This window comes from Nicotiana tomentosiformis, chromosome 7 (genome assembly GCF_000390325.3).
Source record: "Nicotiana tomentosiformis chromosome 7, ASM39032v3, whole genome shotgun sequence".
NCBI classification, from domain to species: domain Eukaryota; kingdom Viridiplantae; phylum Streptophyta; class Magnoliopsida; order Solanales; family Solanaceae; genus Nicotiana; species Nicotiana tomentosiformis.
Window position 1 is genome coordinate 63,567,277 of NC_090818.1, and position 72,089 is coordinate 63,639,365.

At 39.6% G+C, this 72,089-nt stretch overlaps 2 protein-coding genes across 2 annotated transcripts; one reads left to right on the top strand and one right to left on the bottom strand.

Moving 5' to 3' along the window:
• Positions 1-5,765: 5,765 nt before the first annotated feature.
• Positions 5,766-6,705, top strand: LOC138895685 (interactor of constitutive active ROPs 3-like). The gene is made up of 3 exons (XM_070180403.1): positions 5,766-5,876; positions 5,953-6,189; positions 6,298-6,705. The coding sequence occupies exons 1-3, from the start codon at positions 5,766-5,768 to the stop codon at positions 6,703-6,705; spliced, it is 756 nt and encodes a 251-aa protein (XP_070036504.1).
• A 14,566-nt stretch (positions 6,706-21,271) lies between these two features.
• LOC104095117 (NDR1/HIN1-like protein 10) lies at positions 21,272-22,482 on the bottom strand. The gene has a single exon (XM_009601165.4). It carries the CDS (start codon positions 22,216-22,218, stop codon positions 21,508-21,510), a length of 711 nt encoding a protein of 236 aa, XP_009599460.1. The 5' UTR covers positions 22,219-22,482; the 3' UTR covers positions 21,272-21,507.
• Positions 22,483-72,089: the final 49,607 nt, after the last annotated feature.

A 72,089-nucleotide genomic window follows, 5' to 3' on the forward strand; every position in this document is an offset into this window, starting at 1 on the left:
CAAGGGTTTCATACACTTAAGGCCAATAAGTCTGAAGTGAAAAATTGCACCTCGGATGCACTCAAGGCCAAAAAGTCTGAAGTGCAAATTACCTAGAAACAGAAATTTGTTCTTTGAATTTTAACAATCCAATATATGATTTAATACCTAAATCTATTCCAAATGAACTCAAATTTGAAACATAACCTCCAAATATCATCAATTTGTCAAAACAACAATAAATCTAATGAACCCATTTTGTAATTAAGAAAAAGAAAAAGAAGAAACCTTAAGCAATAGTAAAAAATAAAGCACCGCAACAGCTCATCACTGTAAAAATATCATAAACTACTTTAAAATATGTTCACAAACACCATATAAAAATATTGTTAACCGAAGAAGAAGAAAGAGGAGAAAAAGGCTTGATGTTATTTAAACAGTGGGTACAAATTAAAATTACAATAAAAAGTGGGTACATGTGTTAAATATGGGCGACCAAATAGGACACCCAGTGCAATTTTTACGATAAAACTCACAAATAGAATTTTGGGCTTATAACATATCTACACCATCAATAATAGGTTTTTACATGATATACCCTAATAGCCACCATCATGGAGAGTGAAACTTGAATAATGGACGGTGGTAATTTTTATAAGGGAAAAGGGTCAAATATTCTCCTGAACTATTAAAAATAGAGCAATTATGCCCCCCGTTTGTATTTGGGTACAAAATTGCCCTTGCCGTTAATAAAGTGATTCACTTTTGCCCCTCCCCACTAACAGACTCCACACCAAGGACAATTTTGTACCTAAATACAAATGGAGGGCATAATTGCTCTATTTTTAATAGTTCAGGGGCATATTTGACCTTTTTCGTATAAAATAATATTTTTTTGCTGAGATGAAAAGAGTCCAAATATGCCCTTAATCTATTAAAAATATTACAATTATGCCCGCCGTTTGGCATTTGTGTACAAAAGGAGGGCACAATTTTGTACCCAAATACCCGCATAAGAGAAATGTAAAGTAAAATTTGTGATAGTAACTTATGGATGTATTGATATGCGGTTGCAAATTAAAATAGGAAGACAAAACGGAAAAAATTTCACCATTAATTACTTGGTACTCTAATAATAAGATTTTGCATTAAGAATTGATATTACAACGTAAAAGATCATTTTATTACGGATACATCAATGATGAACAATGGCATTGTATCCTTTGAGTAGATCCGGATTCGAGTCCCTCTAATGGGGTATTGTTTGGTTATCTTACATGCTAGGACTTAGGAGTTCAAAGTGTATAAAAATCAAATCACACGAATTTGATCCAGTAAGAAAATAATAAGTAAAAAAATGTGAAGCAGGAGGTTGTGATCAGCTGGCCGGAGGAATTTTCTGGTGAGATTTCTCGTCATTATAGTAGTTACTACGTAAAAGATATAGCAAGACATTCCTTTCAATCTTTTTTTTTTTTTTTTTTACAGAGAAGACTTTTTCTCCAACATGGATTTTCAACTCAGCAAAAAAGTATTATTTATACGGAAAATGGTCAAATATGCCCATGAACTATTAAAAATAGAGCAATTATGCCCTCTATTTGTATTTTGGTACAAAATTATCCTTGATGTGGAGTCTGTTAGTGGGAGGCAAAAGTGAACCACGCTCTATTCCTACACAAAAGAGTTGGCAACTAAGCAGGCTTTTGTCATGATGGATCAGCCAAATAATATATATAAGCCCACGATCCATTACAATACTCTCAAGATAGAAGATGCCATCGACACTGACCCATATGTATAAATAAATTGGACAATTTGTACGTGAAAGACATCACTCTACTCTATCAATCAACAATACTATATAATAAGTATATATAATCAAGACAATTAGTCTTTGATTCAATTCAATTCCTTACAAGCTCTTACTCCCTTTCAGTTTACAAACTTCCTTACAGCTTTTCTAAGCCATATAATTCATAACCAATTTTTAGTCTAATTAAGTCCAGTTACATACTGTAGCTTCAACACGTGACTGTTGAAACTAGCTAGGATGCTTCCTAAAGTATAACTTACATAGATGTGTTGGGATAGAAAATAATACGGCGTCATTCGAAACTAATAGTTGCAAATCTTGGACGACGATAAATCAGACACAAAGAAAGATATATTAAAATATGAATAAAAAATATGATTTGGCCAATTGGCCTACATATGAAAAGAAAACATAAGATCCTATTGAGAGAAATTCTCCCCCTAAACAAAACTCTCTAAACGGCTACATTATGGATGCTATTATATTCTTGCGTGAAGGAGGGATCCTTAATTTATAGAAGTGCAAAACTTCTCCTCCAAAAAAAGAATCTGTCAAATATGGAAGAGATCTATACTTCCATTTTAGGAAAAGTAAAAATCAATTATGATAAATTATTTTTCCTTCCCTCAAGAAAAGGTAAAATTTAAATATGAAAAGAAAATCAGGACAAAATCCTAAGGAGGAGAAGTATTAGTTCCCTTATATATCATAAGAGAATGTACTGAAGGAATTAATCATTAGGCAGGGACAAAAGGAAAAGAGTTGGTAGGAGGAAGAAAAGTTGTAAAAGACAAGATAAACTCATGAAACACATGAACAACTGATGTTCCTTATTTCTATTCAACAAAGTAGAAATATTTTCTTGAGATTGCTCAAGAGATTGTTGAATTTTTGCTTTGGAATGAAAATAAATGGATGAAAAAGGATTAACATTTACAACCTCATCCATTATCCCGACACAGCATAATAGTTGGTTAACTACATCAAATGGCAATCAGATAGACGTTATGGCCAGTGTTTCATTGATATTAATTGTTAGGTTAGTGACTGGTCTCCATCAGAAGTTGAACAAAGAGAATGCCAATATCTTGACGTCAGTCATTGAATAACCTTAGCGTGAGTTATTTAATTTCATACTGCTAAATCAAATGCCACGTTGCTTCTTTTGCTTTGTAACAGTTAACCTATATCGTCCCTGCAGATATTGAAATTGACTTTTAGACCGGTCTTATTTGGTGAACCCAAACTTATAGTCCATCCGTTTCAATTTATGTGAACCTATTTGATTGGGAACGAAGATTCAAAATAAAAGAGAAGACTTTTGAACTTGTGATGTAAAATGAGGCATATATATTTTGTGTGGCTATAAATCATTGCATAAATGTAAATTATTTTCGAATATAGAAATAAGTCATTTTTTTTTACACGGACTAAAAAGAAAATAGGTTTACATAAATTGAAACAGAGGGAGTAGTATCTGTTTACCCTCAAAATCGGATAACAATTGAATTTATACGCGGTTTTAAGGATACATGATCTAACTTGAAACAAAATAAGAAATCAGATTCAAATTGAAATTAATGATAAAAAAGTAAATGCAAACCACACAGGTTGAACAATCTTGGCCTTGAAGATTGGTCACCCTCGAGTCAAAGATGCTACAATCAAACTCAATTTTCCTCGAATGCAGGTTTTCCGACCTCGGGTGCTAGCTCGGTGAGACTCGAGGTCGTTCTTCAGTCCGTGATCGCCATGTTCCAAACCTAATCTACCAAGTCGAAATCGAGCTCGACTTCGACTGTATACAGATAGTCCCCTCATTTTTCGAAGAGTAGATGACAAGAAATAATATGAGCCACTGATTCTCATTTCGATATATCATGACGTAAGTGACAAAATCATTAACCTCCGATTCTCACTTCAATAAATCATGATGATGAAATCATGACGTAAGTGATAAGAATAGTTGAAACATACCGCCTGTCCAGTTTTCAAGGCATTATATGCGTGTCGGTTAACGGTCGGCCACTTCAGGATGCGAACCGCCATTTGAGAAAACTATAAATACCCTTCCATCCATTCATTTAAAACTTTTACATTCAAACTTTTGCTCTTGTGCTTTAAGAAAACTTCATCACTCTCATCTTCTGGTTTTTTGAAAGCTTACATAAGTTGTGTGCTAATCACACCTCCTCTTTTATCAGCACTTTCTTTTCTCCTCTATTTAGAAGCAATGGCAAAGACTTCAAAATCCGTTCCTCAAAAATAAAACCCTTCTTCCTCGAGACCATATGAGAACGTTTTGCCTGTTGTTACTGAGGAACCGACACCGGAACCCCTTTAAATGTGTTCGTCCCTACGGGGTGCCCAACCGGAGCCGATTTCAAGGATGAGAAAACCTCCTCGATACCGGACCAGTGCGATCTGGTCTCGGGATACATATATTCGGTCACCGACAATGTCCTCGCCAAGGTCAAGGAGGACTGCAACTGGGTCGATAAGCACGTGGTGGCTTCGACGCTCGAGGAAGCGATCACCACCCACGTGGAGGGCTTTTTAAGTGTTTACACTTACCCTTTCACGCGGGGTGCTTTAGATCCAGTTATTATAGCCTTTTGCAAAAGGTATGAGGTGACTCTCGAGCAGATTCATCCTTCGTTTTGGAGGATTGTAATTCTCCTTCGCTTCTTCGTGAGCAAACTCGAGGGGTGTCCCTTTACCATCGACCACCTTATGTGTTTGTATAGTCCCTGACTCTATCGAGGGGGATTAATCAAGCGTGCACGTCGGTCCAGTAAGGCCCCATTCTCAAGTATCGACGAGGATCGAGATCGATACTGGTTGGGTCGATTTGTTCGAGTGAAGACCTCGGATTTAATCCCTGCCGAGGATATGCCATTTCCTGAGAAATAGAACATGAAATGTAAGTATAACCTTGCCTTTAAGATTTCTTTTATCGCTTTTCCTTTTCCTCCCTTATCATCGATATTTTATGATGGTGCAGCTGTTGCTCGGATGTTGAATGCAGTTCCTCGACTCAAGGAGTGGGTCGAGGGTATCGCAACACAGAGATCTTACTTCGAGCGCTCATGGTGTGAGTTTTCGAAGGGCCGATGGGAGGCATGTTCTCATGGTGAGAGTTTTTCTTTAAGTTACATTCGACCTTACTTTCACGCCGTCGATTTCTAACTTGTTTTACTTTCCTTTTGCAGGTTTACCAAAAGATGTTGAAATGAGGCCTCTGTCCGGTGATGATGACATTTTCACCGAGCCCCCTACTCTGAAGAAGGATAAAGAGAAGAAAAGAAGAAAAGCTCCGAGCTCCCTGAGCTCTGAAAAGAAGAAACCGAAGAGGCGACTGGTGCGCAGATCCAAAGAAAGTACCAGTGCCCGAGAACTCCCATCGGACTCCCTCTACCGATTGAGGGATGAGTCCGAAGAAGAAGAAGAAAACTCTAAAATGGTGACCTGCATGAGAAGCGTTACCGAACAGCCTCGAACCAGGGGGGCCAATAAAGAGGCAGTGGTCGAGGCCTCCGAACTAGGGAAGGTCGAGGTCGTTTTGCCCCGAGCTGGGGAGGTCAACAAAGAGACCGTGGCTGGTACTTCTCGGGCAGAAGATAATGTACCAAAGGACGCACTCGGAGTGATAGATCTCTTTAAGTCGCCTTTATTTACTGATTCTATGATAAATAAGGCTCAGGCGCTGAAAGGTCACCTCAGCGAGGGGCCCCAAGGAGAAGCAGATTCTTTTAACCACTTCTTCGATGTCTTGGATTCTACCACCTCGGAGTACGTCACTGGGTTGGGTGACTTACTTGTACCAAAGAAAATACCGTCTCCTGGAGCTGGCGGATCTTCTTTAAGTCCGAAATTAGTAAACTGATTCCCAGCTCCGAGTGCAGATCCTACCCGGAAGCGGTCAATCATTATGTCCATTCCGGAGGATGCCCGGGTTCTCTCCGCCCCTATGGGGATTTCTAGTTATCTTCGGTGCCTGGTGATCAAAGAGGATCAAGCCAAGATGAACGAGCTGGAAGCGCCCTGCATGTTAAACGAAGCTCAACATGCGTTAAATCGGGTAACTTCGAATGCCCCTCTATTATGTACATAGATATTGTCGTAAACAACCGTAACATTTTGTTTTGTGCTTGCAGGCCTCGGTGCTTCATCACGAGACTTTTCTCAGATATCGGGAGGAGTTAAAACATCACGAGGTCGAGACTCGGGAGCTTACTGAGAAGAGGGATACTTACAAACTTCTTAGTGAGAAACTCCAGGCTGGGCTAGAAGCAGCTCAGAAGGAGCATGCCGACCTGGTCGAGCAAGTAAGAAGAGTTTTTGAAGTTAGTGATGATGAGTCAGACACAGTGGCTAACGATCCGAACCCGCAGGTTCAAGAGAGATTTGACCAGATCGAGCAGCTCTAGGTGGAAGTGGATACGGTCAAAGCTGAGGCCAAAGAATGGAAGAAAAATACTGATCACCTGGCCTCGGAGAAGGAGACTGGCCGGGCACAGTTGGCTTCAGTTGAGGTCCAGCTTCAGGCTGCAAAGGAAAAAACCTCGGTACAGGCCAAAAAGATCGAGGAGCTTCAGTCTCAGCTGAACTCGATTGTCTCTGTTCAAGAAAATCTGGCCAAGGATCTTGAGGCAGCCAAGTCAGAGGTTGTCATGGTCAGGGCTGAGGCCAATGATAGAATGGCTGGGCACAAGGACGATGCCGAGGTGGCTCAGGACCAAGAGAGAAATATGGTGAAGAACGCGAAATGGAAATCCCGAAGGGATGCCCTCGAGGGAGTCCATGCTCAGAATTTTGATTTATTGGCTGAAATCGAGAATGCCAAGATATACGAAGCCAAGTCTAGGAAGCTGGCTTATCCTCAGGAGGAAGATTCCGAGGGGTCTTAAGATTCGGGTTAGTCCGATGGTGGCGAAGACCTCGTAGGAGATGACATGGCCCCCGATGAAGACTAGGACATTTAGGATCTTTTTAGGCGTTTTTGCCTTTTGTTTTTTCTATCACCTTTTTGTTGAGGCCGTTCGGCCTTTGTAAAAAAATTGTATCGGGGCTATTCAGCTTTTGTAAAAAGAATTTTTGATATATATATATATATATATATATATATATAAGGCTTTTTCTCTTTCGCAACTTTTGAATTTTTCCTTTGCCTTTTTATTTGTATTCACAAAGATCGAAATACCTTAGCCTGAAATAGCTAGGTTATGTTCGAAGGGTCGAACAAAACTTGCCTTTAACATTATTTTGTTTTAAGGCAACTTGGGGATTCTGTGTTACCGAAAACTTTTCCCCAAAGTAGTTTAGCTTTATAGTTTGCCGAGGGTAGCCTATAGAACCGGTTATGAAGATTTTTTGAAGGCCTTATTTTTGTTACGGGTCTTGAACATCTCCGAGCCTTTTTTTAAATATAATCGTAGTATTTTTGAATTCGGAAAATGTCAAATAAGCTTTGCGCCCTCTAGTTTTGTCATCCCGGCACGACCGTAGCCCTTTAGTTCAAGCAATGCCAAATAAGCTTTTGCCCCCGAGATCTGATGGCTCGGACCGTCTGAGTTTGTTTTTCGACGGCAGTCCCCGAGTGAGAGTGTTTGTTCGAACTCATATTAAGGTGGCCCTTGGGCTCGATACCTTTATGGGATCATATGTAGGAAATTCTTCGAGAAATGTAAGAAACCTTTTAAAGGACAAGATGTTTATGCGCAAGGAAGTGACTTCTTTTCATTTTTGCGCATAATAGTTACACATGTATACATGATTTGTCCCAGGGTCCGAGCAGTCTACGTGGGCACAATTCATTTGACCGTTTGTCCCTTACAATGAACTCTATCGATCGAGGCCCTTCAATCTTGAAATCTCTTTCCATGCTAAAATCGATATCCGAGGGTAATGCCCCCAGTATTCGGGGTTGATAGAAGAGAGGCCTTGAATGCTGTTGTGATTATCACCGGCTCGTAGTCGGTCTTCAACTTTAAGTTAGCACGATTTACTGGTTGCCTCATTAAAAACCTTGCCGGAAAACCCATTTGGGACAAAACCTGTTCAAGGGAAAAAAAGTGCAACACGTACTTTCAGACCTAAAATCTCGTATCATCCCTTGTTGGTTATCTGTAAGCGTTAGTTTAAAATGTAAATAAAAGAAAGAACGGGGCCGTACCTTAGCAGTAATATCGCTTCAAGTGAGTTATATTCTAGTTGTTCGGTAGTTGCTCGTCGTTCATTATTCCGAGTTTGTAGGATCCTTTTCCGGTGATCTCGACAATTTAGTACAGTCCTTCCCAGTTTGGCCCCAATTTTCCTTTGTTCAAGTTTTGGGTTCTTAGTGTGACCTTCCTTAGTACCAAGTCCCCAGTATTGAAATGTCGAAGGTTGGCCCTTCGATTGTAATACCTTTTGATCCGCTATTTTTGGGCGGCCAATCGGACAAGGGCGGCTTCGCCCATTTTATCTAATAGATCTAGCTCGTACTCAAAGCTTCGGCACGATAAAACAAAGAAAACGGGATAGCCTCGGTACTGGACTTCGAGGTTGTACGGTATGTCTACAGGATTTCGGGTAATATTTTCTTCCATCTTCCTTTAGCGTCGGTTAACCATTTTTTAAGATCTTGAAGTATGGTTTTGTTTGTAGATTCAGCTTGTCCATTCCCACTAGGGTGATAGGGTGTCGATAGGATCCTTTTGATCTAGTGGTCTTCAAGGAATTTGGTTACTTTGCTTCTGATGAACTGTTTCACATTATCGCATACAATCTCGACCAGCATTCCGAATCGGCATATGATTTGGTCCCAAATGAAATCGATGACCTTCTTCTTCTTGACCTTCTCATACGCCTGGGCTTCCACCCACTTAAAAAATAGTCAGTCATAAACAATATAAATTGAACCTTACCAGGTACCCACGGAAGGGGGCCAACGATGTCCATTCCCAACTTCATGAACGACCATGGTGACAAAACCGAATGCAGCAGCTCCCCAGGTCGATGGATCATCAGATCGTGTCTTTGGCATTCAACCTCAAATGTTCCATTGACTTGGTTTACCACAAGGAGGGATTTGCACTTGGCTCTGATTACCTCTACCCCCAAGCTCTTGGCTAGTTCAAGGCCTGCAATCATGGCCTCATATTCAGCCTCGTTATTAGTCAATTTCACAATCTTAATAGATTGTCTAATTATATTACCTGTTGGTGGATTTAGTACGATGCCAAGTCCGGACCCTTTTGCGTTTGAGGCGGCGTCCGTGAAGAGGGTCCATATTCTAGAGGAAGCTCATGAATTAACCAATAACTCTCTTTCGACCTCGGGTATTAGGGCCGGTGTAAAGTCGCCCACAAAGTCTACCAAATTTTGAGACTTAATGGCGGTCTGAGGTCGATACTCAATATCGTACCCACTTATTTCTATGGCTCATTTGGTCAATCGGCCCGAGAGTTCGGGCTTATGCATAAAGTTCCTCAACGGGTAAGTAATTACGACACCTTTGGGGTGACATTGGAAGTACGGTTTTATCTTCCTAGAGGTGCTTAGCAAAGCGAGCGCTAGTTTTTCAAGGTGAGGGTACCTAGTTTCGACCTCACCTAAGGTCCTACTAACATAGTAAATTGAAAATTGCGTACCTTGCTCTTCCCGAACTAGGACTCCACTTACCTCTATCTCTGAGACCGCCAAGTACAAGTATAGTTGTTCGTCTTTCTTCGGTGTGTAAAGCAGGAGCGGGCTCGATAAATATCTCTTGAGTTCCTCCAAAGTTCGTTAGCATTCCGGGGTACACGAGAAGTTGTTCTTCTTCTTCAATAGTGCAAAGAATCGGTGTCTCTTGTCAGACGGCCTCGAAATAAATCGCCCCAGGGCGGCTATTCACCCGGCTAACCTTTGCATGACCTTTACATTGTCCACGACCGTGATATCTTTGATAGCTTTGATTTTATCGGGATTGATCTCGATTCCACGATTGGATACCATGAATCCGAGGAACTTACCCGACCCAACTCCAAACACACATTTTTCTAGGTTCAGCTTCATATTGTACTGCTTCAGTATGCTGAAGGTTTCCTGCAAATGTTTTAAATGGTCTTCTGCTTGCAGGGACTTATCAAATATGTCGTCAATGTAAACTTCCATCCTATTTGTTCCTCAAACATCTGATTTACTAGGCGTTGGTAAGTAGCATCAACATTTTTTAATCCAAACGGCATTACATTATAACAGTATGTGTCGTATTTAGTAATGAAGGAAGTTTTTTCCTGATCACCCGGGTCCATCCGTATTTGGTTGTACCTGGAATAGGCATCGAGAAAATTGAGGATCTCGTGGACGGTCGTGGCATCGATCATACGGTCGATGTTGGCCAAAGGAAAAGAGTCTTTGGGGTATGCTTTATTCAAATCTTTGTAGTCTATACACATTCTTAGTTTATTCCCTTTTTTAGGGACTACCACTACGTTTGCTAACCAATTCAGGTATTTAAACTCTCAAATAGACCCTATATTAATAAGTTTAGATACCTCATCCTTGATGAAAGCATGCTTGATCTCGGACTGGGGTTTCCTCTTCTGTTTAACCGGGTGAAATTTGGGTCCAGAATTAGCTTGTGACTGGTTATCATCGGCAGGATTCCTGTCATACCGAGGTAAGACCAAGAGAAACAATATTCGTTAGTTATAAGAAATTAAATAAGTTTTTCCCAAAGCTCAGAGCTTAGCTCTGTGCCCAGGTATACATTTTGATCGGGCAAGCTTTCTAGCAATATAACTTGTTCCAGCTCCTCGACCGTCGATTTAGTGGCGTCGGAATCATCGGGGGCTATAAAAGATCTAGGAGCCCCATAATCATCATCCTGGACTTACTTTTATTTGTCTGAATCTGTCGAAGATAGTATTAGTGATTGCTATTTGGACCCATTTTTTACCATCTGGTTTGGGGCCTTCGATGTTGAAACTGTAGATGTCGGTATCACCTCCTCGACCATGAACATTTCCTTCACAGCCGGTTGTTCTCTGTAGACTGTTTTAACTCCGTTAGGTTTTGGGAATTTTAGTGCATGGTGTAGTGTCGAGGGCACCTCCCTCATGTTGTGGATCCATGGCCTCCCGAATAAAGCGTTATACCTCATGTCCCCTTCAATCACATAAAATTTAGTCTCCTAGATGGTCCCAACGGTGTTTACGAGTAATGTTATTTTACCCTTAGTGGTCTCACATGCCATGTTGAATCTGTTCAGAACTCGAACTGCAAGCACGATTTGGTCTTGTAGACTATCTGCTCCACGACCATTGATCGACTGATGTTGGCTGAGCTACCTAGAATAATTAACACTCGTTTAACCCGAATTTTATTTACGAGTATAGATATTACCAGTGCATCATTGTAGGGCTGCACGATCCCTTCCACATCCTCGTCGTTGAAAGATAAAGTTCCCTCCGGTATGTAGTCTCAAGTTCGTTTCTCCCTAGTGATGGATACTTTGGTGCGTTTCAACATCGGCCCCTGTGGGATATAAACCCCTCCGATGATCATATTAATGACGTGTTGAGGTTCTTCTTGTTCTGCCTGTTTGTTAGAATCCCTGTTCCTGAAATGATTCTTGGCTCGGTTCTCAAGAACTCCTGAAGGTGCCCATTGTTGAATAGACGGGCCACTTCCTCTCTCAACTGTCGACAATCTTCCATTTTGTGACCGTAAGTGCCATGATATATGCACATATGGTTAGGATCCCTTTGGGTTGGATCAGACTGTAGAGGTCAGGCCATTTGGTATCTTTGATGCGCCCGATAGCTGATACAATGGTGGCAGCATCAACATTGAAGTTATATTCCGATAGCCTCGGTGCGTCTTTGGACCTGTCGAAGCCATTTTTGGTCATAAGTCCCCGGCTGCTTTGACCTCGGTCATTTCTCCTTTCGTTTCTCATGGAGTTTCGCCCGGACCCGCTGCTTCTTTGATCTCCATTATACGGCTGATACCGATCCCTGTTTGGCCTCGGTTCGTGATTGATATCTCTTTTGACTCTGTCGAGGGTTCTAACAGGATAGATAGACCCTGAAGGGGCCCCGAGTTGATCATCTTCGACTCTGATTTTTGATTGATACCGGTTATGCACGTCGGCCCATGTAATAGCCGAGTATTCTATTAAGTTCTGTTTAACTGCTGTGAAGCCACCAAGCTTCGAATATTAAGTCCCTGAGTGAAAGCTTGAACAACCCAATCATCAGCGACAAGCGGCAGATCTATTCGTTCCATTTGAAACCGAGACACGAACTTTTGGAGCATATCGTTATCCTTTTGTTTGACTTTGAAAAGGTCTGATTTCCTAGTCTCGACCTTGATGGCATCTGCGTGTGCTTTTTCGAAAGAATCTGCAAGCATAGGAAATGAGTCAATAGAATTAGGAGGTAAACTGTGATACCATATCATAGCTCCCTTCGACAGGGTCTCCCCAAATATTTTCAATAGAACAGACTCGATCTCATCATCCTCCAAGTCGTTCTCTTTGATAGCACATGTATAAGAGGTTACATGCTCGTTTGGGTCGGTCGTTGCGTTATACTTGGTTATTTTGGGCATATAGAACTTCTTGGGGATCGACTTCGGAGCCGCGCTCTGCCTGGAATCCAGGCCCTTCAATATCGGAGGTGCTCTTGGGATTTGGTCTACCCTGGAATTGTAAGTTTCCACCTTTTTGTCGTTAGCCTCGATCTTCCTCTCCCCTGATTATATCCGTTTTGTAAACTTCTCGAGCATTTTTATGATCTCGGGGTTAGCCCCCGATTCGTGTTTGTTCGACCTTTCTATGACCGGTTCATCCCTGCGGGTGACTTCTCGGGGAGGATCGGGCTCAACCCTGCTCGGTGCATGACTTTGGTTCTTTAACTGAGCTATCGCCATATGTTGAGTCTGTAATATTTCGAAGATCACTCGTATACTGATCCTGTCTCCTTCAATGTTTTGCGTGTTTCGAGTTGCCGATCGGGCTCCATCACGAACGCTATTTTCGGGGTCAGTAGGCAAGTTTGCATCGATACCCACATGCGAATTAGCGTAAATCAGATCTGCGATCGGAATTCCAGCAAGCTCAGCAAGTGGTATCTTATTACTGGGCGCTATGTTGTTATTTTCACCTTAGTGACCGGACTCGTTGTCAACATGCAGAGGTGCTGATTGAGAGTTTGACATTTTTGTATTTTAGCCTGGAATCAAAGACACTTCAAAAGGCAAGTGTAAAACAGTGTGTGTTATGGTAATTTGTATCCAATATCCACTATTATCAGCCCTACGGTGGGCGCCAAACTGTTTACCCTCAAAATCGGATAACAATGGAATTTATACGCGGTTTTAAGGATACGTGATCTAACTTGATACAAAATGAGAAATCAGATTCAAATTGAAATTAATGATATAAAAAAAAGTAAATGCAAACCACACAGGTTGAACAATCTTGGCCTTGAAGGTTGGTCACCCTCGAGTCAAAATCGGTGCCGGAACAGAGTGATGAGATAATAATGACTAGAAATAACAGTTTATTGCTTTGGGATGCGTGTTACAATATACTTTACAAATAATCAGACCCTCTTTATATAGTAGAGGAGTAAAGTAGGTACAATTCTATATAAGGTAAAAAATCTCTTGATTTGCTGATTGTCGGTTTCTTGTTGATACGTGCCGAGATTCTCGTCGTAATATCCGTCCGGTCGCGGGTATTTCGGTTTTTTATTAGTTATCCTCGATCTCGTTCGATGCTAAGGCAACACCTGACTCAATTTTCCTACGAAGACAGTTTTTCCGACCTCGGGTGCTAATTCGGTAAGATTCGAGGTCGGTCTTCAATTCGTGGTCGCCATGTTCCAAATCTAATCTACCAAGTCGAAATTGAGCTCGACTTCGACGGTATACAATATCAAGGAATAATAGTTGGTTTCTGACAAAGTAATGCTTCATGTTTCTGAATTAAACATACAACTTTTCGAAATCTCAAAGAGCTTATGTGGAAATTCTGGACTTTTTGTCTGTTTTTCCTCAGGTCTTTTTCTGGCCAAGGCTTACCAAGCTACAGTCAACAGTTTGCCTGAGATTATGCTTAGAACGTCTTACGCTTCCACTTAAAGGCAGTACCAACATTATTTTATCCTACTATACACACGTTGGAATTTAGTGACCTTTTGATTATTCATAACAAGGTTTGATCCAGTAACAAATGCAAGTGTTGAACGATTAGGTGCTCTTCTGGCAAATACACTAGAAGTGGAATTTTGAGTACTTCCACGTGCCTCCCCTATTGCATTTTGTTAGAGCGAGCACTTCAACAAGTTTCATCCAATCAAAATCTCAAATCCCGTTTTGGTCTTGTACTTATTTTTTTTCTAGTGTTATATGTATAAAACTATAATCCGACGAGAGTGAGTTGCTCTAGTGGTGAGTGTCCTTCACTTCCAACTAAGAGATTGTGAGTTCGAATCATCCCAAGAGTAAGGTGAAGAGTTATTGAAGGGAGGGAGCGGAGGGTCTATCGGAAACAGACTTTCTACCCCAAGATAGGGGTAAGGTCTGCGTACAAAGTACCCTCCCTAAATCTCACTAGTGAGATTATACTGAGTTGTTGTTATTGTTATTATACGTATAAAATATTAGTTTATGTACTATTGAGTCGTTTGGTTACGGGGATTTTAAAAATTTTTCAGACTGTTTCATTCTGCATTTTACTGGATTTTTGTCTCCAATATAAGCAATAACATGGAATTCTAATACCCAAATTAGCATTTTAAAACACTTAAAAGATCAAACAATCCTTGATTATATATATTTTTTCTAACTTTAAAATAAAGATAATATTTCGAACAAACCTTTTTCTAACTTAAAACCAAACATTAAAAAGTAAAAAATGTGTTACAATTTTGGCATAACTCTGTTAATGAATCAAATGACCCCTAAAGTATACTTTACTTATTGCTGAACTGCAAAAGTAAGGGTGTACAAAGAAAACCGATAAATCGCACAAATCCGATAATTCGAGTCAAACCGAGAAAAAAAAACGATTGTGATTTGGTTTGGTGTTGGAAAAGAAAACCCGACCATAATTGGTTTAATTTGATTTTAACTAAAAAAAGTCAAATTGAAACCAAACCAACCCATATGCAAAACTAGTAATCATTTTAAAAAGGTGACAAATTTTGGTATGTTATAAAATAAAAGCAACTTAGTAAAACATGAACAAGACATGTTGTTATGAAATAAAAGCAATTTAGTAAAACATGAACAAGAAATGGAGATAGAGAGAAGGAAGAGATTTTCTTCTTCAATTGTGTGTATTTTTCTATCTATTACAAGACCTTTATATAGGCATGAAAAGTGAAGAAAAATATGTCATTGAATATGTCATTAAGCATAGAAATATGTCATTAAGTATTTGAGAAGATCATGGAGGAAGAGTAGACATCCACCATAATTTGATTTTTCTTATAACACTCCCCTTGGATGTCCATAGATAATGTGCCTCGTTAAAACCTTATTAGAAAAAAACCCTATGGGAAAAAAATTCTAGTGAAGGAAAAAGAGTACACATGTTTAGAAATACGCTTTTTGGTTGCCTCGTTAAAAACCTTGCAATGAAAATCCAGTGGGACAAAACCTTGTAAGAAAAAAAGAGTACAATGCGTATTAACTCCCCTTGATGAGAGCATCAATTCACATCCTTGAGCCTTCACATCCCAATCTTGTACACTAGTTTCTTGAAGGTTGACGTCGGTAGAGATTTGGTGAACAAATCAACCATATTATCACTTGAATGGATCTGTTGCACATTGATATCACCATTCTTTTGAAGATCATGTATGAAAAATAACTTTGGTGAAATGTGCTTTGTCCTATCCTCTTTTATGAATCCTCCCTTCAACTGGGCTATGCATGCTGCATTGTCTTCATACAAAATTATGGGTAGTTTGTTACACTTCAAACCATATTTGTCTCGAATAAGGTGTATTATAGACCTCAACCATACACATTCTCAACTTGCTTCATGAATAGTAATTATCTCAGCATGATTAGATGAAGTAGCCACGATTGATTGCTTAGTCGATCGCCAAGATATGGCAGTGCATCCATATGTAAACACATAGCCTGTTTGAGATCGAACCTTTTATGGGTCATATAAATACCCAGCATCGGCATAACCAACAAGATCAGGACTGCAATCATTGCCATAAAATAATCTCATACCGGTAGTCCCTTTTAGATACTGCAATATGTGTTTGATTCCATTCCAATGTATCCTTGTAGGATCAGAGCTATATCTTGTTAAGACATTAACTGAAAAAGTTATGTCAGACCTTGTAATGTTAGAAAGATACATTAGTGCACCAATTGCACTAAGATATGGTACGCCAGGACCAAGAAGCTCTTCATTATTTTCATGAGGTCGGAATGGATGTGCTTTATCCATATAAAATCGCTTTAAAATCATTTTAGTGTATGTTGATTGATGGACAAAAATTTCATCTTTCATATACTCAATTTGTAGACCAAGACAAAATTTTATCTTTCCAAGATCTTTCATTTCAAATTCTTTTTTTAAATAGTCTACTACTTTAGGAAGTTCTACTGCTTTAGGAAGCTCCTCAGGAGTTTTAATGATATTTAAATCATCAACATACACAGTGATTATAACAAATTTAGGTCCAGATCTTTTTATAAAGACACAAGGACAAATTGAATCATTCTTGTACCCTTCTTTCAACAGGCACTCACTCAGGCGATTATACCACATGCGCCCTGATTGTTTCAATCCGTATAAGGATTTTTGAAGCTTAATTTAATAAATTTCTTGAAAACCTTAATATGCTTCAGAACAATTTAAATCCTTCAATGATTTTCATTATACGCATATCACGTTTTTCTTGTATTGCCAGATTAAAACCTGAAATGGCAACATCCACCACAGGAGAACATGTCTCTATATAGTCAATGCCAGGATATTTACAAATCTTCTTGTGACACAAGTCGTCTTTATGTCTATTGACTAGACCCTTTTTTTCCGCATAAGAACATATTTATACCTCCACTGGCTTTATACTTACAAGTGTTGGGACTATCCATCCAACTTCATATTTTTCATGTGAAATTAATTTTTATTGCGTATTTTTCATTTGACCAATTATTTATCTGTCCAAATTTCATGAAAGATTTGAACTCAAGATCCTCGTCAATATAAATAATATTGAGCGCTACATTAAATTAACAATATCGTCGACGGTCATTTTATATCGGTTCTATTATTACCCAATAAAGGCATAACTTATTGAGATCTCTTTATCTTATTATTTTCAGGTACCTGAGCCTCTCTCATGAGGTCTTATGAAGTGTTATGTTGTAGTGCTCTTATAGAGCAATTGCCTCCTTATTATGACCATCTTGAACATTTGCTCCTCTCCTTCTTCAAGGAGTTTTATCTTTGGAACCGATTAGTCTATTATGGTTTATGCATGCCATGGACTCTATGCATTATGAACTTTATTTTATTTGGAACATTAGCAGCTGAATATGACATTTAGCTTTAGGTCAGCAAATACGTCTGGCAATATTTTGTAAATGAATTATCACTTGAACTTCAAGTTCATATTTTCTCGTACTAGGATCTCGATGTACTCATAATAATTCATTACATGCATTATTTTTTCGGCTGTCCATTTTCTTCCCCTATTGTTGGGATCACCAACACATATCCCTAGTCTTATTTAGGGATCCATCTTTGTGCATTGTGGTGGAACAATTAAATCATATAACACATTCATATTTCCAGATGGAAATTATTTAGTTCCTGACCCTGAACCAATTGTGATACGAAGAACTTATCATAACTTTGCTAGATGCATACAAGTGATGTTGTATATTAAATAATACATCACATGCCAATTTTTATTTTGGCAATTTTGTTCTCATAACCAATGGTTTAGATCTAATTGGAGGCATACAATTTCTGCTAAACCAACTTGAATTTAAACCAGTATTATCAAGATAAATTATCATAATTTATATTCTGGAACTGTGTTCTAATAATTTGAGCAATCAATCTTGCAAAAGCTAAACTACAAGTTGATAACAAATGCACATGTGACCATAGAATAGATGCATCTATTAAAATCATACAATAGTAAACGGTCCACATGGAAGGTGACTGGCCCCATATATTTATCACCTTTTATTCGTTCCAAAACTCAAGGGATTCAATCCCAACCTTAACTGGTATATCATGAAAATAAGCAACACTAGAGAATTCTTGAAGAATCTTATATTTCTTCAATATATGCCAATGTAATTCTCAATTAATTTTTTTTTCGCATCATAATTGAACCGAGATGGTCAACCGGCCATGCCAACTAATATTTGTTTCAGTAAACCTCTAGTTTACTTGTGGCTTGTGATTGCATCATCATGCTTATACTTGTGTAGTACAAATAGAAGAAAAGTCAGGTAACCTTTCATGTTTACCCGATATGATTATAGTAATATAAAGATATTCAATCTTCTTTTCATTTATAGTCTCAATATGCCAACCACTTTGGCTAATATATTTGTAAATCAAAATATTTCTTTTGAGACTTACTACAATAGTAATGTCATGAACAATTTTATTCATCCGGGTAGTAACAAATTAGTTCTTTCAGAGCTCTTAACTGCTTTTGTACTACAAGATCTTTTGTCACACCATCCATATAATGATGTCTCTTTCACAAAGAGAATCATATCATAATAATTGTCATGTTCAAAATCATCACAAGCAAAATAATTTCTTGCTTTAATTTTGCTTTTAATAACTTTCATAAGGCATGAAAATATATTTTTTTGCGCATCACATACATGCGACCAATGATATATTCATGTAACTACACAATAATATTCATTATCTTTCTTTGTCTCAAACCTCCCTTAGAGGTAAGTTGTAGTATTTATCCAGCTATGCACAAATACATTATTATACATAATCTTTATCATATATATATATATATATATATATATATATATAATCTTTATCATATATATATATTTTCACATTCACTTTCAGGAATGAGTATGCAATCTCAATGTTTATCACAAGTCATATTCTCTTCAAAGAATTTCTCCCTTTTTATAATTACCATAGTGATAACTATTATTATTTTGGCCTTTCGCACGCCCACATTCATTGGTCAACCACTTGACTTTATTTAGACTTATCATGCACTGCTATCACATTCACTTCAAAAATGGAGCAAATCAAGTGGGACAAGCTTCATGCTTTTTCATGAAAATTACATTATTTTTTCTTTAGTTATTATTATTATTATCAATATGGTGCATTAGGACTCAAACCCAATGTCTTACCCATATAAAGGCATGTTAGGCCATAATGCGTTGGAACTTGAATCCAACGTCTTTTCATCAACATAGTGCGTTGGGACTTGAACCCATCATCTTACCCTCAATCTTTGGCATAATAGGCCAAAATTCACTAGGACTCGCACTCGAGCCTTTAAAATATTATTACTTCATAATTATAGGCATACGTAAATTAACTTTCAAGAAGACATATATAACTATTTCAATCTTGAAACAGTTCCTCTGCAACAAAAATGCTAGTTAGGATATATGCCAATTTTGCTTTCAATGAAATACATCATGTTATGGTAAAAATATTATTACTAAATTACCTTAATAATTATCTATCATAGTATGTAAAAGGTCAGAACATATATATATATATATACGTTGGAATATTATCTTTGTCATATAAGAGATGTAGCAAATAAAGACATACTTTTCCAGTTCTTTATTTCACTAGATACAATTGAAAAAAATATTTTTACTAAACACTGTACATAAAGTTAATGCAAAGATATGAAAGTATGAATGTGTTGCGTACATGTGATATGCTCAAATATTTCGCTATACTAAAAGAAACCTATAAAATTAGTTGGTGAAAGAATAAATACAACCTCATATTATAAGTGTGAAGCACATGTATTTAATTACCATATGAACAATTCCGCGAGATGACATTAGCTCAAATAGAAACCAAATTACATGTGTTGCATTTTGATCGTTGTGTTTAATAAGTTTGGTAAAATAAAGTAATCCAATACTTTCTACAGAGAAACCACCCAAACAATAAAAGCTATAGTTTTTATGTTAAATAGGTGCCTAACTTAACAAAACCTTTTAGAGAGGATCAATTTATCTAAACTATATAAAATTATAGAAAAAAAACATTTAAATTATTACGAGGATATCATCATGTAAGCGACAACCTAACACACTTTCATGAATTAGTTTTAAAACACAAGCATGCTTTTGTAGTAAATATAGCTAGTCAATCAACTGATATTGTCCAATTGGAAAGTATTAATTCTAGAAAAATTACTTGGTATGTTGATCTTTCCACCATCATGTATCACCAAGTAACTAAAACGGGAGTTAAAGGTGAGAACATGACAGAAGGAGCATACTAATTATAAACCATAATTATAATTTATACTAGGTGTACATACCTCATCTGACTTATTTATTAGAAATGTGCATACCTTGTTTGTACGCTTAGAATGATCGTAGAGGGCAATTCTTACTGTTTGATGGCCATATAAGTGTGGTATAAGAAAAGTCCCAAAACATGAAAACTATTGAAGGATGAACTCTATATAACACACTAACAAAAGTCAAGACCTCAACGAAGCTAAGTCTACAATTCTGTTATCTCTTGTAGGAAGTGTGGATAAAATAGCAAATCGTGCTGATAACGTGTTATAAAATAAAAGCAACTTAGTAAAACATAAACAAGACATGTTGTTATGAAATAAAAGCAATTTAGTAAAACATGAACAAGAAATGGAGATAGAGAGAATGAAGAGATTTTCTTCTTCAATTGTGTGTATTTTTCTATCTATTACAAGACCTTTATATAAGCATGAAAAGTGAAGAAAAATATGTCATTGAATATGTCATTAAGCATTTGACAAGATCATGGAGGAAGAGTAGACATCCACCATAATTTGATTTTTCTTATAACATGGTACATTTAAAAAGGGAAGACAATGAATTTTTAAGAAGATAAAATAAATTGCACACGTGGAAAACCATAACAGTACTATATTCAGATGCTATTTAAAATTTTTTAAAAAGAAGTCAAAAACAAAACAAAAACGAAAGGCACAATTCAAATTCAAAATTTAAACACAGAGAATCAATTGTCTGTTCCGAGGGGTCATTTATAACTTTCTTTTGTAACGGGAATATTACTCATTAATGTGCAACTTGACCATTAATTGTGAAGACTTAATTTAAAAGGAACAGGACAACTTTTTATTTGGATAAACTATTAATTCAACTTAATTATCTTCTTAATCCACTTAGATCTCCAAATTGAATTAAAAAAAGCAAGCACATCCACTCATAACAAAAAATTTCAAAAGAAACGCAAAAACAAAAAATGAGAAAAAATTAAAAGAAATCATTATTTATTCACAAACAATTATCCAAAAAGCAAGATCATACCATTGTCTGTGGATGAATAGTATTTCAATAGTCCAAAAACGATACTAGAAAAAGGGAAAATAACCCAATTTCAAGAATATATCCCCTAATATCCAAAGAATATCGAGAGATAAAAAAAAAAAAATAATAATTAAAAAAAACAAAACTCCAAGATTAAGAAGACTGCCAAAGTAGAAGTAAAATCACCAATCAAGATGGCATTGGGTTCTCTCAAAAGTAGTACTAGAAGATGTAGTACCATTAGACTTGAAAGGAACCTTCAAATCACACATAATCATCGGCTTAATTTTCTTGGTTTTGATCCAACCAAATTTAAGCCTAATCCGCATGTAAAGCTTCACCCCAATTGCATAAACCCCAGAATCCTTCTCCCCACTGTAATCAGATTTCTCTTTATCCCCTAGCATAATCAAATTCTGACCCTTGAACACTATTTTCAGATCTGTAGTATTCTTGTGACCCTGATAAAACGGTTCAAGATTTGTACTAGAGAAATTCTGGCCATGAAACAAAGCTCTAGCTTCAATGGAATCATAGTAAATCCCAATTCGTTTGTTGGGGTTTCTGATGGAGACATTGAGAGCAAGATCGTAGTAAAGGGTATTGTTTTTTGTGGAGAGATCGAATTGGGTAAGTGAGGCGTCAGCGACGTGGAAATTGACTTTGTTGGGCCTGAGGATAAACCAGAGGACAAAGGCTACGACACCAACGATGACCAAAAGAGTGCAGAGTATCTGGAAGATGCAAGTGCAGATGCAGTTGAAGAGACAGCCGCAGCAGCAGCTGAATGGGTTGCAGCAGCACCCGCCGCCGTGGCCTGGGCGGTGGTAGGTTTTGGACGGCGGCGGAATTGATGGGCCGTAATATGCTCCGTTCAGATGGGGTCCCGACATGGTTGACGTGAAATCAAGAAACGCAAAAAGCAGTTGAGTTTTTGGTTGGAGTGGGCGAAATAATGGAGGTTGGATTGCCCTTATTTTTCTTTTGTTTGCTTCTGTTTGGAGTAAGTATATATGTGAGAGAATAATGGAGGATGTGAATGTTTCTTTTGTGAGTTGGATACGAATATATATAGGGAGTGTGCGGCCCAGTTGGTTTATGTGTTATCAGTACTGTAGGATTGGGTTTTGTGGAATGCGAAGTAAAGAGTGGGGAAAACGCCGTGTTCTGGTATGTTTAGGGTTTGAAAGGCTCGGTTGCTTTTGTGGCAAAGCCTCCGGGATTTTAGTTGGGGATTTTTCCTATAAGTTAAAATCGATATCTATATATATATCTATATTTATATTCTAGTCTATATTGTATAAAAAGGAGGGTAGTTAAGCATGAGGTTAAGCCAAGTGGTATTTTGAGAAAATGTCACTTGGTACTTTTAAAACATAATCTAAATAGATTTAGACAAATAAAATCTATATCTATATTATATTAAAAGGAGGGTAGTGAAACATATATATCTATATTATATTAAAAGGAGGGTAGTGAAGCATGAGGTTAAGTGTAACGACTCGTCCGATCGTTTTGAGAGTTGTAAGGAGGGTAGTGAAGCATGAGGTTAAGTGTAACGACTCGTTCGGTCGTTTTGAGAGTTGTAGCCTAGTTCCCACATTTACTGCTCATTTTGTGCTTTACAGTTGTTATATGACTTGTCGGGGTAGTTAGTTCGGGCCCGGAGATGTTTCGCAATGAATTGAGACACTTAGTCTCAAGGTTGAAAGCTTAAGTTGAAAAGGTCGACCGGATATTGACTTATGTGTAGACGACTCCGGAATGGAGTTTTGATGGTTCTGTTAGCTATGTTGGGTGATTTTGGACTTAGGAGCATGTCCGAATAGTGATTTGGAGGTCCGTGGTAGATTTAGGCTCGAAATGACGAAAGTCAAAAATTTAGAAGTTTAACCGAGAGTGGACTTTGTAGTTACCGGGCTCGGATTGGAGTTTCGGGTATTGGAGTAGGCCCGTGGTGTAATTTGTGACTTGTGTGCAAAATTCGAGGTCAATCAGACGTGATTTGATAAGTTTCGGCGTCGTTTATAGAAGTTGGAATTTCTTAGTTTCAATAGGCTTGAATTGGGGTACGATTCGTGTTTTTGATGTTGTTTGATGTGATTTGAGGGCTCGATGATGAGCTCGGAACACACACTTAAATTATGCTCGCTAGTCAAAGATAGTATAGTATAATATCGTATCCACATGGATTGGATTTAAACAGTATTCTTGTAGTTTCTAGCTTGATTGCTATCGAGGAGAATCAACAATCGAGATTTATATGATTAATAACTAAATTAACTAAGACTCTAAAGCTATTGACTAATGACTATCGAAAAAAGGAATAAGCAAAGAAGGTTATTAGTGGGAGAAAAATAGGGGTTGATAGAATAGGTGCATTGTTTGGGATCTAACTCTAGATAATTCACTTCTAATGTTCAAGTGAGTCTCTCGAATTCACTCAATTATTAGTTCAAACGTTCAGCAAAAACTCCTCTCTCGATTAAGTTTTAACCTCACAAGATGAACCAATTTAAGCACGTGAAGATATGCAAGAATGCCTAGAGAATTGGTCTTTAGGAGAACCTCTCTCGATAATCCTCCTAACTAGGTTTAATCAATGATTCAACTAGCCGCTTTCGATTACTAAGAAGAATTTATGAACTCAACCAACAATATAATGCAAATATATCATAAGTTATGCATCTCTCGATTACATGAACAAGTGAATATATATGCAACAGTTAAATCATCCAACAATGCTTCAATACATAAAACTAGAATTATAATCCACAAACAATCATCAATATACCAAATCCATCAAACCCTAAAGAAGGGTACTACTCCATAAATATGAAGCAATTCATCACAAATAAAATTAAAGTAGAGGAAAACATAAATTCAATCCAAACTTGTGTCTTGAGTGAGGAAGGAATGATGAAATCCTTGTGCTCGTGTTCTTCCAACTCCTCCTTAACCTCCTTAGGTCGAATATCTGTCAAAAGTTCAAAAAATAATATTTTTTTATGTATTTATACCAAGTACGGTCGGGCACAAACAAAATTACCTTTTCCTAGCCGAAATAGAACATTTACTCTGTAAATATTGCACAGGCGTACCTCCCCACGCTGGGCGCTAGTGGGGAAATCCAGAGAGTTGGTGTCTTTAGAGTGGGTGTCACGGTTGTGGTGCTTTGGGGTGCTTAATAGGGAAGTCAGCGGCTTATGGGCTTCAGGGCGTTGTGGTTTTATACTAGAGTCTCTTGTGTGCTGAATTTTCGTTAAGGATCGTGGTGTTCCAGCAAGGAGAAGTATCAATTTGAAGGCAATTTGGAAGGGACTTAGAGAAATTCGTGGCAATGCTCTTGGGATTTGGCAACCTGCGTGGCTGGGTTAAGTTAGAGAGATTCAGTTTTGATAGCTTGGTTATGTGAAAATGGGTTTCAAAGAGTTCTCAATAGTTTTATTTACCACGATTCTAGGTATATATTTCCTACCGGCGTGAACAATATGTTGCACATTGGGATTTTCTCCGGGATGAGATCAAATGGAAGGTTTCTGACTGATCGGATATGTATTCTACTTGTGACTCAGAATGATTATGAGGTTCTCATATTTTTCATATGATGGCATGATAGATGTGGTGTGTTGCGTGGGATCGAAATTTGCATGTGCAAGGTCACAGGTCAGTTTTGAAGGGAAGGACATAAATTCTTAGGCAACATGGATGAATTTCAGATGAATAGATGAATGATATTACTTCATTGGTATTGAGGCACTTTCCTGGTTGATCGACTGCTGATTTCCAAATATTGCTATGTGGCACGGAAAAATTAGAGAAATATTCGTCATGGGATGATTGTGTATGAGAGATGTGTCAGACATTCCGGTTGTGGAGTTGGGACCAGATGTGGTGATTCATGTGTTTTATGGATTTAGATACTAGGAGCTCTCAGGAGCAGATTGTTTCATGGTTGTGGACTATGAAAATGAGGTCAAGCTAGTCAGAGGATGATAGAATATGTTACGACTCAGTCATTGTGGACTTTCGGAGGGTTATTTATCTATTTGTGGGTAGAGTTGATTTGGGGTCCATTCGTAGGCCCAATGAGAATGTATATTCTACACCGGGTCAGATTGGTTGGCTCCATAATGCTATGGTTGAGGGATGCGCCATTCGATTGTTGTAGAGATTTTTCGTGTTCTGATATGATATGTGAGTTACTCTTCTTTGCTACGAGGAGTTGTGATTCATTGGTTATAAGAACATCTGGTGCGGTTCTATTTGGTCTTTATAGCGAATTTTGAGCGAGATGAGTAATTAGGTATTGCATGGTTGATGGCGTATGAGTTATGTTCTTTCTGTTTTTGTGTGGCATTGTGTCATCTGCTTCTCCATGGTTGTGGTAATCCACTTTGAGTACTTGATGTCAGATTGCGCGTGGTGATTGATTTTGAGCATGGTGACTGAGGTATTTCATATGGATCAGTGTTTGGATGGGGTCACACTTTGCAGCGGAGTTATATTGAGATATGATCCCTTGTGTCAGATTCGTGCATTTTGGTTCTACGGTGTGTGATAGGTTCTTAGCATTGCGTTGTGGTGGTGCTTGTTGAGCTTGCGGTATAGTTCTCTCGTCTGAGTCATTTTTCCATGATTGTGGTGGTACTTGTTGAGCTTGCGGTATAGTTCTCTCGTCTGAGTCATTTTTCCATGATTGAGTACATTTGGAATGTTGCTTATTGGTGCACAGATTGCATGGGTTGTTCCTTTAGATTGTATGGGTGTGTCATGTCACTAGAGGGGTCGTATTGGATGAGATGAGGTCATTGGACCTAGGATGGATACTATCGGATTTGATTACAGCATGTTTGGAAGGATAATATTGAAAGTCAGCTTAGAATTGGCTATAGTTCTTGTTAAATGAGAGGGAGTTCCATGACTGGTTGATCTGATTAATGGTTATGAGTTCTGCATATTTTTTTGTCATTGGCAGTTTACGAAGGTTTAAAACGAGGCTTTGTTTGATATGAGGTTGTTACCGGTATTGTGTTGATTTGAGCAGCTACTGCGATTAGAAATCACTGCTACGAGCATTTGACGTATGGGGTATTTGAGTTTTGAGTATTTGAGTTATGGTTACGGCTTTTGGTATAACTTATTCAGACTTATACAAAGTGTTGATGCAAGATTCTAATCTTTTTGAAAATTCCGGATGTTAAAAAAAAAAATTGGTTCTAAGGTTTATGAGCTAGGTTGAATTAAGAAATTTCAGTTATGTGGTGTTATCATACCTATATGGGATAGGGTGAGGTGGGATCACCCCCGAGTACATGCATGATAAGATGGAATAGTAATTTGGTGGCATGGAAATAACTCTTGGCATGTTCGAGGAGGAACATATGTTTAAGAGGGGGAGGATGTAATGACCCGGTCGGTCGTTTCGAGTATTACAACCCCGTTCTCCCATTTACTGCTCACTTTATGCTTTACAGTTGTTGTATGACTTGCCGGCGTAATTGGTTCGGGTCCGAAAGGATTTCGGAGTAAAATGAGATACTTAGTCTCATAATTGAAAACTTAAGTTGGAAAAGTTGACCGAATGTCAACATATATGTAAATGATCTCAGATTTGAATTATGATGATTTCAATAGCTCCGTATGGTGATTTTGGACTTAGGAGCGTGTCCAGAAGATTTTTTGGAGGCCCGTAGTGGAATAAGGGTGGAAATGGCGAAAGTTGAATTTTTTGATTTGCTATGTTTCAGCACGAGTTATTGAATTTGCAAGTTCATAGATTTCGATTTGAGGTGTGATTTGTCGTTTTGATGTTGTTATGTGTGTTTTGAGGCCTTGAGTAGGTCCGTATTGTGTTATGGAACTTGTTAGCATGTTCGGACGGGGTCCCGAGAGGCTCGGGTGAGTTTCGGACGAGGTTTAGATCATTTCATTGCATTTTTTGATTTTTGCTAAGCTGTTGGTTCTGGTGTGATCGCACCTATGGCTGGTTTGTGCAGGTGCGATGGTTGCAGAAGCGACAGAGGAGTCGCAGAAGCGTGAAGGGGAGCTGGGCGTGAGGATCGCATGTGCGGGTGCTTGGACGCACCTGTGCAACCGCAGATGCGGTTCAAGTGCGCATAAGTACGATCGCAGAAGCGGCTTAAAGAACGCAGGTGCGAGGGATTGCTGGTCAGGCTGCTTTAGCAGAAGCGAAGTTTCACCACAAAAGCGGTGGTCGCAGATGCGACGAATTGACCGCATATGAAGAAATGCTGGGCAGAAACCATAAAAATCGAGGTTTTGTTTCTTTCTTCATAATTTGAGATATGGGACTCGGATTGAGGCGATATTTGGAGCAATTTTCATCACAAGGATTGGGGTAAGTGTTCTTTACTCGGTTTTGGTTATATTTCATGAAACTACCTTCATTTTTGGTAATTGGATTGTGAAATTTAAAGAGGAAATTGGGGGTTTTGGCCTAATGTTTCATAATATGAATTTTTGAGTTTTGAACATCTAATTGGAGTCGGATTTGAATGAAACTAGTATGGTTGGACTTGTAATTGAGTGGGTTGTTGGATTTTGTGAGTTTTACCAGGTTCCGAGGTGTGGGCCCGGGTGTATGTTTGGCTGATTTTGGATTTTGATTAAGGATTCGATCTTTATCATTTGGAATTGTTTCCTTGGGCTTTATTTGATGTATTTGAGTTGCTTTTGGCTAGTTTTGAGCCGTTCGGAGGTCGCTACGCATGTGATGGTATCTTTGGCGCATCGCTTGGCTTGCTCGGCATTGCTATTGGCTTGTTCGAGGTAAGTAACTCTTCTAAACTTAGTGATGAGGGTATGAAATCCCGAAATACGTCTTATGTGATTAGTATTGAGGTGACGCACATGCTAGGTGATAGGCGTGCGAGCGTGCACCATGTGAATTGGGACTCTGTTGTTTTCATGGCACTGTATAGTGGTCCTACTTTGTTGATGTGCGTGTTTTCACCATGTGATAAAGTAATTGAGCTGTCAATCATGCTAGATATCATGTTTAGGCTTTATGACGATACTGCTAGGACCCATAGTGGTCGTTTCTTGCTGTCATTTCACTGATTTCATTGATATTTCATACTCAGTCATATTCATGCATTCATATCATATCTCAGCCTCAGTTGTTATTTATTGATACATCATATCATTATTGTCGGGCTAGTTTCATGACATTTGTGAGCCCGTGAGTGAGACTGGAGAGATTGATGACTGAGTGAGGCCGGGGGCCTGTTTGTGAGGATATTGATACTATAGTATGTGAGTTGTCCGTGCAGCACATGAGTTGTCTATGCAGATCGAGATATTGATATTATGGCACGTGAGTTGTCCGTACGGATCCAAATATTTATATTATGGCACATGATTTATCCGTGCGGATTATAGCGCTTGGGCTATAGGAGCCCCTCCGGAGTCTGCACACCCCCAGTGAGCGCAGTTGATTATATATATGTATATGGATCGGGTTGCACGCCGCAACGGGCCTTATGATCATATGTGGATCGGGTTGCACGCCGTAGCAGGTATTGTACAATGCTGAGTGATTGAGTGTGTTGAGTATTGAGCATAGTGAGAGGGAATACGAGACAGTGAGATTGAGTACTCTGAGAGTGTGAGTACATGTCATGGCCCAAACTGATGGGCCGCGACGGACACCCGGTACCTTACTCAACCGAGTACGATCATAACGTACCTTTTCGTATCATACTATCATAGATAACTAAGCCAGAAGGCTTCCGTGAAATAAGTAGAATACCACATGTAATACCAACTTATACATAAGACATACGGGCCTATAAGACCAAAATAATCACTTGTACACTGAACATAGGCTGACAAGGCCATACAATATTTTACGTACATGACATCTTCCTACAAGCCTCTAAGGATGCGTTATTTTCATAAAGGTCGGGACAGAGTCCCGCCATACCAAACAATACACGTCTAAATCATACTAACCAAACAAGCAACTCCGAAGCAAATGAAGCACACTAACATCTTCCGCTGAGCTGATAGCCTACTTGGAGGGCTCTCGACCTGTTTATCGGGACATGCGGGCATGAAACACAACGTCCCCAGGAAAAAGGGACATCAGTACAAATAATGTACCGAGTATGTAAGGAATAAAAATTATTAAATAATAGACATGAGAGAAACATGGAGTAAAAGACTCGACATGTACGTTTGCATAGCTTTGTGAATCATTTCATTTTTATAATGTCATGCATATGCATATAAATTTCATACCATGCATACGTATATGCATTCATAACATCATCAGGCCTCTGAGGGCATTCCATCATATCATTTCGGCCACTGTGGGCAAATCATCAACGTATACCAGCTGATCAGGTGGTGGTGCGTATATAATGCCATAACCTCTTCCCATATCCCATATACATATAATATATGCGTATATAACGCCATCTGGTCATGGGTCAATGTACATGTATAAATGCATGAAATGCATAAGAAATACGTTAATAAGATTTTCTCGGAATGTCATAAAAATAATATGCCTGTCGGATAAATTTTATCAAATACATATTTTTTTGAGACCCATGAACAGAAGATATAATAATAATTCACGTGGGGAATCAAGAATATAGACACCCCTACTATTTCTTTGAATAGAGTCATTTCTGAAAGTTGCGTATTTTGCTCATTTCATTTGTATCATTTGGATCATGCCAAAAAGAGAGAAGGGATGGCCTTAACATACCTGGAGTAGGAAAAAATCCGTATAATATTCTTGAAAAAGGCTGCACCGTATTCCTTTAGAATCGCAAAATTTCATGTTGCTAAGGTGCTAATAATTCTTCTTAGAATTGTTAACGTCTGATGTTGAAAGCTTATAGGAATTGTTGCAAGAAATTTTTGTTGAAAGCTTAGGAATTGCTAACGTTTGCTATAGTGTTCTTGTATTCAAGACTTTAGAAATGAAATGTCCTTTAACTATCATACTAAGTTGCCACTTAATCAACAATGACTAAGAGCCATTTGTTTGATTTAGGGGCTTGCTGCCATGTGGGGGATGGGGTGGGGATTTTGATCTTATCTAATAACTAATTAACTAATTAGGTAATATCCCGCTACCCGGTAATTAACCAATTACCCGCATAATTAAGAATTATCTCAAATTATTTAAAATGCTACTCACTTTTAACATACCTTATATACCTTACTACCATGGCCATGTGGTACCTTGTATGGTACTAGTCCATAAGTACCGGATATTTTAGCTCGGACCGTATTTTATCCCAAAATGTCAAATTTTGACGAAATTCATTTTCTTCGATTTGCTTACCCTCTCACCTTCACGAATTTACTCATCACTTGTTTGAAATAGCGTAATACTTCTAATCTCACAATAATCTCATTCTCGAACTTACGTCGATTACCTTACGACGAAACTTTAACATACGAAAATACGGAATGTAACATCTCATTTCCGAGCTTATATCAATTTACTTATGGTGTACTTCCATGTACGAAAACATAGGGTGTAACATCATTCCCCCCTTTGGAACATTCGTCCTCGAATGTTGACTGATGCCCTTATCATTCTCATAACCCATAGCTCTTCCGAATACTTTAATACTCTTCTTGCCATTTAGGCAACTATTCTTTGAATAAATCCAAAGGCCAGGGCATTCCCCCCTTTAAGCCTCTTTCTAACACCACGACTTGTAGTTGGAATCCTTCTAATCTCGTAGCTGTTGCTACCTTCTATCATGTAGCCTGTACGAATCTAACTTTGTATGTGCGCCTATGCGATGCTTCTCTCCCCTTTCCTCTAACTCTTAGCCAATCTCTAGGCCTCACTTAGTGAACATATACAAAATTATGTCAAGCTGTCCCTCTGGGCGCCATTAGCTTTACCACATCTAAGTAGGCCATGCTATACCATAATTCTTACTTCGCTTTATCGTTACTGAGGTCTGATACAGAACTCCAGGTTACTTTTGTTACTTATCCCATATGCATAAAGCCAAGTCTTTTAACGCTTCTTCATTACTGTTCGTCTTAAGAATGATGGTCTAATCTCATCTCGTATTTTGTATCTTTTATCCATCCATTGTCGATTCACCTCAGTGTTGATCTATAATCTTCAATTGATAACTTGAAACTTCTTACGTAATACATTGCCATTAGGGCTTATGCTGTATCGAGGAATATTTGAAGTGATTTTCCTGATCCACTTAGGGGCGATACTGTACTTCAATAATCGTATTTTATAGCATCCCAATGTGATTCACCTTACATTTTTAATTCCGTACAATCCATGAAATCCTCTTCAAATCATTACTCAGTCGAAGGCCCAAACGTCATCCTTTGTCTATCACAATCACACCCTTATTCCACTACCAGGGTAGCATTCCATTTTATAACTTAGATATTATTAGTCTTAGACTCCTTTGAGTTCATTCAGGCTATACTGAACTTTCTATAACTTAGAGAAACCATTAGCTCTCTTGTTTTCATGGGCTTAATCCCGAGGACTTATCCATTCTCGTCATCTTCTCACTCGCCCTTTCTCGTTTTTACTCCTGTCATAAAACTTTGTCGCTTTACTATACTTTAGCTTGCGACCTATACATATCTATTTATACTATTCACAACCTTCCTTCAACTTGCTTACACCATAGATTTCCTTGTGTTATTCTGGAAGATCAAGCGAAACATCACATCGTCTCTAACTCTTCTTTATTCTCCTGACTAGGTCTCTCGGTACTTAAAAACCATAGGCTGGAAGGTACGCTACTGACGACGCCGTTATCATTCCTGGGTATTGAATCCCAGTGCTTCTAGCCTTTTACCTGAAGCATGGACTATTCACGATTTTCTGCCTTTGAGTATCTTGTACGTTGTTCACCTTTAGCTTACTTACCTTAAAATCTCGCATCATATCTTCTATCTCTTTCATGACCTCCCTTCCACATAGGTATAATTCACGTCCATAACTTGAAGCTTCCTACTGACTTCTTATGAGGCTGGTACTATTTGCTTTATCGTAGGGCCGTTATAGAATATGGTTGTTGTACTATCCCTTTAGTACCTCTGATATTAAGAGTGATCCCGTAATGTTCTCAATCTTGATTTCTATAATTTTCTGTGTCTAATAATCAGATTTCTGATTTACTTCGTTGATGTAACTCTTTAGCTTCCTCCTTCTTCTGATCAGCCTTTATGTAGGCTTAAGCTACCTCTCGATCTGCGGTTCATGGTATTATTTATTATGTTTAGCCTTTCATGGGCACTGAGGAATATCCATGATACAATCCTTTAATAATACAATCCTTCGTCTATGACTTGGGCTTAATTCTTTCTTTTAACTTATGCCGGAATCTTCTACGGCTCTATATGCTGCATGTATAAAACTTTCAAACTCTTAAGTGCTTTCATAACATAACTAACTCTGGATCATAAATCGAATAATTCTTTTTGTTCCATCTCAGCTTTCTTCAAACGTAAGTAATTATTTTTCCTGGTCTTTCCGCCCCCTTTTTGCGTGCACACTTAGCTTATCTTCGTGCCCAGGCATATCGGAATTCCATACAACTCATATGATCTTGAATATCACTTCTGATTTTACTTCCCATTCATTAGCCACAGCAGGTGACATTTTCTTATGGAGTGCATACAATGTTGTTGTGAGACTGTTATTATAAGACCATCTCCTCCTTAGGTCACCCAACTTAGGTTAAAGCTTCCTTCCTTACTTTCTCGGCTAGTATTTCATTGATGTTCTTTCTCGCCTATAATTATCCGTAGTTTACGCTCTTGTGCTTGTAGGGTTGCTTCTGAACTTAATATTTTGACTGTCTTCCCAGTGGCTTTCTCTTTTACTTCAGTAACACTCATATGGTACCTTTAACTACCCCAACTCCTATCTGAATATTTCTCAAGGATCATGATGTCATATCTGTGAGACTGAATTCACCATATCGGGTGCTACTATGTTTATATTGCACGATCTGCTAACTCATCTATACCCTCATGTTTAGCCATAACTAGGCTCTTCCTGAATCAATTACTGACTACTCGTTGGCCCATTCTCATATCAATATTCTGCGTAATCTTTCTTGGGTTATTTCCTTTTTCTTAACTTACCTCTCGCACTGGTTCCTTATTAATCAATGATATCTCGGGCAGGAACCCTTACTTCCTCTCCTTGGCATCGTGTTTGCGTAATGCTCTGGTATCGTAGCATATCTATAGGATTTGAATAAGTGCAATCTCATCCCTTTTTCATTTTTGTCGCATTCTTTCTTTACCATACCATAATTACTAGAACCACTTAATTCTGACTTAATGCCACATCACTCCATATTTCCCCCTTTAGGGGAGTAGTAAGAGTTGGAGCTATGACGATCTACCTATAGATGTTTTACCTTTTCATCTTTGGCATCCTTTCACATCATCGATGACCCTTACTCACCTTACGGTAATCCTTCTGTACCAAGGATAAAATAATTTCTTACTCATGAGGAAGGCACCTAGTATAACTGGCACATACAGTCCCTTAAGCTTAACTTTGCTCACACTACTTGCTTTAGGGAAGCGTCTTCCTGAACGACCATTCTCTGAATTTCTCATGAATCTTCTTCTGTTGTCCATTCTATTATCGCCGGAATGAAATCTAAAACTCTCATGATGCCGACTATTATCCAATCACTCAGTCCCTAATTCATGTTTAGTTTATCTTTAGCCCATACTGATTCCTACTATTCTGGGGTCTAACCTTTCCTTCCGGTAGTTGCGTTGGAGTCACGAACTTATATCTCTAAGTGAGGATATGACTTTATGGCCTATAATTTTTTGTTGTCTTAAGGCCTGTCACCTCTTGTCTCTTCCTTCACTTGACTATAGATTCTATAATACTGTCAACTTTTGATCTACCGTTGTCATCCATGTATAATATCTTACTCTTAATGCTTCATTAACTCTCTTCTTATTTCCTGCTAACATTTCTGTCTATCACTTTATTCTGAAAACTTCAACAAGATGTTCTTTTGCTTTTAGCTCCCCTTTGCTCCATCCACTGGCTCTTCGGGTTGCCTAGCATTATCTCTCTAGTAGGGACGGGAGCCATACTAAGATAATATTTATCCTTTCCAGGCTTCCAGTGCATATCTTTGTAGCACTCATATCTAGCTGTACTATTTTAGAGTGCGCCATTTGGGTGTCTCACAAGGAGACCTGTTAGCACATTTGCACTATCCTTCATAAATGTCAACTAACGCAAACAATCAATTCACCATTTTGGGTTACTCTAACCTCAGCCGGATTCTGATATCCCATCCTTTTCTAAATCTACATCTGTTAGCCCCTAATAAGGTATAACTGAGATGGGTGTGGCCAATTATACATACCTCTGTTACTGTTGAGGGTAACTCACAATGCTTATATTTTTCTGCCAGAACTGTAATACTGATAATCTTCATTAATTGGGTGCCTCGTACCCTTCTTCACCTTGCTTCTTTTACTTGCTGAAACTTGTGTCTCCCTCCTTATTCCTTTTTACCGTAAGAGTGGATTTGCATTCTTTCCTTAGGGATCCTTATCAAGAAACATACACATCTTAGTATATGCATAAGATAAAGTTAGGATGACGCAAAAATCGAGTTCCTCTGACTCAACTCTTCCACAGCTATATCTCTTACCAATCGTCTTTCTGGATGTAGGCATCGTCGTATTATGCATAAGATAGAGTTAGGAAATTGAGTTCTTACAATTGAGCTCTATGACACGATCTAGAGTAAGAAGAAAGAGTGACAATCCTAAATGCCTTATAGCCTCCTGCTTATAAGTGTGGTGCACGACATACCCATAAACATGACTCTACTAGACACGGCTTGTAGACTCCCTAGGATAGAACTTCTCTGATACTACTTTTGTCACGACCCAAACCGATGGGCCGCGACGAGCACCCAGTACCTTACTCAACCGAGTACCATCATAACATACCTTTTAGTATCATACTATCATAGATAACTGAGCCAGAAGGCTTCCGTGATATAAGTAGAATACCACATGAGGGATCATGCCAAAAAGAAAGAAGGGATGGCCTTAACATACCTGGAATAGGGAAAAATTTGTATAATATTCTTGAAAAAGGTTGCACCGTATTCCTTTAGAACCACAAAACTTCACGTTGCTAAGGTGCTAATAATTCTTGTTGGAATTGTTAACGTCTGATGTTGAAAGCTTATATGAATTATTGCAAGAAATTTTTGTTGAAAGCTTAGGAATTGCTAACGTTTGCTGTAGTGTTCTTGTATTCAACACTTTAGAAATGAAATGTCCATTGACTATCATACTAAGTTGCCACCTAATCAACAATGACTAAGAGTCATTTGTTTGATTTCGGGGCTTGCTGCCACGTGGGGGGTGGGATGGGGTGGGAATTTTGATCTTATCTAATAATTAATTAACTAATTAGGTAATATCCTGCTACCCGGTAATTAATCAATTACTCGCATAATTAAGAATTATCTTAAATTATTTAAAATGCTACTCACTTTTAACATACCTTATATGCCTTACTATCATGGCCATGTGATACCTTGTATGGTACTAGTCCATAAGTATCAGGTATTTTAGCTCGGACCGTATTTTATCCTAAAATGTCAAATTTCGACGAAAATTATTTTCTTTGATTTGCTTACACTCTCACCTTCACGAATTTACTCATAACTTGTTTGAAATAGCATAATACTTATAATCTCACAATAATATCATTCCCGAACTTACGTCGATTACCTTACGATGAAACTTTAACATACGAAAATACGGAATGTAACATATCATTTCCGATCTTATATCAATTTACTTATGGCGTACTTCCATGTACGAAAACATGGGGTGTAACAACACATGAGCTCATCACTGAGACGCATTGCATTTGACATGCGTACTTGAGATACATGCATAGAGATGCATTTCCTTCTGCTACCCGATTTTGGTGAAATTTATGATTTTACCTGTATCTTGACATGTAGGCATAGCGACGTACTTTCCTCATGCTATCTGAAAATGAAACATCTTACTTGTTATTGAAAGGAGTTTTGGAAAAAATCACAGTTTTCAAACTTACCCGTATTTTGGCATTCTCGGTAAAAGATTTGGGTTTTCAGTGAGATACTTGAAAAGCAATGCCTATTTTTTTCTGGAATTGTGAATGAACTAAGCATTTTATTTCTGAGATACCTCTTTTGTTACTTGTACTATGCTGTTATGAACTGCTGTGGAATATTGGTGTTGGACCTGACCTTTGTGTTAGCTCGTCACTACTTTCAACTTAAGGTTAGGTTTGTTAATTATTGAGTACATGAGGTCGGTTGTACTCATACTAGACTTCTGCACCTTGCGTGCAGATGTTGGCTGTTGATGTTGCTGTGTTTGTTGGGAGCTAGATTTAAGGATGTACCTGTGTCCCGGTTGTAGCTGCCTCTTGTTCATGGTAGCCTTAGATATATAACACTCGGTTAATGTATTTTGCAAACAAATGATGTAATTACTTCATTTCAGTTTTGTAAACTCTATTCTTAGAAGCTGGTGATTTGTTCTACCGGTCCTTGGAAAATGTATAAAATTCAGATAATTTCAATCTTTAACTGTCTTATTAAATATCATTAGAATTGGATAGTTGTTAATTGGCTTACCTAGCGGGTTGGGTTAGGTGCCATCATGACTAATTGGATTTTTGGTCGTGACACATGACAACGTAATATATATTAAGTATTAAATAATATAATAGCAAAAATAAGGAACAAATTATCATGACCCAATTCCCACTATAGGTCATGATGGCTCCCAACGTTGCCGTTAGGCATGCCAATGGTAAACTATCAATTCAATTATTCATCTTATTATTTTTGAAATCATAAGTTTTATTAAGTAAAGAATTCAATGCATTTAAAAATCGTGATATCATGACCCCAATTTTCCTTTGTAGGACGTCGTGATGACACCTAGTCTCTAAGATTAGGTAAGCCTAACACTTACTGAATTAATCGAAGAATTCAGCCATAAATTGATAAATATGAAATAGAAATCTTTATACAAAACTTACCATCCCAAAACTGGTAGTACAAGTCATATGCTCTACTGAGTTTGATAGAAACTTCCTAAATATAACTGTTCGGAATAGAATTAAACAGTACAAGTACAATATCAGAAGGTGACTCCGAGGCCTGCGAATGGGACGGTATGTTTACCTTGAGTCTCCACAGCAATGCTCGACTAGCTAGCTAAAAACTAACAATAACTGAGGTACCTGGATCTGCACAAAAATGTGCAGAAGTATAAAATGAGTACACCACAACGGTACCTATTAAGTATCTAGACTAACCTTGGCGGAGTAGTGACGAGAGACAATCAAGACAACTACCGGACTAAACATCCTGTACAAGTGTGAAGGTGAACTTATAGAGAAACAATATTAATATAAAGCTACGCAGAATAAGGAATACAAAACAATACTTGCAATGATACACTAGTAACAACAATATTTAACAGGAAGCAGTCAGGAAATAGTGTTGTAGAGTATGCTGAACACAGTCTAAGTCTGGTGAAGCCAAATAAAGGAAAGCCAGCAACCACTCAAATAAGAAAAATTGGTTGCACACCAAATCCATTCAAGCTTTTTCACGAGGTACCGAACCTCATAATCACAGCACATGGGTCCCAACTCATGAATCCTAATCACTTGGTATCTTGTGCCCACATTACAACTCATTACCGCACGGACGACTAGCGTGCCAATTAAACAATCCTCACACAGAAGGCAAGTTGACAAGAGTACATATAATGGTCAATAACGCCAGGATTCTTCTTCTATAACCAATATGGGTGATTTAATTACGTGTATGCTTGGGCAAGTGTTCTACCACAATTCAAGTCAACAAATAAGAGTAGAGACAATGAATGGCACATAAGAAACAATCACCACGAAATGTACAGTGTAATAAAGACATCAATGGCGTTGAAACAACGACTAGTACAACATCATTAGCTACATAGAACTGTGTAAATAGTGCAACACGGAGGAAAAATAATTAATTGTATGCTAAGGAAACAACAAGCAAAGACAAGTACAAAGAATTTGGAAATGTCAACAAGAGCCCTACCGAGGTACCGCCTCGTAGTCTCAAATCATAAAGTGAATCACAAGCTTTCCTTTTATCACCGCGGGAGCCTTTACATTTAGTTTCAAAAATCATTTTTCTCGAAATAGCATCCCGTGTTTTAGCCCACCTTATCACACCGCATGGCTTCTAGTAGTTCTCCTACCAGCCAGGCATTTCAAGCCCACCTTATCTCACCGCATGCGTTATAATACTCAGACCTTATACTATCGCATGCATATCAATAATAACAACAGCACGACAAAAACCTCATACAAATAACATAACAATTCTCTCAATAATAACATGTGTAACGACCCGACTGGTCGTTTTGGAAATTTACGCTCCTTTCTACTATTTGAAGTATTGAATAGCTTCATATGATGTATTATGACTTTTGTGAATCGTCGATTTTGGTTTTCAGGTGTTTCAGAATTAGTTCGGAATAATGAATTACATGTTTGAAGCTTTAAGCTGGAAGAGTTGACCTAGTGTGACTTTTTAGTATTTGACCTTGGAACAAAGTTTTGATGGTTCCGTTAGGTCCGTATGGTGATTTCGGACTAAGGAGTGTGTCTGGATGTTAATTTTGAAGTCTGTAGTTGAATTTGGCTTGAAATGACGAAAGTAAGAAATTGAAGGTTTGGAAGTTTGACCCGAAGTTGACTTTTATGATATCGAGTCTGGATTGTGATTCCGGAAATTTTAGTAGCTTCGTTATGTCATTTATTACTTATACGCAAAAAATGATTTCATTCCGTGTTGATTTGATATGTTTCGGCGGGAATTGTGGAAGTTGAAAGTTCAAAGTTCATTCTAGTTCGAATTGAGGTGTGATTCGTCGTTTCGATGTTGTTATGTGTGATTTGAGGCCTCGAGTAGGTCCTTGTTATGTTATGGAACTTGTTTGTATATTTGGACGGAGTCCCGGGTGGCTCGGGTGAGTTTCGGACGAGGTTCGGATCATTTTCGTTTCATGTTGCATTGCTGTAAGTATGCTGGTTCTGGTGTTTCCGCATCTACGGAAGACTGAGCGCAGGTGTGAGTCTGCAAATACGGACAGTTGATCGCAGAAGTGCAAGTAGTCTTGGCTGGGGAACATCGTAGAAGCAGAAAATAGAGCGCATCTGCGGCCCAGCAGAAGCGCGTTTCTTGGGCGCAGAAGCGCGTTTGGCTTCGCAACTGCGGTTGCACAGAAGCGGATGGAGATACGCAGGTGCGAGGAGTCGACTGTCTAGTAGAGTCCGCAGAAGCGACGCCGCAGAAGCGGTATGACTGGGCATAAGGTTTAAATCGAGGGTTTGGTCGTTTTGTTCATATTTTGAGATGTGAGACTCGGATTGAGCCAATTTTACAGGCAAATTTCATCACAAGGATTGGGGTAAGTGTTCTAAACTCGATTATGATTATATTTTGATATTTTATCTTCATCTTGGTAATTGGATTATGGGCTTTAAAGAGAAAATTTGGGATTTTAGCCTAAAGTCTCATAGAGTGAGTTTTTGAGTTTTGCATGTCGGCTCGGAGTCGATTTTGAGTGAAAATAGTATGGTTGGACTCGTAATTGAATGGGTTGTCGGATTTGTGAGTTTCATCGGGTTTCGAGTCGCGGGCCTGGGTTGGGCTTTTGGGTCGATTTTAGGTTTTTGATTAAGATTCGACCTTTATCAATTGGAATTATTTCCATGGGCTTTATTTGATGTAATTGAGTTTCTTTTGGCTAGATTCGAGCCATTCGGAGGTCGGTACAGGCGGGATGGAATTTTGGAGCATCGCTTGGGTTGCTCGGTATTGGAATTGGCTTGTTCGAGGTAAGTAACACTTCTAAAGTTGATGTTGAGGGTATGAAGCCAGAATTTCGTGTTATGTGTTTGTTGTTGAGGTGACGCCCATGCTAGGTGATGAGCGTGTGGGCGTGCACCATGTGAATTATAACTACGTTATTTTGGCGGTGCTGTGTAGTTTCCTGAACTTATTTGTAATCATGAAATCTCTACGTACATGAGTTATTGAGTTGTGGTCCATGTTAGAAACCATGTCTAGGCTACATGCTCATTCTGTTGGCACCCACTGAGATCATTACTGCTGTTGAGTTATTTTCTTACATTGCAATTTCATAGTTAGTCATGTTCATTCATTTCATATCATATCCCAGTCTCTATTGCTATATATTGACACACTATATTATCATTTTTGGGCTAGTTTCATGGCATTGTGGGCCCAAGAGTCTGGGGAGATTGATGACTGAGTGAGGCCGAGGACCTGGTTGTGAGGTTATTGATACTATAGCGCGTGAGTTATCCGTGCAGCATGTGAGTTGTCCGTGCGGATGCAGATATTGATACTACAGCACGCGAGTTATCCGTGCAACACGTGAGTTGTCCATGCAGATCAAGATATTGATATTATAGCACGTGAGTTGTCTATGCAGATTATAGCGCTTAGGCTGAAGGAGCCCCTCCGGAGCCTGCACACACCCTAGTGAGCGCAGGTACCTATTAATTGCAAGTGCGAGTGCCGAGTGATTGGGAGGACTAAGGGGATTGATACTCTGAGAGTATGCATATGATTATTCACTATGTGGTGCTGCATTGACATGCACACTTGACATACAAGCATTGTGACGCATTTTTCCTCATGCTGTACAGTATTACGTCATTCATGACTTCTCTTACACATTGACATGTAGGCATAGAGATGTACTTTTCCTCATGCCATTTGATAATGAAACATTTACCTGTTGAAAAGTTTTGGAAGGAAAATCACGATTATACAAACTTACTCGTATTTTGGTGTTTTCGATAAAAGATTTGGGTTTTCATTGTTATACTTGAAAAGCATGTCTATTTTCTAGCACTGTGAACGAGCTGGACATCTTATTTCTGAGTTATTTCCTATATCACTTTTAGTATATTGTTATGAGATGTTGTTGGTTATTGGTGTTGGACTTTAACCCGTGTTCCAGCTCGTCACTACTTTCAACCTAAGGATAGGTTTGTTACTTATTGAGTACATAGGGTCGGTTGTACTCAAACTACACTTTTGCACCTTGCATGCAGATACTGGATGCTGATGTTGCTGTGGTCGACGAGAGCGGGATTCGACGGCGTACCTGCGTTCCGGTTGTAGCTGCCTCTTATTTATGGTAGCCTTAAATTTATAAAAATCTGTTTATGTATATTTTGAACAGATGATATGTTTATTGCATACCAACTTTGTAAATTCTAATCTTAGAAGCTCATTATTTATACTACTAGTCCTTGGAAATTCTTGTATAGAAGCAATTTTATTATCCTTTCTTTTCTTAATAAATCTCATCTAAATTGGATAGTTGTTAATTCGCTTACCTGAATATCCTTTCTTTTCATAATAAATCTCATCTAAATTGGATAGTTGTTAATTGGCTTACCTGACGGGTTGGGTGAGGTACTATCATGACTAGGTGGATTTTGGGTCGTGAGAAAGTGGTATTAGAGCTCTAGGTTTATAGGTTCTACGAGTCATGGGCAAGTGTCTAGTAGAATCTTGCGGATCGGTATGATGACGTCCATACCTATCTTCGAGAGGCTACATGGCATTTAGGATAAATTTCCCATATCTCTCTCCTTATCGTGTGGAATTGATTCATCTTGAAACATAACTCTTTGAATTCCTTCCATGCATTTGTATGCGCACATGATCGCTCGGTATCGGCTGTACATCGACGGCTTGTGATTCCATGGATGAGGCACGAGATGTGATTTTGGCGTGCTGATGATAGGCCAATCTGGAGGACTTGAGGCCGATTTTTGACTATAGCTTGAGCATGGGGATTTCAGTTGTGTGAGCACGTACTTTCGGACTTATACATCCGGTAGTGTCGCTATGAGTGGAATGTATGGCTCGATGAGTGGCTGGATGACTGAATGATGAGTATGATGCGACTGCGGGATGCGTTGAGATGGTATGAGTGTGACGAGAAGAGTATATCAAGATGTCAAAAGGGCCATTGGGTGCTTGATTTGTGTCTTGATGGGACATATAGTCTCAGGTTATGAGTGTGTCGAAAGATTTTTCATGTTGTTTTAACTGTGGAACTAAGCAGATTTTCATGTCTTGTTGTGAGATCAGACTCAGGGAGACTAAGTGATCGTGGTTCTGAAAGGGTATAGCAAGATGCCAATTTGAGGCTAAGAAGGTGGGTTATCTCCTGCAGAGTAATCTACGGAGGTGTGATTCTTATGATGTTGTGTGGAGAGTTTCTTTTCTACTAACGGGGTATATGTGTTGAGATTTAAATTTGAGTTTGGTTGATAAAGTTGACCTAGTCATCACGTGGATGAATGCGAGATTTGCAAATGATTGGAGGTACTAGATGGTTTGCGTTACATGAGCTTATGAAGGATTGAGTTGAACCTTAATGCGGGACTATGGCAGTAATTGAGTATGGTTATTAAGAGTTATCGAGTGTTTTGTTTTATGGCTGTGAGCCAAGTGGGGGATCTGCTATTGATGATTTGATTGCGTGGTTACGTGTTATATTGGTTTTGCTCTGAAGCATACTTGTGGATCGGTTATGACTTGCAGAGGTTGAGATCGAGGATGACTCGGGCAAAGGAATTTTTGAATATGGGTTATATTATACTTTATGGGTATATGGAAATGATTGAGTTGTTATGTGTAAAGGATGTAGTGTGCATGAAGTATGAATTTGATCCGTTGTGTTAAGGCAAGGTTACTTCCTTGTCTGTTGTTGTACTAATGGGGCACAAGTGGTTCAGCCCATCGATTGATGCAATTAAGATTGAGCGGAGTTGATGGCTCTTGCAAAGGGTCGAAGGGATTCAAGATTTATATATAGCAATTGAGGATTTTGCGGATTGGTATATGGCTAGAAGCTGGGATTTAAGTTGGATGGTGTCGAGGCTTGTGGCATTTCTATATTGTTAGGGATTCTACATTTTAGCATCAGAAAGGTGAAAGAAACGATTTTGGATTCACTGAAGGTCTCTTCAGAGTGAGTGTCTCGGTTGTGGTACTTTTGGGGTGCTTAAGAAGAAATACAACGGCTTATGGGCCTTAGGGCAGTATGGTTTTATTTTAGGATCTCGCGGGGTGAGTTTTGGTTAAGGATCATGGTGTTTTGGCAATAAGAAGTGTCACCTTGAGGGTAATTCAGAAGGTACTCAAAGAAATAGTACAACGTGGTAGTAGGTTGGATCAGCAAGGTAATAGTTACGATTGGTTCCTTGGGGTACTTATGATGTAGTGATTCTCTACAGGTGTTTCGTGGCAATGCTCATGTGTTTTGGCTACCTGCGTGGCGTGGTTGAGTTAGAGGGACTCAGTTTTGATGGTTGGGATATGGGAAAATAAATTTCAAAGTGTTCTTAATGATTTCTACCACGGTTCGAGGTGTATATTCCTGTTGGCGTAGGGAGCGTGTTGCGTGTTGTGAGTTTCTCTTGGATGAGATCAATGGAAGGTTCCTGGCTAATTGAGTATGTATTTCTGCTGGACTCAGAGTTGCTTATAAGATTCTCATACTTTTCATATGATGGCATGATAACAATGGTGTGTTGTGTAGAATCGAGATTTGTATGTGCAAAGTCGCAGTTCAGTTTTGAAGGGTAGGTCATGAATTATTAGGCAGCATGGAAGGTTTCCAAGGTTGAGATGAATGCTATAACTATTTGGTATTGCCTGAGGAGAGTGTACGTTTTAGAAAGTGCACAGTGTTTTGACTTACAGATGTTCATCGGTATTGCACTACTCCCATAGTTGGTAGACTGTTGATATTCGAACTTTTGCTATGTGGCACAGAAGAATTAAGGAATTATTCCGAGTGGGATGATCATGCATGAAGATGTGACAGTCATTTGAGTGCTGGAGTTGGGATAAGATATAGTGATTCGTGGGTTCTACGGATTTGGAGACCAGAAGTTCTCAGAATCGGATTGATTCCTGGTTGTGGACTGTGAAAACGTGGCCAAAGCTATCCAGATGATTGTATATGTTATGGTTAGGTCATTGTGGACTTTCTGAGAATTATTTATCTATTTGTAGAGGACTAGAGTTGATTTGGGGCCCATTGGTAGGCCCAACGAGGATGTGTATTCTACACCAGGTAGGATTGGTCGACTCCGTACTGCTATTGTTGGGGGATGTGCCATTCGGTTAGAGTGGAGCTTATTCGTGCTCTGATATGATCTATGTGTTACTCTTCTATGCTACGAGGGGTTTGGATTTGTTGGTTATATGCACACATAGTGCGACCCTATTTGGGCCTTATAGCAGAATTCTAACTGAATGGCTATTGGGGTTCAGAATGGTTGATTGCACTTTGGTTATGGCCTTTGTCCGGTTATGATGTATGGTCTTAGAAATTGGCTATAGTTCTTGTCTAAGGAGAGGAAGATCCATGACTTATTGATCTGATAAGTGGTTATGAGATTCTGCGTGTTTCTTTCATTATCGGCAGTATATGAAGGTTTTGGAACGAGGTTTTGTTTGATATGAGGTTCAATACTAGTGCCAGGTTGGTTTGAGTAGTTACTGTGATCGGGAATGGTGCTCCGAATATGCGAGTTGTGTAGTATGTTATGTGATTATATCTAGGGTTATGGTTATGGCTTGATACAACTTGTTCATACTTATATAGTGTATAGATGCGAGATTTGGGTCTTGTCAGAAATTCTGGATGTTGGAAATTGGGTTCTAAGTTTTACGGACTAAGGTTAAAGTAATGATCTTCAATTATGTTGTGTTGTCAGGCTTATATGGAATAGGCTGGCATGGAATCACCCCCGGGTATGTACGTGGTAAGATGACATAGTAATTTTAAGGCTTAGGAACAACTCTTGGCACGTTCGAGGATGAACGTATGTTTAAGTGAGGGAGAATGTGGTCGGTCTTTTGGGCATTTACGCTCCTTTCTACTATTTGAAGTCTTGAATAGCTTCATATGATGTATTATGACTTGTGTAAATCGTCGGTTTTGGTTTTCAGGTGTTTCTGAATTAGTTCGGAAGAATGAATTGCATGTTTGAAGCTTTAAGCTGGAAGAGTTGACTAAGTGTGACTTTTTAGTATTTGACCTCGTAACGAAGTTTTGATGGTTCTGTTAGGTCGGTATGGTGATTTCGGACTTAGGAGTATGTCTGGATGTTTATTTCGAAGTCTGTAGTTGAATGTGGCTTGAAATGGTGAAAGTAAGAAATTGAAGATTTGGAAGCTTGACCGAAAGATGAATTTTATGATATCGAGTCCGGATTCTGATTCCGAAAATTTCAGTAGCTTTGTTATGTCATTTATTACTTGTAGGCAAAAATTTGAGTTCATTCCAGGTAGATTTTATATGTTTTGGCGCGAATTGTGGAAGTTGAAAGTTCAAAGTTCATTCTAGTTCGAATTGAGGTGTGATTCGTCGTTTCGATGTTGTTATGTGTGATTTGAGGCCTCGAATAGGTCCGTGTTATGTTATGGAACTTGTTGGTATATTCGGACGGAGTCGCGGGTGGCCCGGGTGAGTTTCGGACGAGGTTCAACTCATTTTCGTTTTATGTTGCATTGCTGTAGGTATGCTGGTTCTGGTGTTTCCGCATCTGTGGAAGAATAGGCGCAGATGCGAGTCCGCTAATGCGGACAGTTAATCGCAGAAGCGCAAGTAGGATTGGCTGGGGAAGATCGCATAAGCGGTAATTGGAGAGCATTTGTGGCCCCGCAGAAGCAAGGGCCTTGGGCGAAAAAGAGAGAAGGAGCGCAGAAGCGCATTTGGCTTCGCACATGCGGTTGAAGACAAGCAGATGGAGATCCGCAGGTGCAAGGAGTCAACTAGCTAGTGGAGTCCTAGAAGCGGAGCTCGTGTCGCAAAAGCGATGTCGTAGAAGTGGAATGACTGGGCAAAAGCTTTAAATCGAGGGTTTGGTCATTTTGTTCATATTTTGAGATGTGGGACTTGGATTGAGGCGATTTTGGAGGCAAATTTCATCACAAGGATTGGGGTAAGTGTTCTAAACTTGGTTTTGATTATATTTCGATATTTTATCTCCATCTTGGTAATTGGATTATGGGCTTTAAAGAGAAAATTGGGGATTTTAGCCTAAAGTCTCATAGAGTGAGGTTCTGAGTTTCGAATGTCGGCTCAGAGTCGGGTTTGAATGAAACTAGTATGGTTGGACTCATAATTGAATGGGTTGTTAGATATGTGAGTTTCATTGGGTTTCGAGGCGCGGGCCAGGGTTCGGCTTTTGGGTCGATTTTGGGTTTTTGATTAAGATTCTCCCTTTATCAATTGAGATTGTTTCCTTGGGCTTTGTTTGATATAATTGAGTTTCTTTTGGCTAGATTCGAGCCATTCGGAGGTCGGTACACGCGGGATGGTATTTTGGAGCATCGCTTGGCTTGATCAGTATTAGAATTGGCTTGTTGGAGGTAAGTAATATTTCTAAACTTGGTGTTGAGGGTATGAAGCCCCGAATTTCATGTTATATGTTTGCTGTTGAGGTGACGTACATGCTAGGTGACGGGCGTGTGGGCGTGCACCGTGTGAATTGTAACTCCGTTATTTTTGTGGTGCGGTGTAGTTACCTGAACTTATCTGTAATCATGAAATCTCTACATACTAGAGTTATTGAGCTGTGATCCATGTTAGAAATCATGTCTAGGCTACATGCTCATTTTGTTAGGACCCACTGAGGTTATTACTGTTGTTGAGTTATTTGCTTACATTGCAATTTCATACTCAGTCATATTCATTCATTTCATATCATATCTTAGTCTCTGTTTCTATATATTAACACATCATATCATCATTTTTGGGCTAGTTTCATGGCATTGTGGGCCCGAGAGACTAGAGAGATTGATGATTGAGTGAGGCCGAGGGCCTGATTGTGAGGTTATTGATACTATAGCGCGTGAGTTGTCTGTGTTGCATGTGAGTTGTTCGTGCAGATCCAAATATTGATACTACAACACGTGAGTTGTCCGTGCAGCACGTGAGTTGTCCGTGCAGATCCAGATATTGATATTATAGCACGTGAGTTGTCCGTGCGGATTATAGCGCTTATGCTGAAGGTGCCCCTCCAGAGTATGCACACACACCCGGTGAGCGCAGGTACCTATTGAGTGCGAGTTCCGAGTGATTGGGAGGACTGAGTGGATTGATATTCTAAGAGTATGCATATGGTTGTTCACTATGTGGTGCTGCATTGACATGCACACTTGACATACAAGCATAGAGACGCATTTTTCCTCATGCTATACGGTATTATGTCATTCATGACTTCTCATACACATTGAAATGTAGGCATAGAGATGTACTTTTCCTCATGCAATTTGATAATGAAACATTTACCTGTTGAAAAGTTTTGGAAGGAAAATCACAATTTTACAAACTTACTCATATTTTGGTGTTTTCGGTACAAGATTTGGGTTTTCACTGTTATACTTGAAAAACATGTCTATTTTCTGAAACTATGAACGAGCTGAACATCTTATTTGAGAGTTATTTCCTGTATCACTTTTATTATATTGTTATGAGCTGTTGTTGGTTATTGGTGTTGGACTTTGACCTGTGTTCCAGCTTAGCACTACTTTCAACCTAAGGTTAGGTTTGTTACTTATTGAATACATGGAGTCGGTTGTACTCATACTACACTTCTGCACATTGCGTGCATATATTTGATGTTGATGTTGCTGTGATCGACGGGAGTGGGATTCGAAGACGTACTTGCATTCCGGTTGTAGCTGCCTCTTGTTCATGGTAGCCTTAAATTTATAAAAATCTATTTATGTACATTTCGAACAGATGATGTATTCATTTCATACCAGCTTTGTAAATTCTATTCTTAGAAGCTCATGATTTGTACTATCAATCCTTGGGAATTCTTGTATAAAAGCAGTTTTATTATCCTTTCTTTTCTTAATAAATCTCATCTAAATTGGAAAGTTGTTAATTGGCTTACCTGACTATCCTTTCTTTTCTTAATAAATCTCATCTAAATTTGATAGTTGCTAATTGGCTTACTTGATGGGTTGGGTTAGGTGCCATCACGACTAGGTGGATTTTGGGTCGTGACAACACTTGTGCCAAAACATAATAACTCAAATAAATGACTTTCACAATATGTGCCCACATGTGACAACATTTCCTCAAAAACAATTTCAATATCACAAGCACACATAGCCCTCGGCTTAACAATAACACGGGAATGCGGTAAGCAAATCAACTCAGGAACTTCAGAACAAAAGAGACGGAAGAATGAGGTCACAAAGAAGGACACAATAGGGAATAATAGTCTCAACAAGAATAATTCAACAAGGAAGAGATAATGTGTAGAAATGATTCCGCAAAAGTACAATTGGACGATAAGAGGGATAACACGAATCAATAATTCCAAATAAGGATAAGTCAACAAAATTTCATTTAGGGTTGAGCGATTACGGATTAGATACAACAAATTCAATTAAGGATAATCAATTACGGAAAAGATAATTATAACTTCATTTAAGGATAGACAAATTTTAGAAAAGATAATAATAATTTCAATTAAGGATAAGAAATTAGGGAAGGATAGCATGGCAATAAAAGAAGTAACAACTTCAGCTAAGGCACATAAGAGTTTAATCGACAATAAGGGTAGAAGATGAAGCAATTAATTCTAAATAAGACAGGTAAAGGTGAAACTAGTAAATGGGGGATTTAACATGACAAAACAACTTCGTATCTAATGAACATAAGAACCTAAAAGCTCTAAACGGTCAAATTTCCACAATTAAGCCCGAGCACGTACTCGTCACCTCGCGTACACAGCCTTCACATGACACAATTAGCACAAATGACTCAAATCATAAGAGGTAGTTCCCCCACTAAAAGATAGGCAAGATACTTACCTCAAAAAAGCTAGACCGTTACTCTAAAATGACCTTCTCGAGTGAAACAACCTCCGGACGGCTTTAATCTAGCCAAAAATAACTTCAAATCATAAATAAAACTCATAGGAAATAATTTCGGATAATAAAGCTTCAATCTTTAACAAGAATTAAAAAGTCAACACCAAAGTCAACCCCCGGTCTTGCACCTCAGAACCCGAGAAAATTCACAAAACCCGGATACCCATTTTGATACGAGTTCAACCATACCAAAGTTATCAAATTCCGATACCAATTCGTCCCTCAAATCATCATTTTCCATTTTAAAAGATTTTTACAAAATTCCCCATTTTCCTCAACTTAAACCACTAATTTAATGATAATAATAAAGATGGAATCGTGAAACATAATGAATTTCGGGTGAAGAACACTTACCCCAATGATTTGCTTGAAAACCCCACGAAGAATCACTCAAATCCGAGGTCCACAATTTAAAAAATGGTGAAAATGACTAACCCTCGAATTAGAGTACTTTTATATTCTGCCCAGATATAACACATCGCGATCGCGGAACATTGCACGCGACCGTGAAGAACAAAAATGAAGTTTGAAAAAATAACCATACGCGAAAGTGAACAAACAGATGCGAACGCGAAAACATAACGACCTCCTACTACGCGATCGCGGACAAATTGATGCGAAAGCGGAGAACAAATTCCTGATGCCCTTTCCAGCTCCAACTCTACGCGAATGCGCGATAAACTAACTGGACCTTACGCGATCACTTGAAAAATGTCACGAACGCGATGAACGAAAACACTGAGTTCCCAGAATCACTTAACGATCGCAACTTCATCTTCGCGATCGCGAAGAGCAACAGTCACACCAGAAACCATCAACTCTAAAGCATGAATAAATGGCCCGTAACCCATCTGAAACACATCCGAGGCCCCCGATACCTCAACCAAATATACCAACACATCCTGAAATACCATACGAACTTAGTCGAGGCCTCAAATCACATCAAACAACATCGAAAATACAAATCCCACCTCGAATCGAACTCATGAATTTCCAAAAACTTCCAACTTCCAAAACACGCGCCGAAACATATCAAATCCACCAAGAATGACGTCAAATTTTGCATGCATGTTCCAAATGACATAACGGAGCTAATCCAACTCTCGTAATCACATTCCGACCCTGATATCTCCAAAGTCAACTCTCGGTTAGACCTCTCAACCTTCCAAAACTTCAACTTTTTCAATTTTCGCCGAAATGCTTCAAATTCCCCTACAGACGTCCAAATCTAAATTTGGACACATGCCTAAGTCCAAAATCACAATACGAAGTTATAGATATCATCAAAATGACATTTCGGAGTCGTCTACACAAAAGTTAAATTCCGGTCAACTCTTACCGCTTAACCTTCTAAAACAAGAATCTTTCTTCCCAATTGATCCCGAATCATGTGAAAACTGAACTCGGCCATACATGCAAGTCATAACACATAATACGAAGCTGCTCGAGACCTCAATCCGCCGAACGGGACGCTAATTCTTAAAACGACCGTACGGGTCCTTACACCTGAATATATAAAATATTAGTAAGATGCAAAATAAAATATGACAATATCAAGTTAAACCTTAAACAACCACTGGAGTATCCCAAAACCCGGTATCACAAGTGCATGAGTGTCTACTAAAGAATGCCATAATAATAATACAACATCTTCCTGGAATATAAAAAAGACAGGACAAAGTAAATAATTAAGATGGAGACTCTGTGGGCAGCGACTCGTAGCATGAAATGCAACTCACCATAAAGTCTCCGCAGTAGCTACTCTTACGCGCCAAGATGACAATCAAATGAACCTGCCATATCCTCCACATTTAGTGTAGAAGTGTATCATGAGTACGTAAATCAACGCGTACCCATTAAGTATCTAGCCTAACCCCAGAGATTAGTGATGAGGGGTCGATATCGACACTTACTAGTAGTCCAATAAATAAAATGCAGGGATCATAAAGAGGCATGAAATATAACAGGATCAATAGAATAAAGAACAATAGATTATGAAATCCTTTAACAAATATTATTTTTTAAAATTCCCCCTAAGGCCACATGCTATCTCAACAAATAGGAACCATCAACTAAATCTCCGATCCCAGGTCATAAAGAGAATATTACATAATTCCTAAGTTTAATTAAGAGGGTAATCTCGGGGTCATTCAGACTTATAACGGTTTTACGCACGAATTATACCGAGGTCGTACGGCCCGATCCATGGATGCTCTCATATAAATACATATACTTACGAGGCGTTCGGCCCGAACCACAGGAAATGAAGAAACTTAACGAATTGTGACTCACGTGTTTACAACACAGGTACAAGAGCATAAAGTAAACATGATTTTTACCTTTTATTAAATATCTCACCAAACAACTCAAGGCGATAAAGCTCGGCTTAATATATTCCCAAACCAATTTCAATCTTAAATTCACTTAATTAAGCTAGGAAAATGAGTTCGAATAATTCAAGTATTACATGATAAAGTCCTAAGTCTACCCAGACATAAATATGCTTTTAGCTACGTATGGACTCTCGCCACCTCGTACGTACGTAGCACTCACAACCAGTAGCACATAACAAATCTTAATACCTACGGGGTGGTTTCCCCCTCACAAAGTTAGACATGAGACTTACCTTGCTCCCATATTCTAATAACCAGCTCCAATGCCTCTCTAACTCCTCAATTCAAAGCCAAACGATCCGAAACTAGTCAAACAACATGCAAACCAATAATAATATACTCCAACACTCATAATTAGCTAATTTACAACAATTTCCAACTCCGATTAAAAAGTCAAAAAGTCAACCCTCGAGCCCAGGTGCCCGGATTCTGAAAATGTTTGAAGATAAACTTTACTCATAACACCACGAACTTAAATATATGTTTTATTCCTAATTCAATTTCTAATTTCGTGCTCAAAATCCAAAAATACCAAATTCTAGGTTTTCTTCCAAATCCCATAATTTTTACAAACTTGCATGTTTAAATCCATATGTAGCTCATATATTTATCTTGCAACAAGTGGGAATAACTTACCTCATAATAAATGATGAAATCCTCCCCTTCAAGAGCTCCAAAAATCGCCCAACCAAATGAAAATGAGAGAAAAAAAGACTAAGTCCCGAAATAAAAGCTCACTGCCCAAAAATTACTCTACGCGTTCGCGATCTCCACGTCACTTTCACGAAGCTTTCTGATCCATGTTGTTCGCGTTCGCTGGCTATGTGCTGCGTTCGCAAAGGCTTAATGTTTGCCAGGCCCCAGCTCCTCATCCTTATTCACGTTCGCGACTCCCTGTCGCGTTCGCGTAGGCTACCTTAGCCTTTTCACCGCGTTCGCGTCCCCTGTGTCGCGTTCGCGACCCCTGTGTCACGTTCGCGGTGAACAAATCAAAGCAGCTCAAAAATCCTTCTTCGCGAACGCGTGAGAGCCTTCGCATTCGCGAAGAACAAAACCAGACACCATTAGTTGCAAAATAAGGGAAAATGATCCAAAACCATCCTGAGTAACACCCGAGTCCCTCGGGACCCTGTCCAATCACGCCAACCAGTCCCAATAACTTATCTAAATGCTCGAAACACAACGAATAACATAGAAATCATGAATCAACGACCAAAATCCTTCTTTCATTTTTCCAACATTCAAATTTCGACGAACGCGTCCGAGTCATATCTACATATCTCGGAATGACGCAAACCTTTACGTACAAGTCACAAATCATAATACGAACCTATTCCAGATCTCAGAACCCCAAACGGGCATCGGTAACACCAAAATCCACTTTAAATCAAACTTTGAAAATTCTATAACCTTAAGAATGCCAACTTTCCACGATAAGCGCCGAATTACTCCCGGACCACCCGATACTCAACCTGAAACTACTCCCAAGTCCGGAATTATCATACGAACATATTAGAACCTTCAAATGCCGATTCCGATGTCGTTTACTCAAAACTCAAACCTTGGTCAACTCTTCGAACTTAAAATTCTGAATTGAGATTTTTCCATCCGAATCAACTTTGAACTTCCTGAAATTCAATTCAGACCACACGTGTAGGTCATCAAACATGAAGTGAAGATACAAGTCATAAAACATGAAGTATGTGATAGAGCTCAAAACTACCGGTCAGGTTATTACCTTCTCTCCCACTTAAACATATGTTCGTCCTCGAACGTGCCAAGGACGGTTTCGGAGTTGCCCAAAATCACTGTTTAACGCCTCGTGCACCTACCCGTGCCACCACAACCCACACAAGCACATTAGCTTGAGCCAGACTGAAGATCCTTCCTTTATGCCTTAGCCAACAAGTGTTAGAACCAAATTCCAACATCCAGAATTCTCCACAAGACGCGATTCTAACATACGAACACCTTATCAATCTCAACTTACTGTACCAAATATGATCATGCACCCATGCAGAAACCACACAATGCACCACATAATTCCCTCCAACCGTAGGAGCTGCAAATCCACTAACTTCATGTCCGTAGTATACCTCATAACGCGCATAAGCCCTGATCCAACCCTCACGATACTGCAATGATGAAAGCAACCTGTAGATGCTCATAACCACCTTCCAAATCAATAAATCATAGAGTCTCTCCGCTTGACAAGATCCATTACCTCATTCTGAACTGAATAGTGATATTTTCTCTTTAATATACCATACATAAACCCGATTGCACTGATCTTAGGTCCAATAGCCTCATCTGACCCAGTACAAGCTGCTCGGGCAATAAGATACCTCAAACACCATCTAAAATCTCATATGTCGCCATCAATGCACCAACAAGATACAACTCGAATATGACCCATAAGGAAGAACAAGCTCCGGCAAGGAACTACCCAGTCAGCATAGCGAATGAAACGGACACACAGATGCTATGAACCTAGCTCAGAGATGAGAAACAAGACACACAAAATAAGTATAAGGGACCGTACTCAACATCTCACTGTTGTGGCGTGCAACCCGATATACACATGATACCGTTGCAGCGTGCAACCCGATCCAAACATAATACTCGTGGCGGTATGCCACCTGATCCATACATAACCATCAATAAAGAAGTATCTACCGAGCCAAATTGCTCCTACCTACGAAATGCCCGAATACAGACCAAAAGCATGCCATGCGGTACAAAAGCCAAGCACGACTAAGGTGCAATGAATGGCGTGCATCTCGAGAGCCTTCTTGCTCATATAATACCACAAGCCACGCCGGATCACAACACACACGTGAATAATCGAGCCGCCTCGCAACCAATATGGCATAAAGAGTAGCACCTGAAATAAACGACTCTAGGAATATCATCCCTTTTTCCCGAAGAATCATGTACAAGCAATGCTATGCTAAATGAACACATCCGACTCGATGTAGAGTATACATTCACATTAGACCTACCAACGGATCTCAAGCCAATTCCGATTATCCCATACCGGGCCAGTAATATTTCAAATATCCACAATGACACCATTCATGACACATACGAGCAGCTGTTCAATCTGGAACAAACTCCCACCATCCATAACCAATGGAATAGAGCGGTCCTCAAAGATAAACTCTCCAATTAGCAACAGTAACAGAATCTTCATACCCGATTTCAGTCTCTAATAATCAAATGACTAACATATCACACTTACACGATCTTCCCGTAGGATATACTCCCATAACTTTCCGCACACCAGGTAGCAAAATCTGAACATCAATGGCCACCGACCATGTTATTTCTGTAATGCTAATTAAGAATCCACAAACTAATGCACAATGCCTCTTTCGCAGAACACTGTCTTTAGGTGACATTAAGATAATGCCAGCTTACTCTGAACATCTGAATCCTTTCCCCGCTCCTCCGAGCTCGGGACATTCTTATCAAAACTGAACAGTAACCTTAATCCTGAACTTCCAATTTCCATGCCGCTCACTACACCTATCATGAAGCTATACGAGAGTACAAGAATTTCATCATAACCCATGAACCACCAGTAGAATAACTACTTTATTGGCTATAACTCCTTTCACCCAACTCATTTCAGAAGAATAATTTCAACACGCAACCGAATTCCCATAACCGCAGAAAATACAAACCTCAAGTCGTGGTTCAAACTGCCATAACTCTTTCGGATTCATTTACACATAACAAGGCCATCAGAATCAAATACTTCCAAATCAATCGAATTACGGTGGCTGTCAAGCTCGCACGTACCGCCACGAATCCCTTGTATAGCTTAACATACCGAAGGAACTTATCATTTCCACAACCATGCTGATTCAAGCCATAACTAACTGACTCAACTTCTCCCAATCTTCTCTTGACTTGCCCTTGGAATAATAGTCCTATTCAAATATAGAACAGACCTCAAACAACACTCATCTTGAGTGACCCAAATCACGAGACCACATCGTCTCAATACCCAGAAGCCATCTCAAACCCTCCTCGTGCACTCCATAGTATCTCCAAGTGATACACCCATTCCGGAAGACCTTCTACGAATCCGAAGCTGTTTCTCTAACACTATACCGTAGATCTGATGATAACATAGAAATTCCCCATCCACATAACAAACACAAAATCCTTAGACACCGCACTTTAATTTTTGAACCCACTAGAGCCATTGTTGAGAGTCACCCACTCTGACCTGGTCCTGAATGTATAACTAAACACTGGAGCTCTGCTAGCACATGAACATTTCCAAAGAAGCATAAACTATGTGTCATCAAAAATCTGCACATGAATCGATAAGGCGAAATATAGCACATAATCATCAAGACCTTTGCCCGAATTACCATTGATGTTTTCTTTCCTTAGTCATAACTAATCTACCAATGTACCGATAACTTGATACTACCAAGGCACACAACCTTGTGACCCAATCGTAGACGGTGGGCTCCCTCACTTAGCTTCAAACCACAATTACATAAATCCATAATTCACAATGATTCCTCCTCCTCGGTTACCATGATTTTGAACCGTCTTCCCGCTAAATCTCTCGCAATTACTTGTTAAACTTGCATAACATAGCATGAATTATCATCTCCAAAGACACACTCGACCCCCTGTCCGCTACACCATGGTATTCAAGAGATTCTAGTTCACATCGTAGTATGTACTTCACGTTGGACAGAGAATAAAGTTCCTCAGAGGACCCTTACTAGGAATCATGCAACTCCTAACACCTCACAGGAGATAGCCCACCTGTATAACCCCTTATCGACATCTTCCAACAACATTGCCCTGATTACAGCCATCACAAATTCGGTTAATCCTCTTGAGCCCACGCTCTCCCACCAGCCGAAAGCGGTTCATTTCTATCAACATCAAATGAAGGACCAGCGATGCATCCAGAACCCATAGTCATATTACTTCCCAAGTAACTCCTTCCGTCATATACAAACATCCGAAGCACAAAGCCACCATCTCAAACGAAATACACTGACATAGTCCATTGTTCACCATGCCCATAATTGTGCCAAGCTTTTGGGAAGCATGTGGCCATCCTACCACGAAATCCATATGATACGCTAACATTCCCAACTTAGTTGACCATCTTCTGAAGCATATTACTCCTCTAGAAATTCAACCTCGGCGAGACTTCTCCCATAATGTCCTTTCTCATCCTTCGCTGCCCAAATACTGCCTCCAATCATAATCCATCTCTGTAGCACCCAAAATAATAAATTGCTACCAATTCTAATCCTCCTCGAAGATCATCTCTCTCGAGCCATCAACACTAGATATACTATTTTGATTATGAAGCCACCATACATCATTATCTGTAATAACTGCTGCTTAGGCAACATCCCATGACACCCTACCCAAAGGAAATTCAAAGGAGGCCATTATACCGATAAGCCTTAATGCATTCCATTAAGGGCGATGACACCACACCGCAATGAGAATTCCACCACATTCGAAAATATCAAGTCTCGCTACTCCGTCAACCAAGGCCTGAACATCCATAGTCCAAGTGACTTTCCTCCGCCAGACTAAAATGCCAAACTTCTAAACCATGAACGAGTAATCCTTCTTTCGAGTCATTCATTGTTGCGACACCTAAATAAGAACCTTACCATGCACACCAACACTGCGCGATAACAACGCATGAACATAATAATACACTATGCATGCCTCAAAACCATAGGCAACACTAGCACTAGGCTGAAATGACAGATCACTCTTTCACAAGACAATAATAATAGCCCGCTCAAATACACAGGGAGAAACATACGGTACCACATCTGCAGTACCACTACAACTCCTCAATGCCCAATTGATAGAGATTGCTCAACATCGTATAAGAATGAATAGGAAGGAAATGAAGGCATAAGCTTCAATGGAACCAAACCACACGATGAGGAATTAATAAGGGAAGTGCTCCTAACAGCCTTGTAGCCTCTCGAAGATAAGTACATATGTCTTCGTACCGATCCGCAAGACTCTACTAGACTCGCCCATGACTCGTGATACCCAAGTGAACCTAGAGATCTGATACTAAGTGGTCACGACCTAATTCCAACAATGGGTCGTGATGGCGCCATACGTCACTGTTAGGCAAGCCAATGGTGAACTATCAATTCAATTATTCATTTTATTATTATTGAAATCATAAGTTTTATTATGTAAAGAATTCAATGCATTTAAAAATCATGAATACTTAAAATATTAGTAAGATGCAAAATAAAAGATGACCCGAACCGTAAAAAACCATTGGAGTATCCCCAAACTCGGTGTCACTAGTGCATGAGCGTTATTAAAGAATGCAAATATAATAATACAACATATGTCTGGAATATAAAATAGACAAGATAGAGTAAATAATTAAGATGGAGACTTTGTGGGCTGCGACCCGTAGCATGAAATGCAGTTCATCATAAAGTATTATCAGTAGTTGCGCCTACGCGCCAAGATGACCATCAAATGGACTTGTCAAATCCTGCATATTTAGTGTAGAAGTGTATCATGAGTATGTAAATCAACGCGTACCTAGTAAGTATCTAGACTAACTCTGGAGAAGTAGTGATGAGGGTTCGATATCAACACCTACTAGTTGTCTAATAAATAAAATGCAGGGATCTTAAAGAGGCATGAAATACAACATGACCAATAGAATAAGGAATAGTAGATAATGAAATCCTTTAACAAATATTATCAGCTAAAATGCCCCCGAAGGCCACATGCTATCTCAATAAATAATAACCATCAACTAAATATCCGATCTCAGGTCATATAGAGGATATTACGTAATTCCCATGTTTAATTAGGAGGGTAATCTCGTGGGTATTCAGACTCTTAGCGATTTTACGCACGAATTATGCCAAGGCCATTCGGCCTGATCCATCTAGTCGTGTATATACACTGCTGAGGTCGTACGACCCTATCCATGGATGCATCTCATGTAAATACATGTACTGCTGAGGCGTTCAGTCCGATCTACGGGAAATGAAGAAAGTTAACGAATTACGAGTCACGTGTTTACAACAAAGGTACAGGAGCATTAAGTAAACATGACTTTTACCGTTTATTAAATATCTCGCCAAACAACTCAAGGCGATAAAGCCCGACTTAATATATTCCCAAATTGATTTCAATCATAAATTCACTTAATTAAGCTAGCAAAATGAGTTTGAATAATTCAAATATTACACGATAAAGTCCTAAGTCTACCCGGACATAAACATGCTTTTAGCTATGTACGGACTCTCGTTACCTCGCACGTACGTAGCACCCACAACTAATAGCACATAACAAATCTTAATACCTACGGGGTGGTTTCCCCCTCACAAAGTTAGACAGGAGGCTTACCTCGCTCCAATATTCCAATAACCAGCTCCAATACCTCTCTAACTCCTCAATTCAAAGCCAAACGATCCGAAACTAGTCAAACAACATGCAAACCAATAAAAATATACTATGACACTTATTATTATCTAATTTGTAACAATTCCCAGCTCATGTCGAAAAGTCAACAAAGTCAACCCTCGGGCCCATGTGCCCAGATTCTGAAAATTTTCGAAGATAAACTTTACCCAAAATGCCACTGCCCAGGCCTTTTCTCTGCGCGATTGTGGGAGAATCTTCGCAATCACGAAGGCCAAAATACTGCAGCCCAAAATTACTCTACACCTTCGCGACCTCCACATCGCGTTCCCGAAGCCTTCTGACCTATACCTTTCGCGTTCGCGGGCTATGTCCGCATTCGCGACAGCTTAATGCCTGCCAGGCCCCAGTTCCCCATCCTTCTTCGCATTCACGACTCCCTGTCGCGTTCGCATAGGTTACCTCAGCCATTTCTCTGCGTTCGCGACCCCTGTGTCTCGTTCGCGATGAACAAATCCCAGCAGCCCAAAAATCCTTCTTCACGAACGCGTGAGACCCTTCCCGTTCGCGATGGACAAACATGACACTAGCACCAACAGTTGCAAAACTAGGAAAAACGATCCAAAACCACTCCGAATCACACTCGAGGCCCCTAGGACCCCGTCCAATCATGCCAACCAATCCCAATACCTTATCTATCACGACCCAAATCCCCTTCACAGGATATCGTGACGGCACCTTGTCTCTAAGAATAGGTAAGCCTAACAATATGCGGAAAACATCAAATAAAAAATTAAATTTCAAAACTTCAACAATTTCATCAATAGAGTATAAGCTCAATATGTACGATTTCCCAAAACCCCGTGAGATATAAGTCACAAGCTCTAGATACAATGCTGAACAATCATATACATCATTGTCTATCAAAAACATACAGAAAAGGGAAAACAGGGTAGAAGGGGACTCCGAGGCTTGCGGACGCGGGCAAGTGTACCTTGAAGTCTCCAAGTAGCAACACAATGCACTAATACTGAGGATGATAGGATGTACCTGGATCTGCACAAAACATGTGGAGAAGCATAGTATGAGTATACGACAACGGTACCTAGTAAGTGCCAAGCCTAACCTCGGTAGAGTAGTGACGAGGTCGGGTCAAGGCCCTATTAGAGATAATAATAAACAAAACAAAGATAATATGATATAATGAAAATGACAGGGAAGTGAACAATAAAGAATTTACGAGAAATAACAACACGAAATCAAGGAAAGATAAAACAACACGAAAGGAAAACAAGAATTTTGCATATTAAGGAAAACAAGAACCAAACAATACAGCAAATAAAGAATATATATCAGCAGGGGCACTCCCGAGGTACCGCCTCGTAGTCCAAAATCGTAAAAACAAATCACAGTCTTTCCTTATATCACCACGGGAGCCTTTATATTTGGTTTTTGAAAATCATTTTCCCGAAATAACATCCCGCGTTTTAGCCCACCTTATCACACTATATGGCTTATAGTAGTTCCCTTACTATCCACGCGTATCTAGCCCACCTTATCTCACCGCATTCGTTTCAACACCCAGACCTTATACCACCGCATGCGTATCAAGCCCACCTTATCTCACCGCATTCGTTTCAACACCCAGACCTTATACCACCACATGCGTATCAATAATCACAACGGCACGGTAGAAACCTCGTGTAACAATAACAACCGCATGACAGAAACCTTGTGCAACAATAAAAACAACACGATAAAAACCTCGTGGAAACAACCAAACAATCACCTTAACAATAACACGAAAGCCAAAACACAACAACTGAATAAATGATATTCCAAGGATAGCAATTTCAAGTCAATAATTTCCACATTTACATAATGAATACGGAAATTAAGAAAAGCAAGTAATTCAACTAAACATGTGATACAAGTTACAAATAGGAGATAAGATAAGTAGACATGTGAAATTAGGCTAAACATGATGACTATAATGTGCTAAAGTAACTCAATTAAGGCATGAAAAGAAAACTACGTAGCAAAAATCGAAATTTCAACATTTAGCCCGTGTATGCACTCGTCACCTTGCGTACACGACCTTCAGATATCACAAATTATCATCAAAATACCAAATCCTAAAGGGGAATTTCCCACACACATGGTTAGACAAGTCACTTACCTCAAACCATGCTCAATCAATCAATTAGAAGGCCTTTCCCTCAATTTTTGAGCTCCAAACAACTCGAATCTAGGCAAAAAAATTTCAACTACAAATATAACTATAGGAAACAAATTTAAATAATGAAATAATGATCTTAGCTAAGAATTGAAATATCACTACAAAAAGTCGACCCGATCCCACGTCTCAGAACCCGACCAAAATAATAAAATCCGAACACCCATTCAATATCGAGTCCAACCATATAAGAATTATCCAAATCTGACCTCACTTAGCCTTTCAAAACCAAAAAACTTGGTCTAAGAACTTCTACACTTTTTCCCCAATTTTAAACTCCAAAACCATAATTAAAAGGTGTAATTAACAGTAGATTCAATGGAAATAATAAAAAACGAGTCAAGAATCCTTACCCAAATGCTTCCTCTGAAGATCCCTCAAAATCTCGCCTCAATCTAAGCTCTCAAAGTCCCAAAAATGAAAATGAAGCAAATCATCGAAAAATCCTCTTTTATGCCCAGTTGTGTCGCACCTGCGACCTTACTGCCGCATCGACGGCTCCGCACCTGCGGAAAAATCATCACAGGTGAGGATTTAACTTAAGTCCATAGAGTTGGCTTCTGCGAGCCAAGGGCCGCACCTGCGGCAAATTGCGTCGCTCCTGCGCATCTCCTCACCGCAGAAGCGATGTCGCTTCTGCGGAACATTTTCTGCACCTGCGAGCCCTGGCCTGGGCTGTCTTCTCTTCCTATGCATTCCCTCACTTGCACATGCGGTTCCACACGTGCGGGTCTGCACCTGCGATGACACCAGAGCATGTGATTTTCAGAAAAAGGACAAGTCCAATAATTGATCCGATATCTATCCGAATCACCCCGAGGCCCTCGGGACCTCAACCAAATATACCAACAAGTCCTAAAACCCAATACAAACATAGTCTAGGCCTCAAATCACCTCAAACAATATCAAAAACATTAATTATGCCCTAGTTCAAGCTTAATGAACTTATAGACTTTTAACTTCTACATTCGATGCCGAACCCTATCAAATCAAGTCTGATTGATCTCAAAATTTTCATACAAGTCATAATCAACATTACAGACCTATTCCAACTTTCGCAATCAGAATCGAACCCTAATATCAAAAGGTTCACTCCCGGTCGAAGTTTCCAAAATCTTCCAACTTTCTAACTTTCGCCAATTAACGCCTACACGACCTACGGATCTCCAAATCAAAATCCAGACATGCTCATAAGACCAAAATCACCTTACAGAGCTATTGGAATCGTCAAAACTCCATTTCGGAGTCTTCTTCAAACAAGTAAAAAGTACGGTCAACTACTACGACTTAAACTTCCAATTTAGGGACTGTGTGTCCCACTTCACACCAAAACTTTCCCCAACCCGACACTAAGCACCCCGATAAGTCACATAACCACGAAATAAAATAGAGGGAGCAATAAATGGGGGATCGGGGCTAACATTCTCAAAATGACCGGTTGGGTCGTTACATCCTCCCCCTCTTAAAACAAAAGTTCGTCCTCAAACAAGTATAGAGACATACCTAAAGTGGTGAAAAGATGAGGATAACGACTATGCATATCATGCTCCATCTCCCAAATCGCTTCCTTAATTGGTTGGCCCCTCCACTGGACCTTAAATGAAGCAATATTCTTCGAGCTCAACTTTCAAGCCTGCTTGTCCAAAATGGCCACCGGGTCCTCAACATAAGATAGATCCTTGTCCAATTGGACTGAGTTGAAGTGTAACATATGAGATGGATGGCCGTGATACTTCCGGAGCATAGAAATATGGAACCCTGGATGAACTGCAGCTATACTAGATGGTAGTGCAAGTGTCACGCCCCAACCTCGGGAAGCGCGACCGGCGCTCAACAAAGTGAACTCGGCCGAGCAAGCATGTTAGATGCTTTCTACCCAATTAACCCATGATCAAGAAAAGACTTGATCTCATTAATTATACAGTGGGAATCTCATTCATACAATCTTAAATCGTTTCATTAGTTATTGCGCCTTTAAATCTCAAAATACACATTTCTTATAGTTCGAGTGGAACAAGTGATCAAACACAACATAACTTGTTTAACATTCCAAACACCCATATACAACCCACATAGTGTCAACGGAGCCTCTAAAGATACAAAAGAGAGTAAAGAAGGTGCCGGTAACAAGGCCCCGACTATACCTCAAAAAGTGACCATAATATAATCAAAAGGTACAATACATGACCCCAGAATGAAATGGGGCTCACTAAGTCTGCTGAGAAGAGGATGCAACACTATTTGTGATCAGCACTGTCTGCTATGTAACCACCTGCATCAAATTAAAGATGCAGCGCCCCCGGCAAAAGGGACGTTAGTACCGTGGAATAGCACAAGTATGTATAGCTAAACACGAGCTCAATAGAATGAATAATAATACAAGAGGAACAGTAAATAATTCAGTAAGTGCTTTCAAATAATATTAAAAAATAAATTTGAAGGTCACATAAGTTTTCAAGTGAACTTCCACATTATTAGGTTGGGTGATATTTAGTGCCGATATTCCACAATTCACAATGCCTCCGTATTCTTACACAGAGTCCGATCGCGACCCGATCGGCTAGGTCGTCTCATTTGAGACATCAACGATAACCACAATTTCAATTATTATTGCCAGCACGGTACCACCATGAGTGCGGCATGGCGTCCGATCACGGCCCGATAGGCTAGACCGTCTCGCCCAAGACGCTACCATTTTTAGTCAACCATCTCACATCATACTTCTTTCATATATTTCAATTCATTCACACTAGTGATCACGATTACAAAGTCATTCTTGGCACTTGACCGTATTTCATAATTCCAGACCCTTTTTCCACATTCAATATTATTATCGTTATCAACAACAATAAGGCTTCCCATTCAAGACATTAAATTCACATATGAGCAATTTGAGAATCTTAGGCACATAGAGGCTTTTCAGACAAATTGGGCTTAACAACCTTTATTTCGATGTTGACATGAAGTCTTAACATTTCTAACACATATTCCACATTTTTAACACATCATCAATAACAAGATAATATAATAAGGCATTTAGAATAAATATTGTACTTATATCCTTCAACACCAACACATTAGAAATCGCCAATTCTATAATGATCAAGGGATTACTCCAAATACATGAACATCGTGGGATTCGATTCTAAGAAGAAGGGGGTTGAAGGGGGGATTTAGCCAACATACCTCAATTGAGCTTCTTCAAACTCTAAGATGTTTCGGAATATTAGCCACTTCAATCTATTTTAGCAATATAACAAAATTGAACCAAAATTAGGAAGATGAACATGGTTTTAGCTCATTTGAGCATTTATCATACACTAGGTGTGCATCAATGTTTTAAGGCCCTTTTTGTGGAGGATTCCATCATTCCCCAACCCATTTTCTATCATTTTTAGTTCATAATCTTCCCACATACTTCAAGGATACATGCATGCAAGACAACAACCCCCACACCCAATAATTGCCTTTCCAATTACCCCATTTTTGCAAAATTTCGAAATTGAGAGCTAGGAAATAGATTCTTACCTTTAGGATGAAGACTTCCTTTGTTAATCCTCAATGATTGAGCAAGAATTGTCAGAGAGCCCCAGAAACACATCTTACAAACATGTACAGAACCCAACGATGTAACATAACTCATAACAACACCAACCGTGGCCTCATGTAAACAACATATAATCAAAAGGAATGCCTTTACATTAACTGAACAAGTGATACAAAATTCATAGGCGACAGGTTCATAAAAAGAAAGGATTACACAACTATTCAAACAAGTAAGGATACTTCTTCTTCATTTCTTCCTCGGCCTCCCACGTGGCCTCTTCAACCTTCATTCGGCCCAGTATGTCTTCTTGGAGTGCTCTAGTCTTATTTGTAAAGAAGAAAGATGGATCTATGCATATGTGTATTGATTATTGCGAATTGAAAAATGTTACAGTGAAGAACAGGTATCCATTGCCATGTATTGATGACCTATTTGATCAGTTAAAGGGTGCCAGAGTGTTCTCTAAGATCGACCTACATTCAGGCTTTCATCAGTTGAATATTCGAGTGCCAGATATCCCATAGACTGCCTTCAGGACTCGGTATGGACATTACGAGTTCCTTGTGATGTCTTTTGGGTTGACCAACTCCCCCACAACATTCATGCACAATGTATTTTAGCCTTATCTAGGCTCGTTCATCATTGTATTTAATGATGACATTCTGGTGTACTCCCTGAGTTAGTAAGATCATGAAAAATACCTGAGGACTGTGCTTCAGACCTTGAGAGAAAAGAAGTTATATGCAAAATTTTTGAAATGTGAATTCTGGCTAGATTAAATGGAATTTTTGGGTCATGTAGTGTCGAGTGATGGGATCAATGTAGATTCAAAAATGATTGAAGCAGTGTAGAGTTGGCCCAGACCGTCCTCAACTACGGAGATACGGAGTTTTCTTGGTTTGGCGGGGTATTATCGTCGATTTGAAGAAGGTTTCTCATCTATTGAAGCACCTATAACCAGGCTGACCCAGAAGGGTGCTCCGTTCAGGTGGACCGAGTAGTGTGAGGAGATATTTCAAAAGCTCAATACTGTTTTGACCACAGCCCCAGTGTTGGTATTGCCTACAGGTTTGGGGTCTTATATTGTATATCTTGATGCGTCATGATTTGGTCTCAGCACGGTATTGATGCACAACGATAGGGTGATTGCATATACATCTAGACATCTGAAGGTGCATGAAAAAAACTATCTTGTCCACCACCTAGAGTTAGCAGCTATTGTTCATGCCTTGAAGATCTGGCGGCACTATTTGTATGGTATCCCTTGTGAGGTCTACATCGATCACCAGAGTCTACAACATCTGTTCAAATAGAAGGATCTTAACTTGCGGTAGTGAAGGTGGTTAGAGTTGTTTAAGGACTATGAAATAACCATTCTATATAATCCCGAAAAGACCAATGTGGTGGTCGATACCTTGAGTCGCAAGGCGGAGAGTTTGGGCAGCTTAGCATATCTACCGGTAGCAGAGAGGCCATTAGCCTTGGTTGTTTAGGCCTTGGCCAACCAGTTTGTTAGATTGGATGTTTCTGAGCCGAGCCGAGTTTTGGCTTGAGGTGTTTCTCGGCCTTCTCTTTATGATTGTATCAGAGAGCGTCAATATGATGACCCCCATCTGCTTGTCCTCAAGGACACGGTTCAGTATGGTGATGCCAAGGAGGTCACTATTGGAGATGATGGTGTATTACGGATGGAGGGCAGGCTAGGTGTGCCCAATGTATATGGCTTGCATGAGTTGATTCTCCAGGCGGCTCACAGTTTGTGGTACTCTATTCATCCAGGTTCCGCAAAGATGTATCAGGACTTGAGGCAGCATTATTGATGGAGTAGAATAAAAAGGACACAATGGAGTATGTATCTCGATGCCTAAATTGTCAGCAGGTGAAGTATGAGCATCAACGGCCAGGTGGATTGCTTCAGAAGCTAGAGATCCCAGAGTGAAAATGGGAGCGCATCACTATGGATTTTGTTGTTGGAATCCCACAGACTCAGAGAAAGTTTGATGCAGTTTGGGTGATTGTGGATAGGTTAACCAATTCGGCTCATTTTCATTCAAGTGGTGACTGCTTATTCTGCTAAGAAATTGGGTCGAGTTTATATTTGCAAGATTGTCAGGCCTCATGGCGTTGGCCTCATGGCGTGCCAGTATCTATCATCTCTGACTGGGGTACGTAGTTTACATCGCCGTTCTGAAGAGCCATATAGCATGAGTTAGGTACTGGGTGGAGTTGAGTACAACATTTCACCCTCAGACGGACGGACAATCTGAGTACACTATTTAGATATAGGAGGATATGCTTCATGTGTGTGTGATAGAGTTTGGGGGTTCTTGGGATCAGTTCTTACCGCTTGTGGAGTTTTCCTACAATAACATTTATCAGTCGAGCATTCAAATGGCCCCGTATAAGGCTTTGTATGGTAGGCGGTGCCGGTCCCCGTTGGGTTACTTTGAGCCGGGTGAGGCTAGGCTATTGGGAACAGACTTGGTCCAGGGTGCTCTGGAAAAGGTTAAATTGATTCAGGATAGACTCCGTACATCCCAATCCAGAAAGAAGAGTTATGCAGATCGGAAGGTTTGTAACATTTTATTCATGGTTGGGGAGTAGGTCTTGCTTTGAGTTCCTCCCATGAAGGGTGTTATGAGGTTCGGGAAGAATGGAAAGCTGAGCCCTAGGTATATCGGACATTTTGAGATTCTTTAGAGGGTTGGAGAGGTGGCCTACAGACTTGCTGTAAGGCCCCGTAAAAGGTTTCCTAAAAACCCGGGTTCCGTGAAGCCAAAGTAGGCGTAGAGGTTAATAATAATAGAAATATTTGGCGATGAGCAAGCTCACCACGGTTCAGACTTTTTGGATTGAACAGTGCGCTGGGAGATGAAGGAAAATGTTGGGGAGAAGTACGCATTTCTGCGGCCGCAGAACCACTTTTCGAACCGCAAAACCATTCTGCGGACCGCAGACTGGTCGCAGAGTGGGGCAGATTTCTGGGGCATTTTTGATGCCCAATTTCGCGGCCATTATGCGACCGCATAACCGTTTCGCGGGCCGCATTCTTGTCGCATATTCCGCCTTGGGATTTATCGGAGGGAGGTTCTGCGGTGCACTATGCGACCGCAAAACCGTTCTGCGGTGCATTATGCGACCACAGAACAGGTTTGCGGGCCGCATAGGGACTGTAGACCAGATCCGATTCTTTCTAATTTTGGCCCTCATTTTCGCGGTCATTTTACAGACCGCATAACAACTGTGCGGTCGCATATGTGAATGCAGAACCTGTTCCGGAGCTTCATTTTTGGGGTTTTTAAACCCGACCCTATTCTGTTAAAACACACCCCATAGACCATTTTAAGCACATTTATGATATTTTAGAGTGAGAGGGAGAATTCCTAGAGTAGGGGAGCAATCTTAAACCATTATCCATCAATTCTTGCTTAATCATTGAGGATTAACAAAGGAAGTCTTCATCCTAAAGGTAAGAATCTATGTCCTAGCTCTCAATTTCGAAATTTTGCAAAAATTGGGTAATTGGAAAGGCAATTATTAGGTGTGGGGGTTGTTGTCTTGCATGAATGTATCCTTGAAGTATGTGGGAAGATTGTGAGCTAAAAATGATAGAGAATGGTTTGGGGAATGATGGAATCCTCTACAAAAAGGGCCTTAAAATATTGATGCACACCTAGTATTTGATAATATGCTCAAATGAGCTAAAACCATGTTCATCTTCCTAATTTTGGTTTAATTTTGTTATATTGCTATAATAGATTGAAGTGGCTAATATTCCGAAACATCTTAGAGTTTAATAAAGCCCAATTGAGGTATGTTGGCTAACCCCCCGCCCCTTCTTCTTAGAATCGAATCCCACGGTGTTCATGTAATTAGAGTAAGTCCTTGATCATTATAGAGTAGGAGATTTCTAATGTGTTTGTGTTGAAGGATGTAAGTACAATATTTATTCTAAATGCTTCATCATGTTATCTAGTTATTGAGGATGTGTTCAAAAATTTGAAATATGTATTAGAAATGTTAAGACTTCATGTCAACATCGAAATAAAGGTTGTTATGCCCAATTTGTATGAAAAGCCTCTATGTGCCTAAGATTCCCAAATTGCTCATATGTGAATTTAATGTCTTGACTGGGAAGCCTTATTGTTGTTGATAATGATAATGATATTGAATGTGGAAAATGGGTCTGGAATTATGAAATACGACCAAGTGCGAAGAATGACTTTGTAATCATGATCACTAGTGCCAATGAATTGATAGATATGAAAGAAGTATGATATGAGATGGTTGACTGAAAATGGTAACGTCTTGGGGGAGACGGCCTAGCCGATCGGTCCGTGATTGGACGCCATGCCGCACACACGGTGGTACTGTGCTGGAAATGATAATTGAAATTGTGGTTATGGTTGATGTTTCAAATGAGACGACCTTGCCGATCAGGTCGAGATCAGACTCTATGTAAGAATACAGAGGCATTGTGAATTGTGGAATATCGACACTAAAGATCACCCAACCTAATAACGTGGAAGTGGACTTGAAAACATACGTGACCTTTAAATTGATGTTTTAATATTATTTGAAAGCTCTTATTGAATATTTGACTATTCCTCTTATATTATTATTCATTCTATTGAGTTGGTGTTTAGCTATACATACTAGTGCTATTCGACGGTACTAACATCCCTTTTACAGGGGGCGCTGCATCTTTAAATGGATGCAAGTGGTTACATAGCAGACAGTGCTGATCACAAATAGTGTTGCATGCTCTTCTCAGAAGACTCGGTGAGCCCCATTGCATTCTGGGGGTCATGTATTGTATCTTTTGTTTATCGACACCTTCTTTACTCTCTTCTGTATATTTAGAGGCTCCGTTGACACTATGTGGGTTGTATATGGGTGTAGGGAATGTTAAACAAGTTATGTTGTGTTTGATCACTTGTTCCACTCGAACTATAAGAAATGCGTATTTTGAGACTTAAAGGCGCAATGACTAATGAAATGATTTAGGATTGTATGAATGAGATTCTTACTATATAATTAATGAAATCACATCTTTTCTTGATCATGGGTTAATTGGGTAGAAAGTATCTAATATGCTTGCTCGGTCGGGTTCACTCGGTTGGGCGTCGGTCGCGCTTCCTGAGGTTGGGGCATGACAAACTTGGTATCGGAGCCTAAGGTTTTAAAGTGTCCTAGGATGGCTCAGATCCGTGTCTAGTAGAGTCCTTATTATCGGTGTGTTGTCGACCACATCTATAAGTTGGAAGCTACTTGGACATTTAGGAACTATACCCTTCTTTGATATTCTGGATCGTGCGATGAAACTAATTGTGCAATTGTTCCTCCTCTAACTCATGCATTCCTTTAACTTTCAATATATGGCACCTAAGAAGAGAGAAAGAAATGGCCATGGAGCCAACTCCTCCTTAGGAGTGGCAATTGACCCTTTATTTGATGATGTGGGTGAACACCCGAGGGATGAGGATAATCCCCCGACTTCTACACTACATGATTCCACCATACCATCCCATGCCACCCTAGTTCCTACACCTACTGAGGGTGCGACGGTTACTCCACCTGATATTCGGATTCCACCTCCTGAGGGGAGCTATTCAGATGTTGACTCAGATAGTGGCTTCTCAGGTCCAAAGGTCGAATATTGCACCCATATCTTCTAGCCAACAAGGGGATTCCAGTAGTTCCAGGATGAACAGGTTTCTGCAGTTGGATCCTCCAGTGTTCATGGGTGCTAATCCCAAGGAGGACCCACAAGACTTCATTGATAAGATGCATAAGACTCTCCGGGTTATGCGCGCTACTAAGACGGAGGGAGTAGAGTTGGCCGCTTACCGCCTGAAAGGGGTGGCCTATTCTTGGTGTGAGCTGTGGGAGGACTCTCTGGAGGGGGGGGAGCCCTCCAGTGAAATGGAGTGAGTTTGCTGATGCCTTTATAGACCATTTCTTTCCTGCCGAGACTAAGGCAGCCCGTGTTGCAGTGTTTGAGAATCTTATGCAAGGGAGTAGGAGTGTGTGGGAGTATCACATAGAGTTCGCGCGCCTGTCAAAATATGCCATTCCCATGTTGCCTACTATGGAGACTAGAGTGCGCCGGTTTGTGCAAGGCCTTAGCCCCTTGGTTATCAATAAGGCCGCTACAGCTGCCTTGAATTCAGATAGGAACTATGGGAGGATTGTAGCATTTGCTCAATCTACAGAGAATCATAAGTTGAAGAACAGAATGGAGTGAAAGGGTACCAGCAAGGCCCAGTCCGCGGGCAACTTTAGGGAGTCATTCGGTGGGGGGGGGGGGGTCAGCATTTAGGGGAGGGTCATCGGGCCATCCCAGTCTATTGCTCAATCTTCTGCCAGTGCACCGCCAACAGGGCCCAGTCAACAGTAGGGGAGTCATTTCTGGCCCAATCAGGCCAGCAGGGGACCCCACTAGCACGGCCTATCAGGACGGAGATTCCAGCAGCAGCGGAGATCCCCATGCACTAGGTGTGGGAAGATGCACTTAGGGATATTCTACATGGACTTACCTATATGTTACTGGTGCGGATTGAGGGGCCATATTCAGAGGGAGTGCCGTTCTTCCTGTCAGGGTGCGGGCAGGGGCACAACACATCCATCCGGTTCTGTAGCTGCTACATCTTCACCACCCCCTCCAGATCGAGGTACTCTAGCGCCAGCGGGGTATGGTGCAGCTAGGGGTGGTGCACAGAGTTAAGGATGACCTAGCCATTTCTATGCTATGAGTGATCGCCAGAATGCAGAGGCTTCTCCAGATGTTGTCACATGTATATTGACTGTCCAAACTCATGATGTATATGCTTTTATTGATCCCGATTCCACCTTGTCCTATGTTACCCCTTATGTTGCTATGGAATTTAGGATAGAACTAGAACAGCTTCCTTAGCCGTTCTCTGTATCTACTCCGGTTGGCGAGTCTATTGTGGCTGCACGGGTTTATAGGGGTTGTGTTGTCACGGTGCGTAGTCGGGACATCGTTGCCGATCTCATTGAATTGGGGATAGTTGATTTTGATGTTATTATGGGAATGGATTTGCTTTATTCATGTTTTTCTAAGCTC

Excerpts from the sequence above, each read along its gene's own strand:
- LOC138895685 (XM_070180403.1), top strand. The coding sequence starts at position 5,766 with ATGGGGATTTCTAGTTATCTTCGGTGCCTGGTGATCAAAGAGGATCAA. Across the intron at positions 5,877-5,952 it reads CTCAACATGCGTTAAATCGG|GCCTCGGTGCTTCATCACGA; the intron begins GTAACTTCGAAT and ends TTGTGCTTGCAG. Across the intron at positions 6,190-6,297 it reads CTAACGATCCGAACCCGCAG|GAGACTGGCCGGGCACAGTT; the intron begins GTTCAAGAGAGA and ends GCCTCGGAGAAG.
- LOC104095117 (XM_009601165.4), bottom strand. The coding sequence starts at position 22,218 with ATGTCGGGACCCCATCTGAACGGAGCATATTACGGCCCATCAATTCCG.